The 72,089-nt window shown below is 43.8% G+C and overlaps 1 protein-coding gene across 5 annotated transcripts; it reads right to left on the bottom strand.

Annotated features, from left to right (window-relative positions):
* Window positions 1–43,490: 43,490 nt before the first annotated feature.
* cd9r (CD9 molecule related) lies at window positions 43,491–68,354 on the bottom strand. 5 transcript variants are annotated; one of them, XM_083780805.1, is made up of 9 exons: window positions 68,217–68,354; window positions 67,699–67,808; window positions 64,104–64,209; window positions 63,114–63,211; window positions 54,058–54,132; window positions 53,317–53,418; window positions 52,869–52,961; window positions 49,466–49,549; window positions 43,491–44,054 (listed from the first exon to the last, which is right to left on the bottom strand). In XM_083780805.1, the coding sequence occupies exons 2-9, from the start codon at window positions 67,762–67,764 to the stop codon at window positions 43,965–43,967; spliced, it is 714 nt and encodes a 237-aa protein (XP_083636931.1). In that variant the 5' UTR covers window positions 67,765–67,808; window positions 68,217–68,354; the 3' UTR covers window positions 43,491–43,964. The 5 variants fall into 5 exon arrangements, with proteins under 5 accessions (XP_083636931.1, XP_083636928.1, XP_083636930.1 ...); XM_083780802.1 differs by lacking the exon at window positions 43,491–44,054 and adding an exon at window positions 45,682–45,951 and having other exon boundaries at window positions 67,699–67,802; window positions 68,210–68,354; XM_083780804.1 differs by lacking the exon at window positions 43,491–44,054 and adding an exon at window positions 45,682–45,951 and having other exon boundaries at window positions 67,699–67,797; window positions 68,210–68,354.
* Window positions 68,355–72,089: the final 3,735 nt, after the last annotated feature.

The following is a 72,089-nucleotide window of genomic DNA, read 5'->3' as shown; positions in this document are numbered from 1 at the left end:
TAGACAGAAGATGTCTTGTATAATTTTCCGCCAGAGTAGAGACCTACGATATACAGTTATGTTGAATGTTTGAATTCACTGAAGTCTCTTGTTGTTCCGACGTCAACAACATTGGAACAGGCCCCGCGGCCAATCAGCTCGGGCCCTGCTGCTGCTGCTGCCTCAGTCAGTCGGGACAACACTTTAATCAAAATATGATCAAAGCCTGATCTCTTTCAGAATTCCATGTCTTTTCCCCAAAAAACAAAGGCGTTGTCTACAGACGTTTCCCTGAGTCCGCACGACTATAGTTCTGGTTCGGATGGATGTGGCACGACTCCATCACGCAGAACAGAACACATAATGGTTTCTGGTGCAGCTTTGTGGAGAGTATAATATATATATATATATATATATATATATATATATATATATATATATATATAACATTCATAATAATACTAGTCGGCTGGTGCCTTTTCAGGATTCCCATTGTAAAAAGTTGCAGACACTCTGAAAAGGACTTACATCTACTAAAATGTTAGGAAGGGACTAGTGGACAAGAGATGCAGACCCAGTATAAGTCATTTTACACTGCTGAAAAAATAGCAGATCTACAAGCTCACAACGCGTCGCGCTGCGAGCTTGTAGATCGGCTAGTTTCAGCAAGAGTAAAATCAGCCATTACGGCGGTATCAAGGCCCGCCAAAATAAATTTTAGTCGACTAGATCAACTGTAGATTGTTAGTCGACTGAAATCTTACTATAGTCGACCAAAACTATATAGACTAACACTAAAACATTCCAGGTGACTAAAATGAGACTAAAACTAAATTAAAACTATTCAAGAGACTATATGACTGAGACTGGCAGCAAATCTTCATTTTCTGCCTTAATCAACACTGGCACCAAATTAATTTTACATCCATGAAACCATCTCAAGCGACCACACCTGTAAGTGTAATAATATAATAATAATAATTATTATTATTATTATCTCCAGCGACCACACCAGTGGCAAGTATACTCCTGTAGTGTAGTGGGGAGGTAGATTTTAATTCATAGCCTATAAACTCCCATCACACAACGGTGTCTCTTATTGCCGAAAATAACCGCTTTATCGAGGCTAAAAAAGCTGTGTTCAAAGTGTTCATTTGAGTCAAGGGTGTAAAAATGGAAACCGTCAAATCAAATTAACACGAGGGTTTTGGGAGATGCCACACACAGACACAGACACCCTAGTGAGCAGTCTGAGGACCAACTTAAAAGTTATTCCTATAAATCATAACTCCTCTTTACTCTTCATTTTGTTCATTTATCTTTTTCATCGTGAAGGAATGTTTTTCCTGCACCGAAAAGTCTTGAGAGCTTTACTGTGCATTTGAGAATGTCAATTCAGTTACAGTAATTATACACTCTCAGTTACATTATGGATACAAAGGAACACAGAAGGATCTTACCGTACTGTACGCGTGCCTTGTGAGAATAAACACAACAATAAGAAGAACTATTTAGAAGTCCAACTGAATAAGGACCAAAAACAAATAATCATAACTTACTTTTCTGGTGTCTGAGCTGACTTGAATGTCCCCGGAACAACAAACAAGTACCTCCTGCTCTCTCTCTCTTCAATACAAACTTCAGACTAAACGCACAAACACTCACGTCTAAACCCTTCTGCCCTCTTTTTGCCCTGCCCTTTTTTTTCCTTTTTTTTAAGTCCACACCCCAGACAATCCTCACTCACAGGAACACGCCTCTCCCCCTCTCTCTCTCTCTCTCTCTCTCTCTCTCTCCCCGGCCCCCCCCCCCTCTCTCTCTCTCTCTCTCTCTCTCTCTCTCTCTCTCTCTCTCTGTCCCTCCCTCCCTCGTCCCTGCATCTACACACCCACCACTGTTTATTTACAGTTTCACAACTTCTTGTGGGCATGGCGACAGATGTTCATCATCGCTCCGGTCTTTGTCACTGAGCTCGATGTGACTCTTCTGGCAAGAAGCAGACGACGCGGTCGGCCTCTGACTCACTGATGTTCTGGAACGGGGGGGGGGGGGGGGGGGGGGGGGACTCCCATAACCCATTCTGACCGGGCACCCATTTTGGTGTCAGCATCATGTTATGCTTTAGCTATTGAAAAATAGCAGATCTACAAGCTCATAGCGCGCCACCGAGTGGCGCGCTACGAGCTTGTAGGTCTGCTATTTTTGAAAAATCGAAGAGCGACTGACATTTTTAGAATCTGATCTCAGGTCAGAATGGGTTAATCAGACCAGTGTGTGTCCGGCGGAAACCTCGTATAAATCTGATCTCAGGTCAGAATGGGATAACAACACTATAGTGACTGACTGGACACTGACAATAATTCTACACCCCATGCTGCAACCATGGAGACCGACAAAACGCCATGCGCACCCTGGCAACGATTTGAATCACAATGTTACTGTTGCACGCACGCACGCACGGACACACACATGCGCGCACACACACACACACACACACACACACACGTCACACACACACACACACACACACACACACACACACATGCTCAGGCACGCACACACCAGTGTTAATTTTCCAGTGTCTTATTTAGTCTTCTGAAAACTCTTAGTCAACTTATAGGGCAGATTCAGACTCCTATTTTACCGCTGTAGTGCCGAAATGATTTCGGCTCGTCAGAAATGTTCAGTAGCACCTAAGAGCCGACTTTTAGGACGGTACCCCCCCCCCCCCCCCCCCCCCCCGAACCTCAAATGACGTCACATTGTATAGGCTCTACAGAGCCGAACCGACTTTTATTCGGCTCTAAAATAGGAGTATGGATCTTTGTCTGTCTGCCAAAGGGTCACCATGCAACTCCTTGGGTCCAAACGGTTGCAAGTGTTGGTGTGGTTGGGCCCGAACCAGTGGAATCACATGGGACGACGTGGGTCAACGTGGCTCAACGTGGGTCAACGTCCAACAGGACACATCACACCACTGGGACAACGCTAACACCGTCTCGACCCTTTGGTGTGGTTAGGGCTTAACCCATTCTGACCTGAGATCAGATTCATACGAGGTTTCCACTGGACACACGCTGGTCTGACGAACCCATTCTGACCTGAGATCAGATTCTAAAAATGTCAGTCGTTCTTCGATTTTTTTCAAAAATAGCAGACCTACAAGCTCGTATCGCGCCACTCGGTGGCGCGATATGAGCTTGTAGATCTGCTATTTTTCAATAGCTAAAGCATAACATGATGCCGACACCAAAATGGGTGCCCGGTCAGAAGGGCTTAAGTCAACAAAATGAGGGGGGGGGGGGGGGGGGAGTGCAAGTCATAGCTCGAGAAGGAACCGAAAGTGAGAGAAAGATAAGGATGGAGAACGAGAGAGAGAGAGAGAGGGAGAGGATGAGAGGGAGGAATGTTGGAGAGAGAGAGAGAGAGAGGTATTTCACATGAGTTATGACCATTAATCATTTCTCACCATCGTCGCTGCATCATGGCTGCGTGATGGTGATGGTGACTGCTATGGTTCATATAATAACAGCATGACTGTACAGCAGGTCAGCATGAGCCATGGTCATGTGCTCAGCACACAACGTCCACTATATCACACACAAACACACACACACTCTGTGTGCCCCTGCCCTTTTACCCGTCTGTAAAACAACTGCCCTCTCCTGACCACGAATGCAGCATTTACTATCGGTGGAAGAAATGCAAACGCCACTCCTCTCCTTTCCATGCCATACCAGAAGGCAGCGTTCATATCAGGAGAATTGCTTTCTTCTCCTGAACTTGAACGCAGCATTTTGCGTTGAACTACATTTGTTTAGAAATCCATGTCGTCGCGGTTACGCCGCATCTCCACTAGCTAAAGAGTGCAGGGGTTGCGTCCCGAAAATAGCTGATCTACAAGCTCTCAGAGAGAGAGAGAGAGCTTGTAGATCTGCTATTTTTGTCCAAAAGTGCCCTCTTACGGAATTTCAGCCACAACACTCTCTGCGGGTCCCTGGAGAGTCATGTCAGTCCATCCCATCCCTGGAGAGTCATGTCAGTCCATCCCATCCCTGGAGAGTCATGTCAGTCCATTTTTTTGGGCCGAACAAATAATTCGAAAGAAGGTATACAGCCCAAAATGTACAAAATATAAACCTGAAATAATAAATATATCGGCCTGAACAAAGGCTAGTACATATCCAAACATGTGCAGGTGTTGGACTGTACATCTAAGATGATCCTTTTGAAACTTCTCAAGGGAACTTTCACGGCCAGTTTTAGTCTGCGGACTGCAGGTCGTTCTATGACCAAAGGGCCAAAGAAGGCCAGACATATTCTTTTTTACCCCCCCTCGGATTTGAACGCTGGTACTACCCACCGTATAGCCAAGCATTTGATTTCTCAAAATGTTAAGGGCAGATTGTCATGAAACTAAACCTCTGAGTGCATTTCTAGCCTGGACACCAGACTGAATCTTGCTGTGACGTTGGAATCTGTTTGCAACAACTGCCCCTTGAAATAAATCGTCCACACCGAAGTTGCAGACTAATGTCTATATTTCTGTTAACCCCGTGAAGCTTCCCACCAGCGCCATCCCCAGGTGCCCCAAGATGGTATTGTGTGTACGTTTTTGGGGGGTTTTCGCCTTTATTTCAATAGGACAGTGGAGAGAGACAGGAATCAGTCTGGGAGCAGGCACGTGCACACAGGGGGGCTTCAGAAACCTGCCCTTTAACCCGCATGTAAAACACCTGCCCTCTCCAGACCACAAATGCAGCATTTACCACGCACGGTGAAATAAATGCAAATACCCTCCTCTCCTTTCCATGCCATACATACCGGAAGGTATGTATGTTCAGGAGAATTGCTTAATTTCCGAAGTCTCCTGAACTTCAACGCAGCATTTTGTTCATTGAACACATTTGTTTCAACATCCATGTCGTAAAGTCGTATACACACCGCATCTCCAGTAGATAAAGAAGAGTGGTGGGTTGCGCCACCGAAGATAGCAGATCTACAAGTTCACCACGTTGAGAACGTTGTGAACTTGTAGATCTGCTATTTTTGCTATTTCTGTCCAAAAGTACGGGATTTCAGCCCCTCTGACACTTTCCGCACGTCCCTGTCTGGGAGCGATGGGGCAAACCCGCCGGACTTGTCAGGCATCAAAGCCTCTATGTGCACAAACTGGTGCGAGAGGAGACGAGGATGAGGGTTTTATCCCATTCTGACCTGAGATCAGATTCATACGAGGTTTCCACTGGACACACACTGGTCTGATTAACCCATTCTGACCTGAGATCAGATTCTAAAAAATGTCAGTCGTTCTTCGATTTTTCAAAAAATAGCAGACCTACAAGCTCGTATCGCGCCACTCGGTGGCGCGATATGAGCTTGTAGATCTGCTATTTTTCAATAGCTAAAGCATAACATGATGCCAACACCAAAATGGGTGCCCGGTCAGAATGGGTTATTATTATTATTATTCATCTTTTTATGTTAAGTCATCAAAGAAATGACAGCAACAGCGGACAATATTTAATGAAAAATGTCCATAAGAGCGAAACTGGATTTTAATGACTTGTTTGAACAAAGTTGGGAAACAGTCAGTCAGTGTAAATGTTATTTTATTATGCAATAGATGCGTCGCAGTCCCGCGCAGTCCCCTTTCATGACGACGCCAGGCCCAGGAAATAATTCGGAAATAATTCGGAAATATATGAAGACAGTGTTCTACGATAGTTGGCCTCCTGCGAGGCACCTGCAGGCGATCCGCAGGTGTGCAAACGTTTCTGCTCTTTTAACTTCTTAATAATAGGAAACTCTTTTCATTGTGCCGTTGGTTAAAGCGTGGGCATGTCCCCCTGAGGCCTGTGTAGGGAAATCCTTCCAAGCCAAATATGGGCAGTGGCCACGCCCCACCCTGACTACACTATAGAGCACCGAAGTCTGACGTCACTTTCAGTAGAGGGCGTCAGTCCCCAGGTTCATGTATTTGTTTAGTTGCATTGAAATCGCCATAGGAGGATTTTTAGATTGCTTCATATAAGAACTGTGTTTGAAAAATGAACATGTCATCCCGGCCGCTTCACTCATATGGATATGAAGAATCAACTGACTGAGAGAAAACCCTAATGTTACTGCTACTGAATTAGTTCGATTTTCGCTAGAAGCAGACTGTATCATATATGAGTGACTGACTGTTGCAAACGATACAGAGACACCTCCCTGACAATGACGCCGAGACAGCTTGTTTATTTTTGGACCACAACGCTTATAGTAGACGATATTAAGATCACCCCATGTTATTCTCCATAGAGAAATTACTTCCGTGAACCAGGGGAATCGAAGGGATGAGCGAGTTACGTCAGGACTTCGGTGCTCTATAGGAGTCCACAAAAACTCGATTTCACGATTTTGGAGAATCGGTCTCGGTCGAAATGGGTTAAGTAAAAGCATCAATACTGCAATGTAGAAGTATACTCTGAATAAAAGTACAAAAGTTAAAAGTACTCATTTTCAGTACCAGTTTCAAGTGTTCAAATAGTATTAAAAAAATATTTATACATTTTTCAAATGGCCGAAACGTATAAAGGGTTGAAGTGGTTACTGCATGTTCTGTAATAATGATCAAAATCAACAAGTAACAAGTAACTAAACTTTTCAGTAAAAGTACAATATTTGCCTCGATCTGAGATGTGGCGGAGTAGAAGTAAAAGTACTAGAAATCGGAAATACTCAAGTAAAGTACCTCAAGATTGTACTTAAGAAAATGTACATGATGCTGCCACACCGCCAGAAAGCTGAGTCAAAGACAGAGTACCTGTTTGAGTATCATACTGGTCTGCCTTCATTGGCTTGATTCACCAACAGCATAATAACGACAGTCCACACTGACAATATACGTGTCAATACTATGACCTCACATGGTACAGGAAATCCTCGGAATGCTTATAGCGTTTAAAAGCAACCTGGCTTCTTGTACGTTCACATTTCAGAGTGGCCATTCATGCTGCACGCCATTCATATCATTCATATCATTCGAGCACATAATACATCAGGTTCAGGTTCAGGTTTATTTGTCATTTGTATAGATAGAGTATACATACAATGACATTTATTTTGCTCAGAGCACTCTCCGTCTTACATACACAGGACATAAACAAACATCTATAGTGCAAGAAAAGACAAAAACAGGAAAAGAAAAGTGCAAGTGAAGTGAAGTGCAATACAGTTCAAGGTCAGCTGTTCAGCAGCCTGACTGCCTGGGGGTAAAAACTGTTACTGAGACGGGTGGTACGAGATTTGATGCTCTGGTAGCGTTTTTTGGAGGGGAGTAGTTTGAACAGGGTATTTGCGGGGTGGCTGGTGTCTTCCATGATGTTATGGGCTTTTTTCATACAGCGAGTGGTGTAGATTTTATGGAGACTGGGTAATTCTGTAGTGCCGATGATTTTAGCTGCTGTTTTAATGGTCCTCTGCAACCTCTTGCAATCCTGAGCGGTCGTGTTACCGTACCACACTGTGATACAGCCAGTTAAGACACTTTCAATTATACAGCGATAAAAGTTCACTAGTCCTTTTGTACTTAAGCCAAATTTTTTAAGGCGCCTCAGAAAGTACAGTCGCTGCTGCGCCTTCTTGAGGATGTACTCGTTGTTGAGTGACCATGTGAATGTGTCTGTGATATGTATGCCCAGGAATTTAAAGTTATCAACTATGTCGACAGATGACCCTTTGATGGAAATGGGGGTGTGGATGCCTTTGGACTTCCTAAAGTCTACAATGATTTCTTTGGTCTTATTGGTGTTAAGTGAGAGGTTGTTGTTATCGCACCATAGAGTTAGATCCTCTATCTCCCTCCTATAGGCCCTCTCATCACCGTCGGTTATTAGTCCGATCACTGTGGTATCATCCGCAAATGTAATTATGATGTTATTCTCGTATCTGGCGACACAATCAGACGTAAACAAGCTGTACAGCAGAGGACTGAGGCAGCAGCCTTGGGGCGCACCGGTTCTGGTGAGAATTGTGGATGAGCTTCTCTCTCCTATGCGAACACACTGGGGCCTACCCGTCAGAAAATCAAATAGCCAGTTACAGATGGAGCTGCCCACACCAAGGCCACTGAGTTTCAACACTAATTTAGATGGTACAATAGTGTTAAATGCGGAACTATAGTCTATGAACAGTAGTCTGACATAAGAGCTTTTCTTTTCTAGATGTACCAGGGCAGTGTGTAAAGCAAGAGAGATTGCATCATCCACAGATCTATTTGCACAGTAAGCAAACTGTAAAGGATCAATACTAGCAGGAATTATGCTCTTGATATAAGAGATAACCATTTTCTCCAGGCATTTCTTGAGAACAGATGTCAAAGCAACAGGTCGATAATCGTTGAGACAGGTAACAGGTTTTTTCTTGGCAATGGGTACAATTATTGTTTTTTTTAAAACACAATGGCACCACGCACAATGACAGGAATGCATGAATGCTCTTTTAGGCCTTGTTCTTGATTTCAAACAAAAGAAACGTCTGGATATCTGATGGACGTCTGGAACTTTGGTATCGCGTCGCTTGCTTTCCTTTGGCAAAAGGCTATTTGAATTAAACTTGGTATTTCAGTAATGCTATGGTTTGTGTGTGTGCGTGTGCGTGTGCGCACGTGTGTGTGTGTGTGTGTGTATAAACTAGACAGAGCAAGACACTTGAAAGTTGGAATGTTTAGCGTAGCGCCACCGCAGGAATGTTCAATAACACGGTCGCCATGGCGACAGAGAAAGCTTTCCAAGCTGGTGGGCAGGACACAAAGTGACCGTTGCCACGACAACACTGTCTGTCGCGCATCTCGTCTTCCATTCTAGTACCTATCTAGTCCCGTGGTGTCATTAAAAGAAAAAAAAGTCAGACTTGAATTTGAATGTCTCTTTGGTCCATTCAAATTCTGTCATTTGAATGGCTTGGGGTGGGAGGTGTGGGGTTCTTTTATCCTATTGTAATAGGGCACCATATGCGTTATCACTTTCCATAGCATACCGTACCACGATCAGGCTCCATATCGGCCCGTAGCACTTGCACTAGCCTCGACGACCTTGTATGCAACAGCTAAACTCATGTAATTAAGCATTTTATTAGATTTAAAACTTTTTATTACTATTATTATTCATTATTTAATTTCATGTAGCACGTAGCAATCTATAATGCATACCTATAGCTTCACTGCCCATATAATCTACTGTTAGACAGATATTAGGTTCTATTACCTTGCTTATGATTCGCGTTGACTATTTGCTGTATTGCCTTGCATTGTTGTTGCTTACTGTAAATCGCTCTGGATTAAGAGCGTCTGCTAAATGCCTAAATTGTAAATTGTGTATCACTGATGAATGTTGAATGTTGAACAAGAGTGTCCAGTCTTATCTGTTTCCATGTGCTGTGGTTTGAAAAGTCATGCAGTAAATCCTTCTAAATCTATCGTGGGGCACCACACCTATCTGTACAACTCCCAGACTGAGTCTCATCATCGCTAGATTCACTACATTAGAGGCTACACCCTCGCTTACATCAGACCCCAAGGTGACGAACACACAACGCCCCGTCAGCCATGAGCGTCTGCTGGGGTGCGTCGCCTATGTCAGTGACTGGGCCTGATATTTGATATTTGGGGGGGAGAGAAATAATGAAAAAAGACACATATTTGAGTATGAGTTGTAGAATGTATAGAATGTGGTTAGACCTGATTCTGTCCTCAGTCGTCGGCCCCACCTCAGCCTCACACAGGTGAGGTAATACTGTGTGTTTGTAGCTTGGGGTGCAGCCAGTGGTGGAAAAAAAAAACAGTACTCGCATGTTTTACTTGTGGTAAAAGTATCAATACTGCTATGTACTCTGTTACAAGTAAAAGTCCGGAACACCTCGATCCCCCCCCCCCTTTCTAATATTTCAACGTGAAACTTTGCGGGCATTAATTTGCTTGATGCACCGTGTCCCCCTGGGTGTGTGTGTGTGTGTGTGTGTGTGTGCGCGCGCGCGTGTGTGTGTCTGGGGGGGTCTTAACTAAAATACAGGTTCTGTCTATCATCAAACACAACCCGACGAATCACATGCCTGTGTTAACTTTTGAAGAGGACCAATGGCGTTGCCTCGTTCAACAAAACACTAGCTCTTTTGTTGTACTCATCATTTCTAATCGGTACTGGAAAAACTAGAGTCGTAAAAAAAACACGCAAAAACAGAAAGCACTTGGAAGTGGAAGTCACAACCCTTGTGATATTGTCTCGTGTATATACTGTATATATATATATATATATAGTCGCCCAGTGTTGTGATATTGTCTCGTATATATATATACATATAGTCGCCCAGTGTTGTGATATTGTCTCGTGTATGTCACCCAGTGTTGTGTGCACAAGTATTAGGGACAATGTTTTGTGAAGATATTTTCTCAGGCTGGTTCAAAGGGTGCATCTGTCCCTTTACAATCCGTGGTTTAGAGTTCATTGTGGACTCACCAAAGAGTTGACTGCATGGGTTAAGCATGCTATTGAGCACCCTTTAGTTTACACAATAGTGTGGTATGCTGCACAAAGTGCACATACTGTACCAACGATCACTTTCACATTACTGTACATTGTTATGATATGCTCTAGATACTGTACATTTTTAGCTAGATTTTATTCTTATTCTTATTTATTCATTTTTTATCCCACGATCTTGCAACCCATTTTTGGGTACTGAGGGTCCTTGAAATTAAACTGGTTGAAAATCACTGCTAGGCCCAGGCCGTAGCGTAACGGTCTGGGCACCGGACTGGTGATCCAGTCGCGGTGTGCCGCGGGTTCGACTCCCGGACCCGACACGGCCTTTACCGCATGTCATCCCCCCATCTCTATCCCGTTTCCTGTCAGCCTACTTTCTATCCCTTAAATAATCAATAAAGGCGTAAGCCGCAAAAAAATATCTTAAAAAAAAAAAAAAAATCACTGCTAGAGCCGTAAAAACTTCTCTTATGGGGGTCCGTGGCATGTCTTTTCAAATGGGGGGTCCGTGGGATAATTATAGTGTTCATTTGGGAACCACTGTGCTATACTATACCTCTAGTATAGCGACCGTAGTGGACACTTCTTCAGGATTGGCTGCCTCGTATAGGCCGCCTTTATAAGCCAACGGGAGACTTAGGCCTACACATAAAACCCATAGTCTGAACGGCATAAAACCCATCCTCTGAACGCCGCAACTAAACATGAAGCCGTGAGCTTCGCGCTCCACAGCCGCGTAGCTGTCTCACAAAATGTAAGAAACATCATAATTCATAGTGTTATGCAATGATGTTTTTCAAATAAACTTGAACTTGACTTTGCTTTTCGGGAAACTGGTCTGAATGATCAGTAGGCTGCCCGTATCATGTAACATGATACGGGATACGGGATACAAACAGCTTTTCCTTCTAAGTTTACATATTATGTAAACTTAGAAGGAAAAACTGTTTGCACGCGAGTGTGTGTGTGTGTGTGTGTGTGTGTGTGTGTGTATGTCTGAGCACGGACGGCTGTAACACCTGCAACACCTCGCCAGTCGCCAATACCGCTGGATGGCACTGTTGAGCAGCGTCTCACGCGCACACACACACACACACACACACACACACACACACACACACACACACACACACACACACACACACACACACACACACACACACACACACACACAGTGACACACACCAGGCCAGGGAGGAGGGCTAGAACCTATATAGTTGCCCCGCTCAGTTCACACAGGTGTTATTTTTCATGCTGAGAGGAAGTCCCTGTACAAAGTTTATTATAATAATCATGTTGCTCAGCATGAATATTGACGGGACAACGACCAACAGTATACAGTATATGACCAACAGTACAGTACGACCAACAGTACAGTACGACCTACAGTACAGTAGGCCTTATACGACCAACGGTACAGTGGGACAAAAGCTCACCTGAATTGACCAAAGAAGTGACATCAGTGGTTAAACATGGGGTGGCGTATAGTTCGTTAGCCCACTTGAGCAGGGTTGAAATCCCTTAATGAAGGTGTTTTGTGAGGAGCGCCACCACCGCAGTGACGCTGTTGTTTCCACACCGCCGTGTGAAAACAATGGCCGCCTCACATGGCATGCCATGTGGACTGAACGTGACCACAGGAAAGGCACTGCATGCCGCCTTTTACACAATATGTATGTATGTCTGTGGTCGACTGCCTTGTTAGTCTGTCTCTCTCTCTCTCTCTCTCTCTCTCTCTCAGCCTCTGTTGTTTCTCTGCCTTTTATTTAGCCCAATTCAGTGTATATATATGGCCGCGCTAGCCGCCTTTTACGAAGAAAGAATGCTGTCTAGCCCATTCTGACCTGAGATCAGATTCATACGAGGTTTCCACTGGACACACACTGGTCTGATTAACCCATTCTGACCTGAGATCAGATTCTAAAAATGTCAGTCGTTCTTCGATTTTTCAAAAATAGCAGACCTACAAGCTCGTAAAGTGGCGCGCTATGAGCTTGTAGATCTGCTATTTTTCAATAGCTAAAGCATAACATGATGCCAACACCAAAATGGGTTCCCCTTCAGAATGGGCTAGAAGAGCACCGTTTCCAAAACAGTGGGTCGGGGACCCATTTGTGGGTCGCGGAAAAATTTTTATGGGCCGCTTGTTTTTTGTTTTTTTCCTACGTTTTGTTTTTAATTATTATAATTTTCAAAGAAAATATTCAAAAGAAAAAGCTACATTTTTCATGAATGAATACCAAATTCAACTATTTTTATAAGTAATTACTTGAATAAATGTAATACTTTTGAAAGAAATTCCATGAAGTAGAAAAGCTGATGTTTAAGAAGTAGTGAAAATAGGCCAAGCTATAGGGCGTGCCTGACTCAAAATGACTTCAATATAAATCTATGGAATGTACAGATTATTTGAGAACAAAGTTTTAAACTAGTAGGTGTGGAAGCATAGTGTGTGAACGCTGCCATACTTTGTTGCATGATGTCGCACAACAACCTACAATTAGACCTTTATCCTGGTTAGGATTCCTCTTGAGTGTCTCCCTATAGGGAGGTCCTCGAGGCAGTCTGGAACTCTCCAGTGGATCTGTTGCCCCCGCGACCCGACTACGGATAAGCGGTTGAAGATGGAGGGATGGAAAACATAACCAGCTTTTGCGGGGGACGGTTGTGGGTGTATACTTTTGCGCAAGTTTAGGGAAAACTGCAGGTGGGCTCAAGTCTGATGTTGAAACTCTCTCACCTCACCCACGCCCTGTTGTTGACTAACCGGAAACGTCTACAATCCCCCAGATCCCGCTATATGCGCGCGCAGACACACACAGTCACACACACACACACACACACACACACACACACACACACACACACACACACACACACACACACACACACACACACACACACACACACACACACACTTATATCCCTGAGGGAATGATACACACACAGCCATAGGCTCTGGTGTACAACAAATTTAAACACTCTCTCTTCTCTCTCCCTCTCTCTCCTCCCTCCCTCCCTCCCTCCAGACAGACAGACTGTCGTGTGCTCCAGGGATCCAGGACCTGCTCCCCAGCATTTTGAACAAGTGAGCAGACAAGCTCCGATTGCCGTTATTGCCCTGAAAGGTACACCTTATCATGGTTTTCCATGTCGTTGCATGCAGCTGTGACATGTATACAGTAACTCATGTCATATATATGCCCTGAAAGATCCAGTACTAGTAATCTAGTATAGTAACACTTGGAGGTATATTTGTACTTAGTCTACTATATAGGCTATGCAAATATGTCAGTACTTTTACTTTTATGCTCTTTTATAATCAGAATTTTCATTATTATTACAAAACATACATTAACCAAGCAGTATTGATACTTTTACTCAAGTAAAACATGTGAGTACTTTTCCTACCACTGCCTGCCCTATTCATTTACCCAGCATAGCTTCATTTGATTGGCTCTGTGTGTCGGTTGGGCTACCCTGATTGGCTCTGTGTGTCGGTTGGGCTACCCTGATTGGCTACTGTATATGTCGGTTGGGTTTCCCTGTTCAAATCTGCTGCCGAATCACTCAAACAAAGCCATATGATTGGACAGTGAACCGGAACAGCAAACGGTTATTCCACCTTCTGGAAAACCATGGGACTATAAAGCTGATGCACAGAATACCATGGATGAGTCTCCATGGTGAGTGAGGAGAAGGGAACTGATGGTGATAGAGGGGCCGACGTGATATGTTGGCAAACATCCATGATAAATGTGTTGGCTTGTTTATTCATTAACATGCTAAGCCTAACGCAGGATAATCATTTTAAATGACTGTTCATTTAACTCTTACACTCTCTGAGTTATAAATAGATACATTAACAATGAGGAAGTTGGACACGTGGGCTCATGGGTCAACTCAACGGAGCAAGATCTTAAAGTGAGGAAGGCACTTGCATGGAGGGCTCTGAACGGCATGCCCAGTGTAACGGAACTCCAACCTCCCAAACTCAGCTTCTTCTATGCAACGGTTATAGAGTCTGTTCTCCTAGACGGCAGTGAACGCTGGACCCTGAAGACAACACTGCAGAAGTCTCTCGACGGGTGCTACACACCAGAATGCTGCGTGCACTGCAGTACTTGACATCAGCAAGAGACGAGTACACATGTTACCAACACAAATCTGTATGACGGGATGCCAAGGTTGAGCCAGAAGAAAATAGCAGCCAGGAGAAAGAGACTATTATAGCAGGACACTGCCAAAGACACCAAGAGCTGCCAGCCAGCAAAATAGTGCTGTGGGAACCAACACACGGCCGTCCCACATTAACATAATATGTGGATGTATTCACGCAGGACCATGGCTCCCGGACATGCGTTGCTGGTTAAGAAAATATCACCCGTGGCTTTCCTTGTGCGGTTATTGTTTGGGGTAGGGTGTCGGTCGGACTAATACGGAAACACATGCCGCGGCTATACTATTAATTTTGCCGTAAAATGCACTCTCTCGGGCGCCTGCTGGCCTAGCGGTCCAGGCGCATGATGCCACATAATAGGCTCTGGCCTGACAGCGTGTCGCGAATTCGAGTCCCGTTCATGACGACCTTTGCTGCGTGTCTCTTCCCTTCTCTCTCTCTCCCACGTTCCTGTCTGTCTTCACTAAAAAGCCTAAAACAAATCTGAAACAAAAACTAAAAAATGCACTCTCTCTCTCTCCCTCAATCGATGCCCAAATGACTGAAGGCATGCAACATTTACACATTAAGACGTATATGCAGGATAAGTATTATTCCAGATCCACGCCTGACCTGAATGGTAAAGGAAGCAAAGTTACCATGTTTACCCAGGGTAACTGGACTAAGCTCAATAACTTGTTTACAGCCAGGCCCTGCTCATAGAACATTTCATGGTAGGGGTTCAATGCCTTGTCCAAGGGCACTTCAACGGTGGTAATTTTAACGTGCCGGTCCGGGGATACGAACTAGCGACCTTCCGATATCAAGACCGTTCTGCAAACCGTTCGGCCACCGCTGCCCCACACCACACTTTTCATAAAGCGTGTCAAATAACGGACATTGTGTTGTTAGGCACCAGCTGTTTTCAGTAGGCACAATGTTCTTAATATTTAAATGATACTGTCTGTCACTGTGTGGTTTCACTGTGGGCGTGCTTGGCTGATATTCGCGTGTAGCAGAAACCCTGCAATCCCCTGCCAAATTATTCACAGCATTACGTTTAAAAATAAAGGGATTCTAATTTGATCCTGTTCACTCATGTATTTTGGCAATGGTGACATTAAATGGAGTGAAAACAGAACGACAGAATGACTGCACTGCATTACTGCACACAGCCATATGTTCTCAAAGCAGAAATATAGTATGACTGAGGCCATGGTTACTTGGGTTTCTTAAGTTCCCCAATACTCTGTCTTAAAGCGAGGGGAATTTCCACCAGACCAGAAAAAGAACATGTCCTGGTCTGTGAATCAGGAGTAAACTGTGAGTGAGTGGGCAATCAAAATCTAATTAAGGCATAAGAAATAAAAAAAACAGACTAAACATGTAGCGAATAAAATGGCGTGTCTCTCCTAAGTATTAGCATGTGCTCCGTTGGCCGGCTGCCTACGGTTTGAACGTTGACTCATTACTCATGGAATGAGCCGCGTTCACACAGACAGCTCCGTATCGTGTTGCAACATGACATTGTGTATACATTGCGGTCGGTCGGCCTGGCGGGTTATTTTAACCGTGCTGCACTTTGGAGAAAATCTGAATGGAGTGCCGATAGTATGCGTGTCAGTCAGTCAGTCAGTTGTGTTGGCTGCGGTGGTCTATCTATAGTAGTCACTGTTTACCTTTCAGCGAAAATAAAAGAAAGAATTCCTTATATTTAGCTGGACGGCCCCGGGCCGTTACCATGGTTACTGGTCAGAGGTTTTTTCTTTTTTTTTATTCTCAATCCGTTACCCCAAGCCACCTTTTTTTCCCTCCTCTTTTTTTTATCTCCCCCTCCCCTCCTCTCCCCCCCACACTCTCTGTCTCTGTTGTTGCTACATATTAACTTTGGTTTCCCCCACACGTGATTTCTTCTCTACTCTGCAGGGAGTGCAGCTTCTACACTTCCTTCTGTTTCCAGACTATAAAGTGCCACCGCTTGCATGTCTGCTGTGTGACACCCCCACCCCACACCCCCCCCCCCAAACCTAGTCTCATGTTTTCTCAATGAAAGACACTGACTCACTGTACATAACACATGCAGTGAGTAGCCTACACACCACCGCAATGTGGTGCTAGACTCCATCTGAGAGTCGCTCTTCTCGTCATCATGAAAAGAAAATAGCTGCTGGTCGATCGTAGCTATGGAAACGCCAAAATATATGAGTCATGCCGAACCCAGCACACTGCCGCGCCCGTCAGTTTAACCCCACCCCCCGCACAGTCGCGCGCACGCACACACACACGCGCACGCACACAGAGACACTCACTGAGCTTCCTCGTGGAGTTCAGGGAGCTCAGATCATTGTGTGTGTGTGTGTGTGTGTGTGTGTGACACACACACACACACACACACACACACACACACACACACACACACACACACACACACACACACACACACACACACACACACACACACACACACACACACACACACACACACACACACACACACACACACACACACACACACACACACACACACACACACACACACACACACACACTGTGTGTGTGTGTGTGTGTGTGTATGTGTGTGTGTGTGGAGTCAGTGGTCGGAATGTTTCAGTTGAACAAATGCCAATGGGAGTATATTATTACTAACCGTGTGAATATGATCAATTGGTTTATAGGCCTATGGCATGGCAGTGGTTTTCAACCCTTTTCATATCAAATCCCATTCATTTTCCAGCATTTGAGCCACGGACCACCATGAGATTTAGCCTTTCAGACCCAAAACAAATGTTGTTATCGTTGGATTAAGATTTTGTCTACAATTCCATGCTGCTGTATTGATGTGGTATACCATTAGGAGAGACAACAGGCAAACGTTGATCAAAATAATACTTGTTTTTGTGTAGCCTATAATGCAGTTTAACAATAGGCTAATTTAACTCTTGAGCGTGTAAAATGAAACCAAATGGACGGGTCCATTTTATGCGCAGCTCAAGGGTTAAATATCTAATATTTAAGATCTAAGAGTTAAAGATAAAGGTCCATTTGGTTACCAACTCTCCATCATTTAGCTGGGGACCACCTGGAACCCCCTCAAGGACCACTGGTATGTGGTCACAGCAGGAAATACAGTAGAATGACCAGGTGCTCACGGAGGGAAAGAAAACAATGTTTCCTTCATATATTTCACAGTAAAAAGCTAAAGCCCATCTCTTTGTGTTCAGCGGATGAAACATGAGTTAAATAAATGATTCAGCCGTTCTCAACCATATCTTCTTATAATTGGCACTCACGAATGCTGCTGATTATGAGACGTATAGCCTACCATTTCTCTCTACTCGTTCTAACTTCTGTAAGTGAGAATAAGTGAGAAATAAACGGTTGCCACATTCTGTCGAATATACTTTAGAGAAACGTCAAAGAAACATATTTCTAAGGTTGTTCATTGTTATGTGTATCCTATGGACAATCAAAATAAGTTGGGAATATTTAACTGACTATCACACAACATGAAAACATGGCACTTCATGTGAAAAGGGTTGCAGACCCCTGCTTTAAATTTAATTTAAAAAGGCAGGATTCTGAACTATATCCACAGCCCATCTCAGGGATGCTCTTGATTTCACTTGTCTGTGTACATTTTGCAAGCTCAGCTGCTGTGTCTAACGTTACATGTTCATTAAAATTAAATTAAATAATGCATACACTTCAAAATTTCATGTATAATTTCTTGTTGAGAAAATGTTAAATTGCCCTATTAGGCCTACAATAATCTGCTGCGTGCGTTAGGCAATGTTGCCCTCTTGTGGAACGACGCGGTAAAGAAAACGGGGCGAATCAGCGAATGTCCTGTCCAGCATCTTCAGATAGAATCTGAATCAGATAGACCCCCAGTTTGACATGCATTAGTCTACGGACCCCCATTTAATGGCATTTCTATCTCTGGGACCCCCCATTTATATTGTAAAAATCACTGTTAATTTAACTCTGTGTACAAATGGAACCATTGTTGGGTTCCATTTTAAGTACACTCTCTGAGTTAGCCTACAGACGGCCATAATGGTCCATTTGGTTCCAAACTATCATTTAGCTGCGGACCCCCTGGAACTCCCCTCATGGACCCCTATAGTCCCGGACCACACTTTGGCCCCTTTTCCACCGGTTGGTTCCCAGTGGGAACCGGTTCAGTTCTTTTTGGTTTTTAGTCCATGAGCCAGAGCTCCAAAATTGAAACGTTAATTATGAATTGAGTGTGCAAAACCATACCTATATTAGATTATTATCACCATGAAATTTCCACAATTGAGTACTTACACGAAGACAATGATTTATTGTATTACAAATATTACATTTTTGAATATGCAAATGACGCATTATGTAGGAAAATATACAAAATAGTCGAAAATATGATAAAGCTACTATACTGTGGAAGGGTTATCATGTATTAATTTACTTGTATTGATCCTATAAACAATTTAATATAGGGTATAGTTTCCCACCAATTTTAGAGCTCTGGCTCATGGACTAAAAACCAAAAAGAACTGAACCGGTTCCCATTGGGAACCAACCGGTGGAAAAGGGGTCTTTGAGAACCACTGCTCTACTACTAGGCTAGCTCTGGTCCATAGCCTTCTACAGCATACGAAGCAGTAGAAGGCTATGGACCAGAGCTACTGCTAGGCCGACTTCAAAATTTTCTTACAAAAATAAATACAATCTCAGCCTAAGAATAGTATTAATAAATATGTTATTGATAGCTGTCATTATGGTTTTTACTACTTACTTTTTGTTGCAACCTATACCCCCAAATGATACTTTTGAGAGTAATTGGCCAATTAAAGTGTGATTTGTGGGCGTGAACCAGCTGTGCTCCTGTTCTCTCTGATAAGTTGACGTCTCGTCAACAGTCTTTCGGTGCACAGAGAGAATAACTCTTATAGAGAGACAATGCATTTGAAAGCAAAGGCACACGGTTTTTACAGTGCCACATTTCTCATAACAATTTACACCATCATCACAACAGTCACTTTAATCTCACTGCAGGGCCTTTATTGTGAACCCATACCAACAACACACCGTGGTCCTGGACTAGGTGAATCTACAACACAACAGAACAGTCAGAACTCCTTCCAAAATGAAAGAAAGGCTCGGGATGCTTTGAGGGGAAACCCCCTCGATCATCATCAAGCCCCCGGGACAGTTCACCCGAGGCTCCGCGGTGGTGGTGGTGGTGGTGGGCACAGCTTTGGACCCAGAACGCACTATTATTACCAATCCAGGACCAGACCTTCCTTACAACATTTAGATCCGAAAATGTCGCAACCCTCTAAACATGTTGTTGGGACTGCAGGGAGGACGAGGCCGAGGCCTGTTGTTGTTGGATCATCAAACGCACCGAGATTCGAACAACGCATATACTTCACCGACACCGTTTCTGGCGGACAGAGGAGGTGTACCCGAGGACACGTTAAGGCTTACATGAACGGAAGGTTCTACATGGATGATTGGCACCTTGATACAACCGTCCCTACTGGTGGATATCAAGCAGACTCTTTAGATTCAGGTAAACATTTCTCTCTCTCTCTCTCTCTCTCTCAAAATTCAATTCAACTGGCTTTATTGGCATTACATTTTACAAGTGTTGCCAATGCCAAAGCACAATCACAGATATGACAAACAACAACATAATATCAATGACATGAAAAAATAAATACAAATAAAATAAAATAAAGCAGGTGGTGCAGAAAATAAAACATGGCATAGGCCTAGCCGCAATTTGCAACTCCAGATTTTTTTTACAATGGGTTGAATCTAGAGTTGCAACAAGCTCCATCCACTTCCTATTCATCATTTTTGGTTTATGATCTGCTTGTCTTAAACGACGTTAAACTCACCAACATTGCAGCTGTAGTCCAAGCTTGAATTATCCTCTTTCAATCTGCCGAGCTTGTTTTTCATAAAAATCCACCGTAGACATGTTATAAGCTACTTTCTGTCAAGACATCCTCTGCAAGTGATTATTTTTCTAAGTGCTGGAGTTTGGAAGCACTCGTCGTATGTCACTGAACGGCCCTGCATTCCACCTGTTTCGAATTTGCACATAATGCAAGAGGCAGCAGCGCGACCCGTTAACAAAAACGAGTGCTTCCAAACTGCAACATCACAGTGACAGCACAGCCTCTCCTCTCTGGGCAGCCAGGTCTGTCTGTGTCTGCCCTTCTCTATTGCCAGACTATGATCACTCAAAGTCTTTATCAGGTTTTTATCAGTTACTGTGGTTAGGTAGTCTGCCACAGTATACTGTCTGTTTAGAGCCAAATATGTTTCTAGTTTGTTTTGATTGTGTGAGTTCATTCCAATATGTGATGTATTTATCTTTTTCTTTAGTTATAATTAGTTAGGACTAATCTTCTGAGTGATAGTGTAGCTGCACTGAGGCTGGCTGGGGTTTGTGATGTCAGGAGGTGAGAGGTCAGCTAGTTTCAGAACCAGCTGACTGAGGGGGCTCCTTTGGATGTTCAACTCTTGGCAGGCAAGGGCTTTATAATGGTAACAGGCAGGGTCACTCTTTTTAATATGGCTCCAGAATTTAATAGATCTTTTCTGTATATTTTGAAGTAAAGGATATTGGCCTAATTCAGCCCTGCATGCAGACAGAGTTTGGGCATTTTCTTTGTGCCCGGATAATAGTTTTGCAGAACTCTGCATGCAGGATCTCAACTGGATTTTTGTCCCATTTTGCCCAATCACTTTGTAATAAGGGACCCCATACCTCACTGCCATACAATGCAATGGATTCTATAACTGATTTAAATATTTTGAGCCATGTCCTAATTGGAATTTGGATTTGAATTGAACGCTTGATGGCATAAAACGCCTTTTTTGCCTTGTCTTTCAGTTCCTTCACAGCTGAACACAAGGAGGAGCAGTGCACCAAAGTATTATGGGAATTGTAGTCCAGGAAGGAAGTGAGCCCAGTGTCGATGACATCAGAGACACTGGGCTCACTGATAAAATCTAAAATATCTAAAACCACATATTACACACATAAAGAACCCCAGGAAAGTGTTCTAAAGCTTCTAAACGTCATTAACATATTTTTTGCAAAATGGGTGTCCCTTTAAGCTTAAGCAGATACAGGCTATGAGAAAAACACACTCAACGAGCCTGTCAATGATCACTCAGTCAGGCTGACTGAATGACAGTCCTTGAGCTTTGTGGGATTACAGTCACATGCTGAGGAGGTGTTTGTTCAGAAGGCGTGAACACTGCTAGATGTAATGGAATGTAAAAAGAATATCACACCCGTGTGAACTGAGTGGTGCAACTCCTCTCTCTCTCTCTCTCTCTCTCTGTGTAATTGGTAGGCAACAGTGCAACACCTTCTCTCTCTCTCTCTGGCACAACAGCGCCACTTTTGCCCCTACTGGTACTCTAAACGGACATAGTCACATAGTTTATTCTTCGTTAAATTCTTTATTGTCTTTTTACTTTATTGTGCTATGTTTTCCTGTTTGGTTTTAACTTGTTGATTGCTTGTTCTGTGTTCTGTTCAGCACCTTGTGACTTGTCTTGAAAGGTGCTTTACAAATAAAATGTACTTACTACTTACTTACTTACTTACTTACATTAGGACATAGGTTGGGACATGGGGACATTGCTGTTCCTTGGAGTGGTTGCACCACTCAAAAAAACTGTTTTTATGACATCCAAGACAAAAGACATGGGCTATACTCATTTGAATGTTACTCCTGAGTCCTGAAAATATATCTCCAATGAACAGCTACGTTCTGATGTTCATCACATCATGCATTATTGTTGTTGGCAGCACAGCCCCTGGGAGGCCCCGTGAAGATCAGCGGCCAGTTGGTTGGCAGTCCAGCGGTGAGTTGGAAGAGGCTGGAGCCTGTGGTGGAGTGTGGAGACGACGCCATGTTCCTCACCGTCCGGAAGAGACGCGCTGCTCAGCTACGTTTGGACAGAGGTGAAGACAGTTATGTCCCATTCTGACCTGAGATCAGATTCTAAAAGTGTCTTCGATTTTTCAAAAAATAGCAGACCTACAAGCTCGTAGCGCACTATGAGTTTGTAGATCTGCTATTTTTCAATAGCTAAAGCATGACATAATGCTAACACCAAAAGGGGTTCCCGCCCCAAAATGGGATAAATATGTTTCTCTCTCTAGCAAGGAATGATACGATTGATGAAGATGGCTTTAGCAGGGCCACTTTAGATAAAACTATAGAAAAAGTGCCCCTCGGGGCACAGGTCTCCACCAGGCCTGCCAGGTCAAGATTCATCCCATTATTCAAAAAAAATGTGTTGCAAATTGCGGCTAGTGTTTACTGTCTCTTTATCCTGACCGGTCTAAATCGTACAAAAATGGGTGCATTGTTCTCCCCTTTTCTGTCTCAGGGAATTCCTCGGCTCTGCCCCTGTCTCAGCTGTCCTCCGACTGCGGGTACTCTGTCAACACCACATGGAAGGACCTGCTGCTCGTGGCCCCTTATAATGCCTGCCACATCGCACTAAAGGTACAGTGAGAGGTACAGTACGAGAGGAGCCATGTACAGGGAGTCGAACCAGCCAGACTGGACTACCAGCCAAGGTGCCTGGACCGCTGAGCCACGGCCCAGGCCTCTACTGTATAGACTATAGAGTATAGAGTTGGGGTGGGGGCAAATAACCCATGCAATAACCTGGCCTATGCTGAGTACTAGAACCTGAAAATATAGATACATATACATATTTAACATATAGGGACAGAAGTACACTCATTGTGTGCAGCAAGTAAATCTTACCTCCTTCAGTTATTATTATTTTTGCTGCAACAGAAATGCATCATCGACAGAAGTGCTTCATCCTTCTTTCAAGTGCACACACAGACATCAAAGGGGGCTTCAGCCGCTGCCCTTTTACCCGTCTGTAAAACACCAGCCCTTAATTTCCAGACCACAAATGCAGCATTTACTACGGTGAAAGAAATGCACATGCCCCTCCTTTCCATGCCATACCGGAAGGCCACATTCAGTCTCCTGAACTCGGAACGCCGCATTTTGCATCTTGTATACACTGCATCTCCACTTTGCTAAAGAGTGCTGGGTTGCGCCCCCGAAAATGGCAACGAGCTGCGTTGCGAGCTTGCAGATCTGCTATTTTCGCTATGTCTGTCCAAAAGTGCCCTCTTACGGGATTTCAGCCCCTGTGCGTCTATAACAATTTACAATTTAGGCATTTAGCAGACGCTCTTGATCCAGAGCGACTTACATTTAAGCAAGAACAAAAAGCATGGCATACATCACGTATATCAAAAGTAGTTATCACGAATCCTGTATAAACTAAGAACGTAACAGTGGAGTATCTATGTCAACTATACATACTATACTATATTATATATTATACAATATACATGTGTACTATAAAGTGCTATGACTACATAAAATGCAATTCTAGTGCCGTCTACGTAACGAGCGAGCTATAAGTCTGTCTATCTGAGTCTACATAAAGGGCTATCTAAGGGGCTAGGCTAGGGCAAGTGCTACGGGCCATGGTGGAGTCTGAAGAGGTGGGTTTTCAGACTACGGCTGAAGATTGGGAGTGAGGCTGCAGTTCTGACTGTGATGGGAAGTGCATTCCATAGTTTTGGAGCCAGAAGGGAGAAGAGTTTGGGACGTGTGGAGCATTGTATAGCATTGTATAGCGTTGTATAATACACTCTGCACGTCCCTGCTTTCCCAGGACGCTGCCTATGTGTTGCCCTTGCTGTGGAGAGGGACTCATGCCGTGAAGATGGCCTGCCCTGTTCCTCAGTCCCATGTTCCTCCAGCGTTGGAGGCTTCCTCCCTCTGCTGCTCTCCCCGAGACATGACCGTCACACTGCAGGGCCAGGCGGCCGACGACCAGCTCAGGGTGAAAGGTAAACGGAGTTTAAAAAGCAGGTGGCTCACTTGCGCACATCCAGTTCCTGGCTGGTGCTGGACTTAAGGTAAATACAGTGAAGAGAGGGAAGTCCGCACACAGGTTTGCTCCAATGGTGTTTTCCCTCTATCACCTGATGGCCGAAACGTCGTGTCTTATAACTTATGGTGTTTTAAATAAACCATTGGAGCAAACCTGTGTGCGGACTTCCTTCTCTTCACTGAAAGGTAAACGGAACAAGTGTTGTTTTTGTCAACTAAACCTATGACAAAAAGAATGTTTCGACTACCTTTTTTTTCACTGACGAAAACTAAATGAAAACTAAGCCATGATGACTGAAAAATATACTAGATATATTAACAATTTCGTCAACACATAAAAACTAGACCAAAATGTTAGGAAGGGATCCAGTATAAGTAATTTTACACTTGTTTGCATGCTGAAAATAGCAGATCTTTGGCCGTGTTTATTCAAATAGATTTGTGTGTGTATATTTCCGCTGTTTCCATATCATGTTTTAGAATACTGTATCTCGTTGATTTAACCCATTCTGACCGGGCACCCATTTTGGTGTCGGCATCATGTTATGCTTTAGCTATTTAAAAATAGCAGATCTACAAGCTCGTATCGCGCCACCGAGTGGCGCGATACGAGCTTGTAGGTCTGCTATTTTTTGAAAAATCGAAGAGCGACTGACATTTTTTAGAATCTGATCTCAGGTCAGAATGGGTTAATCAGACCAGTGTGTGTCCGGCGGAAACCTCCGTATGAATCTGATCTCAGGTCAGAATGGGTTAATGTAAAATGTTTCTCCTCGTTCCGTACAGTGAGAGGAGAGTGGACCCCGCTGGTGTCCTTGGCCCAGCAGTGTGGCTACACTCTGATCAAGCACGCTGGAGTGCTTCAGATGAACGCTCCGTTCATCGCATGTGGCGTCACAGTAAAGGTCAGAGGACAACTTGATTTTAACCCATTCTGACCTGAGATCAGATTCATACGAGGTTTCCACTGGACACACATTGGTCTGATTGACCCATTCTGACCTGAGATCAGATTAAAAAAATGTCAGTCGTTCTTTGATTTTTTTCAAAAATAGCAGACCTACAAGCTCGTATCGCGCCACTCGGTGGCGCGATATGAGCTTGTAGATCTGCTATTTTTCAATGGCTAAAGCACGACATGATGCCAACACCAAAATGGGTGCCCGGTCAGAATGGGTTAATTAGATCGCATTGGATTAAAGGTATCTTCAGGGATTTCACTTAATTCAAATATCACTTTTCCTTTTTTTTGTGTGCTAATCCTCCCTACTATAGAGCGTGCTGACCATGATAAGGAGTTCCTCCCTGTCCCCAGTTCAACCCTGGGGGGGGGTAAAAAAATAAAAGCTTAGGTTTCGTTCGCCCCGAGATTGGCTTGTCAAGCTTCCGTGTACACTACATAAGTCCCAGAAAAGACGTGCTGTGATTGGCCAGTAGTCACTTGAGTGACAGTGAGATATATATATATATATCAAAAAAGAGAAAAACCTTCCAAGGACAACTTACTGCATCAAACGTATTTATAAATAAGTCTGCTGCAGTAAGTTGTCCGTCTCTGTTCCCTGGAGTGTGCAGTCCCTTCCTTGGAAGGTTTTTCTCTTTCTCGATGTCTATGCCTGCTAACTAGACTTGCACCTCCTACGGGTCTTTGTGGATGTGCAGGAGTCCCTTTTTTGTCTCATATATACATATATATCTCACTGAAGTGAGGGGCGCTCTTGTCATCGTACATAATTAAAAAATATGAATATTAATGAATGAAATGTATTTATTTTACAAATTACTGTAGTTGTATTTAATGTTTGTGTAAGATGAAAATCCTACACTTAATAGCGGAATATATATATATAGGAGGGGGCTAGCGCCCCTCAAAAATAAATAAATGAATGTTTGTTTTCTAGGATGGAAACTATACACTTTACCTTCAGATTGGAGAGAAGGCCGTCACACTGGCCTGTCCCATCTCTCCGCCTCGACAACTCTTCCAGACTGACCATTATCCAACCAAAGGACCCACGGAGCCGGCCTTTGAAACCCAGCGTCCGGTGTCGTGGGGTCCACCTTTCTACCTAGCACCACTCTTCTACCCCTACCCTACTGACCCGCAGAAGTATTATCCTACTGACCCACAGACTTATTATCCTACTGACCCGCAGCAGTATTATTATCCTACTTCTCCGCAGAAGTATAGCAGTGCTGACCATTACGATGGGATCCGTTCGTCCACTCCGACTCCCACAGTTCACTCGCAGTCTCTTCTACCTGCCGGCTCTGGGCCGGAGGAGTCCCAGCCGTTCCACCAGTATTATTACCCGTACCCCGTGGTTCCTGGCGAGGGGTACGAGGAGGAGGAGGAGTTTGCTGTCTCCAGTTCCCCCGTGTCGTCGACGGGCGGGTCGGAAGATCCAAATGGACCGCCACACGCACACGGCGCGAGAGACGACGAAGCAACGCCTGATTTAAGTCACCTCGAAGGTCACCACCACCACCACCACGGCGGCTCACATTCCCCCTCGCCTGCTGCGGAGTTCCCGAGTCACGATGCTCGGCCTCCTCCACTCCAGCCTTCAGGCTACACCTTTGACCAATACTACCACTACTACCATCACCCCAAAACCCCTGTCCCTCCTCCCCCAGACCCTCGTCAAGGCCCCGACCCTCCCCCTCCTCCCCCCCCAGACCCTCGTCATGGCCCCGACCCCGGCAACGAGGCTGTCTATTATGAAAGGCATCCCGAAGGTGAGCAACCTGCCCATCCATTTCCACCCGAAGCTCCATCTGGATCAACTCCCCTCATGGGCACTGATCCTTTTCCTGCGACTTCTCCTCCTCCTCCTCCTCACCAGTACGTCTACCACCATGATCCACATCTCTACCAGGCCGAGCTCGAGTGGCCAGGCCACGTTGATCACGTGACTGTCGCCGCCACGAGCTCACCCGTTGACCCTCCACCTGTTGAACCCGCTGTGAACACACGTCCCATCTTGCCTCAGAGTTACGATGAATTCCCGGGTTTGGTCGTTGTACCTCAACCGAACCCAGATAGACCCTCTGATGACCCTGAAATGCGCAAATGGTCGACGACGGAACGTGTGGATCAATCCTCTCACGGAGCGTTCTCGGAGAAAATGGGAGACGATGAAGAGGGGAACCCTTATCCTTTCCCGTACTACTTTCACCCCAGCTATTATCATTATTATTATAATATGTACCATCATGGACCTGAGAGTTTACCCAACCCTCCCACCGAGGCGTCTCCAGGGCCTGAGACTTTACCCAACCCTCCCACCGAGGCGTCTCCGGGACCTGAGACTTCACCCAACCCTCCCACCGAGGCGTCTCCAGCTCAGTTCTCTCAGGCCTCATCAGCTGTAGAACCAACACCGACGCCGGGCAAGCCTCAACTGAAGCGCACTGAAGCGCAACTGAAGCAAACAACGCCTGCTCTCGCTTTGTTCGTGGAGGAAAGCATGGAGAAAGGGGGAGACGATAAAGGGAGAAACCCAACGCCGGTGCTTCCTGCGAGCCGTCCTCCTCTCCCTCCCAGTGACCGCCGTCACGACCCTCTTCCCAAACCACCTCAGGGCGACCGCCGGCCGTCACCCAACCCTGACCCTGACCATTATCCTTTCCCGTACTACTTTCACCCCAGCTATCACTATTATTATTATCCTGTGTACCATCATGGACCTGAGAGTTTACACACGCCTCCACCTTCAGAGCCTCCAGCTCAGGGTTCCGTAGAACCAACACGGTTGCCTTTCTACCACCCCGACAAAGACACGGCGGTTCCCGCTGCTGGGGATCACGGTGACGGCGATGAACCTCAAATCCAAACTCTGAATGCGGAATCGACTTCCGACGATCCAAACATTCCCCTACAACAACAACAACACCCTTACTACTATTACTACCCCTACCCCTACTACCCCTACCAGCCAGCCGTGTCTCCAAGCGTCCAAAAAGCGCACCCCGCTGCAGATGGCGGTCATTCTGCGAAGGATGCGATAGCCGAGGAGGTGTCCCCTGAGGTGTCCCCTGAGGTGTCCCCTGAGGCGTCCCCTGAGGTGTCCCCTGAGGTGTCCCCTGAGGTGTCCCCTGAGGTGTCCTCTGATCCCACGCTCTACGCCACGACGGCTTCCCCTGTCCAAAGCGTCGAGGGGGAGGAGGAAGGATCTCCCAGCATGCACCAGCCGCAGTCCGAACCCCTCCATATTAACCCCTCTGTGCATCGTATCCTTCCACCGCCAACAGATCGCCGTCCTCCGCATCGCGACGGCGAAGGAACCGGGGAGAGGTCCGTCGACGCTCACTTGAGCTCGAGAGGCATGTTGCTTACTTTTTGTTTTAGCACATCTTTGTTCACCGAGCAATGCGAGCATTCTTATTTCCTCCGCCTTGTGTGGTGTGTGTGTGTGTGTGTGTGTGTGCGCGTGTGTGTGTGTGCGCACTTGTTATAGCATAAAATTTATTGAACTGTTGTAGTATAATATGCAATTATAATCTTTAAATGATTAAGTGTTAAATCTGCTTAAGTTTGGAGAGAGGCCTATCTGTACATTTGTTTTCAAATCCCTTCAAGCTGAATGTTTTGTTGTTACCTCTATGACAAATCAACCACAAGGGGGCAGACTGGCTTCATATATTTTCTTGATGGGAGACTTGATATTTTTTTGTGGGGATTTTATATATCAAATCATGCCCGTGTGAAGTGAGGGGCGCTAATATATTAAAGTCTAACTCATGTTGCTATGATTAGGTGACGTGATGGTGATGTAAAACAAACTGTGTCAAAACAAACATTTAATGTTAATGACATTTAATGTTTGTGTTAGGGACAAGATGACGTAAATGTTCCCTTCGTTGTCAATGGCGTTTTTAAAACAGACATTGAACTAAAAACAAACGTTAAACCTGTATATAGGAAACGCAATGTGTTAAAGGAGAATGCCATGCTAGAAGGCTTTCTTACCTTTATTTGTAGTTGTTACGTCCAGGTGTTATTTTGTGTAAAAGCGCATTATTGGCTATTTCCCCTAATATAAGCCCTCAATGAATTGAATTGCATTGAATTGAATGGGGTGTTGTGCTAATTCGCTTATTTCCATTGCTCAAAAATCAAGCGATGGATCCCTTAAGCGGCAAACTTTACTACTTATTTTGATGGAAATAAGCGAATTAGCACAAAAACCCAACCCCCATTGAGGGCACATATTAGGGGAAATGGTCAATAATTTAACTTTTGCACAAAATAACACCTGCACCTCTTTGGTGGCGACGTAACGACTACAAATAAAGGTAAGAAAGCCTTCTAGCATGGAATTCTCTTAAAGGTACTTTTAAAGGTATATTCAGTGATTTCACTTAATTCAAATATCACTTATTTTTTTGTTTTGTTGTGATAATCCTCCCTACTATAGAGTGTGCTGACCATATAAGGAGATTTTCTTTTCTCTCTGTCAGATGTGTTCAAGGCCAGTGTGTTGGTTCCCACTGCGCCCCCGTGTGGCCGTGGGCCAGACTGCAGCAACTCTACATACGCTGTGGAGGGTGAGTCACTCCCAATTAAACCTGTGTTGGTTTTGACAGCACATTATTTGATTATTTTAGTTTCATAGTCATAGTCCCTTGAATAGTTTTCATTTGGTTTTAGTCACCCGTCACATTTTAGTCACGTCTTTAGTGTCTAGTTTTAGTCGACAAAATCTACAGTTGATTTCAGGTGACTAAAATGTATTTTGGTGGGCCTTGATGCCGTACTAATGACTGGTTTTACACTTGCGTGGCGCGTTGTGAGCTTGTAGATCTGATATTTCCATCATGCAACCTAGTGTAAAATGACTTATACTGGATCTCTTGTCCACTAGTCCCTTCCTAACATTTAGTGTAGTTCGTATTTGTGGGCAAAATTGTTAATTGTCGTGTGCGTGCGTGCGTGCGTGCGGGCATGCTTGCGTGCGTGCATGTCTGTGTGTGTGTGTGTGTGTGTTTGTGCATGCTCGTTCTTCCGACCACACAGACTGTACGGTGGGGCAGAACTTGGTCTTCGTGGTCCCTGACTCTGTGACGGACCTCACAGTAGCCCGGGGCCCTGACCATGCGTCCGGCCAGGTGCTCCATGATAGCCCTACGTCCGGCCAGGTGCTCCCTGACGATGATGACGGCGCCTGCACGCCTCACAGGCTGACCTCCGACCCCGAGCTCTACACGGTGCCCCTGGAAGGATGTGGAATCCACACGCACGTAAGGCCCTCTTATACCCAGTGGTGGAAATGGAACTACGGACATTTCCTTAACCCCATTCTGACCTGAGATCAGATTCATACGAGGTTTCACACTGGTCTGATTAACCCATTCTGACCTGAGATCAGATTCTAAAAAATGTCAGTCGCTCTTCGATTTTTCAAAAAATAGCAGACCTACAAGCTCGTATCGCGCCACTCGGTGGCGCGATATGAGCTTGTAGATCTGCTATTTTTCAATAGCTAAAGCATAACATGATGCCGACACCAAAATGGGTGCCCGGTCAGAATGGGTTAACCCCATTCTGGGGCGGGAACCCCTTCTGGTGTTTTAAGCATTATGTTATACTTTAGCTATTGACAAAATAGCAGCTCTACAAGCTCATAGCGCGGCACCGATTTCTTTCAGACCTCCAGTTCTAGGAAACACAGAATGGAGGGACTTTCTTAAATTTATTTCCACACAACAGCTCTAAGGTATATTAATGATATAGTAAAGTGTTGAAAATGAATGGAATGCCCCTTTTTAAAGGAGATGTACTTAGTTACTCTCCTCCACTGATGGGTTGTCGGCTAAACGCCTCAAATGAATAGTATCTAATGCAATTAGTTTAACATGTTTAACACGTACCACACATTCTATGGAGCACATAGAAATTACACTCATCTACTGGGATGACTTCATGTGTCTGGGTCACCTTGCCTCGTGCAGGGCTGTGATTGGCTCACCTTGCCCCGCGCAGGGCTGTGATTGGCTCACCTTGCCTCGTGCAGGGCTGTGATTGGCTCACCTTGCCTCGTGCAGGGCTGTATTACATGAGGTTTGATACGTCTCAATGGATGAATGGCTAATCGATAACTATTACTGCAGCTTTTGCTGCTGAATTATTATAGCGTACACTCCATAGTGGTGTGACTCTCAATTGCAGTGTTAATGTTATTGAACGAAATCAATCATCCTGTCTCGTTCACTTGGCACATTTCTCTGTCTGTCTGTCTGTCTGTCTCTGTCTCTGTCTCTGTCTCTCTCTCTCTCACTCTCTCTCTGTGTGTGTCTCTGTGTGTGTCTCTCTCTCTGTCTCTCTCTCTCTGTCTCTCTCTCTCTCTGTGCCTGCTATAGGTGGCCGGACAGACAGTGGTATATTTGTTGGAAGTCCGAGGTATCCTGTATCTCCAACAAGAAGACCACAGCGCCGTGCACCAAGGGTCCCCTGTGAGGTACTGTGTGACATCATGTACAGTACGAGGGAATACATTTAAATACATTTCAAATGGGATGACCATAGCTTGGGGTCATACAGCAAGTAGGTCATTTGTGTAAGTGTAAAACTACATTTTCGTACGTTATTTTTTTAGCTCAATTCTTTTCATTCAGTAGTCCACAAATCCCATAAATGACATAACGATAACAATTTGCCAGCAGTGGCCGGATGGCAACCGTGAGGTTCCCAGTTCGAGTCTCGGTTAGTGTCGAAGAGTCCTTGAGCAAGACTCTGAAGTGTACCCTCTAACTGCTCCTGACAGGTTGGTGGTGCCTGGCATGGTTTCCGCCGGCATCTTTGTGCGAATGGTTGGGCGTGCACAATCCATGCAAAGTGCTTTCGATAAAAGCGCTATGAATGCACCATTTCTGTGTCCTTGCCTAGGTTGATGGTAGAGTGTAGATCCTCCCCGGGGTCTCCAGGTAATGTCAGGTTCCAGGTGGTGTGCCCTTCACCACCACCACCACCACCACCACCCATCCAAACTACAGCACCAGCACCCATCCAGACTACACCACCAGCACCCATCCAAACTACAGCACCAGCACCCATCCAGACTACATCACCACCACCACCCATCCAAACTACAGCACCAGCACCCATCCAGACTACACCACCAGCACCCATCCAGACGACGTCTGCTGCTATGTCTGTCCAGCTACGACTCGCTACAGGTGAGAAAGTGGCCCTATCACCATAGATCCGATCACGTGATCGGAAATCGGGGGCCGAGCATGTAAAGAACCACTTCACCACTTTTCAACCCATCTTCATATAATAGGTCCTCACTAATAATCATTTGTGGGCAGTTTAGAAACCGTCTTCCAGTGACATCATCATTAGGCAGATCTTTTTTTTAAACAAGATTATTTTACAAAAATGTTTAGATTTTCATTATCGTGAGAACGATGGCTTTCATTTTCGCATTGCAACTTTTCAGGACTAGAAAGCCTGCAGTTTCTATTGGCTTGGAAGACGGTTTCTGAACTGCCCACAGCCCTCCTATGAGACACAGACCGCATAGAAAAAGATTGTGCCATTTTTATCATGATTATTAGTGAGGACCTATTATATGAAGATGGGTTGAAAAGTGGTGAAGTGGTCTCCAAACCAATCGGTCGTTGTAGCAATGTTTTTCTTCTTCTTGCTGAACATATTCGACATGATATAATCTTCTTTCTGAACAGATTTGACAATATTATTATGATATAATCTTTTTAACCCATTCTGAACGGGCACCCATTTTGGTGTCAGCATCATGTTATGCTTTAGCTATTGAAAAATAGCAGATCTACAAGCTCATATCGCGCCACCGAGTGGCGCGATACGAGCTTGTAGGTCTGCTATTTTTGAAAAATCAAAGAGCGACTGACATTTTTAGAATCTGATCTCAGGTCAGAATGGGTTCATCAGACCAGTGTGTGTCCGGCGGAAACCTCGTATGAATCTGATCTCAGGTCAGAATGGGTTAACGCACGAAATCCGTTTTGTATCTAATCCTGTTAGACGAGTCTTACAGCGGTTACCATCCGGACGTCCATCTGCCACTGAGCCGCGTGCGAGGCAGACCCGTCCACATCGAGGTGGTGCTTCTGAACCCCCCACAGCGCCACCTGCTGCTCCTGGTGCATTACTGCCTGGCTTACACCTACACTCCATATCCCAACTGGATGCTCCTGTATGATGGGTAGGTCATGGTGTATAGCTAATAATAATAATAATAATAATACATTTTATTTATAAGGCGCCTTTCAGGGAACTCAAGGTCGCCGTACAGGTTAAAAACAGTACAAAACACAGTTAAAAGCAGAACAAAACACAGCTTGCAGCAGAAGACACAGGTCACACAGAGTCATAAGCCTGCCTAAACAGGTGGGTTTAGGCAGGCTAGGTGCTAGTAGATAATAGCACTTTATTTTTATTTTTATTATTATTAACCCATTCAGGACGGAAACCCCTTTTGGTGTTTTTAAGCATTTTAAATCCATTTAGGCCTGACGTCGAAAATGTAACCCATTCTGGTCGGGAAACCCCTTTTGGTGTTTTAACCATTATTTTAAACTATCTATTGAAAAAAATAGCAGATCTACAAGCTCATAGCGCGGCACAGAGTGCCACGCTATGAGCTTTGTAGATCTGCTATTTTTTTATTTTTGAAAAATCATTGAAAATGTGTCTGGAATCTTAATCTTAACCCTTTTTACGCTGGATTGTGTCAGCTGCCCACGCCATGACGTCTCCTCCCAGCCTGCTCTCCCTGCAGCAAAACACCTCAACAACCACACCTTCAGACTGGACGTCGGCCATTTCCCATCGCTAAGTCCCTCTTACCTGGATACTGCAAAGCACTCTCACCTGGGGGAGGATCCAGAGGTATGTATATATGTCCCATTATGGGCGGGAACCCCTTTTTTGCAACCATAACTAGCCTGGGCAGCATTCCATTTCGGGTTCATGAACCGGTCGGGAGCGGATGATATCGCTACGTCATGATGTAGTATTGTTTTGTAGTCATCAGGATGATATCGCTACGTCATGATGTATTGTTTTGTAGTCATCAGGATGATATCGCTACGTCATGATGTAGTATTGTTTTGTAGTCATCAGGATGATATCGCTACGTCATGATGTAGTATTGTTTTGTAGTCGTCAGGATGATATCGCTACGTCATGATGTAGTATTGTTTTGTAGTCATCAGGATGATATCGCTACGTCATGATGTAGTATTGTTTTGTAGTCATCAGGATGATATCGCTACGTCATGATGTTGTATTGTTTTGTAGTCATCAGGATGATATCGCTACGTCATGATGTAGTCATTGTTTTGTAGTCATCAGGATGATATCGCTACGTCATGATGTTGTATTGTTTTGTAGTCATCAGGATGATATCGCTACGTCATGTCGTAGTCATTGTTTTGTAGTCATCAGGATGATATCGCTACATCATGATGTAGTATTGTTTTGTAGTCATCAGGATGATATCGCTACGTCATGATGTAGTATTGTTTTGTAGTCATCAGGATGATATAGCTACGTCATGATGTAGTATTGTTTTGTAGTCATCAGGATGATATCGCTACGTCATGATGTAGTATTGTTTTGTAGTCATCAGGATGATATCGCTACGTCATGATGTAGTATTGTTTTGTAGTCATCGGGATGATATCGCTACGTCATGATGTAGTATTGTTTTGTAGTCATCAGGATGATATCGCTACGTCATGATGTAGTATTGTTTTGTAGTCTGCAATCTTCCGGAAATTCCTTTTCCCCTCAAACCGATTTTTCTCAATAAAAGCTACAGGCTACGAGAGCTTTTATTGTTATTCTTCCGGTTTGAGGGAAAAGTTCTTTTTGATTGTTCCTGCCTGATGATTACAAACAGACCCCCAATTTATATTGTTATGTTAAGTTGGGTTAGGGTTAGAGTGTACGAATGGAACCAAATGGACCCATGGTTCCATTTGTACACTCAAGAGTTACAGACCCATAAGGGTCCATTTGGTTCCAAACTATCATTTAGCTGGGGACCCCCTGGAACTCCCTCACGGACCCCTGGGAGTCCCCGGACCCAACTTTGGGAGTCACTGATGGCAACATACATTTTTGTAAAAAAAAAAAGATAAACTAATCTGCAATAGTCCTGGCTATTTTCAGCATGCAACCAAGTGTAAAATGACTTGTCTTTTATTTATACTGGATCTCTTGTCCACGTTTCATTTGTTGACAAAACTGTCACTATATTTAGTCATATAGTTTTAGTCATCGTAGCTTTAGTTTTTGTCAGTGAAAAAAGGTAGTCGATGAACATTTTTCGTCTTCGTATTAAGGCCTATTCATAGTCTTTTTCGGTGGTGAGGTGACCACCGTTCCGGTGGTGAGGTGACCACCGGAACTGAAATAACGTTGAGCGGTAGTGAGTAAAAACAGAGAGAAGGGCTGGGGCGGTGGCGGTGGTTTGCTCTTCACGGCGGCTCGTGACGCCATGTTGTAGTCGCGGTGGTCACCTCACCACCGATAAATCCAGACTATGAATGAGCCTTTTAGTCAACGAAATCCTCAACCCTGCAGATAAGTGTTCACCTGTGGTATTGTTGCTCTTAAGTTTTCACCTGTGGTATTGTTGCTCTTTCTCAGATCTACGTCTGGTGCTCTACGGAGGTGTGCTCCCGTGACGACCCTCGCTGTTTTGTTGGCTGCATTCAGTGGTGAGTGAGGTGGGGTGACCATCCTGGCTGTTCTGTTGGCTGCATTCAGTGGTGAGTGAGGTGGGGTGACCATCCTGGCTGTTTTGTTGGCTGCATTCAGTGGTGAGTGAGGTGGGGTGACCATCCTGGCTGTTCTGTTGGCTGCATTCAGTGGTGAGTGAGGTGGGGTGACCATCCTGGCTGTTCTGTTGGCTGCATTCAGTGGTGAGTGAGGTGGGGTGACCATCCTGGCTGTTCTGTTGGCTGCATTCAGTGGTGAGTGAGGTGGGGTGACCATCCTGGCTGTTCTGTTGGCTGCATTCAGTGGTGAGTGAGGTGGTGACTGGTGACGATCCTGGCTGTTCTGTTGGCTGCGTTCAGTGGTGGTGGTTATTTTAAACTTTGTGTCTTATCAGTAAAAAAGGAACATCACAGGTGCAGCATGGTGACTGGGCGTATCATGTTTGTTTTTAGTTTTTTCCAAAAATGATGTTTTAGCAAATTCAACATAAACTAGGCGGAACAAGGCAGAAGAGCCTGCTGTTTAGTCAGTCAGGGACCAATCAGAAGGCTGACAAAGGGTCAATTAGTGGGGTCGTATCTAGCCTCGGTCCCAGGCTTACTTATCTGCGAAAAGAAAAGCCTGGTCACAACGTAAGGCAGAGAAGCATAAAGAAAAGCCTCGTCACAACGTAAGGCAGAGAAGCATAAAGAAAAGCCTGGTCACAACGTAAGGCAGAGAAGCATAAAGAAAAGCCTGGTCACAACGTAAGGCAGAGAAGCATAAAGAAAAGCCTGGTCACAACGTAAGGCAGAGAAGCATAAAGTAAAGCCTGGTCACAACGTAAGGCAGAGAAGCATAAAGAAAAGCCTGGTCACAACGTAAGGCAGAGAAGCATAAAGAAAAGCCTGGTCACAACGTAAGGCAGAGAAGCATAAAGTAAAGCCTGGTCACAACGTAAGGCAGAGAAGCATAAAGAAAAGCCTGGTCACAACGTAAGGCAGAGAAGCATAAAGAAAAGCCTGGTCACAACGTAAGGCAGAGAAGCATAAAGAAAAGCCTGGTCACAACGTAAGGCTGAGAAGCATAAAGAAAAGCCTGGTCACAACGTAAGGCAGAGAAGCATAAAGAAAAGCCTGGTCACAACGTAAGGCTGAGAAGCATAAAGAAAAGCCTGGTCACAACGTAAGGCAGAGAAGCATAAAGTAAAGCCTGGTCACAACGTAAGGCAGAAGCATAAAGTAAAGCCTGGTCACAACGTAAGGCAGAGAAGCTATCGGTGGATGTATCCCCCGGAACATCCGTCAGATGTATTTCCCCCGGATACGATATTTTCCCGACCAATCACAACACTTTATTCGCGGAGAATGTAAACTGATTTGTAAAGCATCAACGTAATTTCCTTGGGCGATACTTCCGCTAAAATCCTGCAACTTCCGCCCATAAAAATGATAGTCTTTTCAGCCTAGGTCTTGCCCAGGGTGGGTCGTATCTGATACTTCTGTGATGGCGGAGAGCAAAGGTCCATTTCTCAGTGGATTTATCATCTACGAAGGTTAAAAACACAGCTGCCCCCATGTAGGGGGCAGCTGTGTTTTTAGGGGCTCAGGAGGAAGAGCAGGGTCGGTGGTTCGAATCCCGTCTCCTCCCTGTTTACATGTCAAAGTGTCCTTGGGCAAGACACTGAACCCTACATTGCCTCCAATGAGTCGGTCGGTTTGAGCTCGCCACCGTTGGTGTGTGAATGTGGGAAGTGAGGATGCTGGTGTCCTCACTTCACCTCCCAATGTATGAATGAATGAACCATTGTAAAGCACTTTGAGCTCTTGGAAAAGCGCTATAAAAATGCAATTCATTATGTACCTCGCAGAAATGCGGGGAAAATTTATGAGAGCCCCAAATCCAATCCATATGGCCACCATCAACAACCTGTTAAGGCAAAATGATGTGTCAAACTAGGGGGTTTTCATGATTCTGAATCCATTCCAAGCATTAGTTTTGCACAAAAAACACTCCTTGGGCTAAAAACGTCCATAGCTGTCAACACAAATGTGCACATTTGGGCAAGTGGCTATAGGTGTTTTTTTGTGCAAAGCAAGCTAATGCTTGGAATGGATTCAGAATGATGAGAATCCCCTATTTTGACACGTCGCATGCTACTGAAGGCAGAATGAATGTGCATACATTTTACATACAATCTTATTTGGAAAAATTTACCGTACTGATTATACAGAATAAAGTGCAGTCAAATCCTAGACAGCACAGACCTAATCTAGCCTGGTAGAACCACTCCCCCTGCTGGACAACATTTGCATTCTGCCAGAGGGTGAGTCTGGGATCTCTCAGGCAGAGACGATGTACTCCGGAGTCCGGTCCAATTCTGGCCGGAGAGATATGCGGCTGTATGCGGCCGCTAGAGGCGGGATCAACGCGAGACTGATGACATATTGAAGCTGTGCCACAGCGCAAATCTAAACGCAACCCAACAACTCAAAATTATTATGGAGATATCAGATCTTTGTCCCGCTGGTTCCGGCGTTCATCGTTTCTGCCTGAGAGATCCCAGATGCAGGCAGGAGAAGGAGGGAACTGGTGAACTCAATACTGCCACCACCTGGTGGAGTCAGGTATAGACCTAATCACTATCACAATGCAATAGTCTTCATGATTTCACTGTAAATGAATCATTATTGTAACAATTATTTTTCTTTTCTCCCCCCCCCCCCCTTTTCTATCTAGGGCCCAATAATGACGGCTGAGCAATGAAATAAAGGCACTCTAAACTCATAAAATAAGTGTCCTTGCTTTGCTTTTCTCAGACATTTTCTGGAAAGAAGTGAACATGTAGATCTTGGTGAGGGTGAAAAAAGCTCTTGTATATTTATTTCTTTGACAATAAACTCCATAGATGCAACGCTATAATTAGTCATCCAGTATGGTAGTAGCATAACATTTGCAAGAAGACAAGCAATGTGTAACATTTCAAAAGAAGAAGGTTCTCCAAGACATATATGACGTATCTCACAACATTCGTGATTTTAGTGACAGTTGACTCTCTCACACAAGACTAACGAATTCTCTTTTGTTAGATGCTGGCTTTTTCTAGGGAGTCGATCGGAAAGGCAACATTTTGGCTTCACAGCTGTAAAGCACTTCTTGTGAAGTGTTTATACAATCAATGTTCAACAGTCTCACTTGTAACTCCGTGATGGTGGAAAGAATATGGGGGGGCGGAAATGACCAAAGAACCAATGAAAGGAGGCCCTTATTGGTCCATCGTGGCTTGTGCATATGGCCTGGGGTCTTGCCGATATATAAGACTCAAATCTGAAACGTGGCATTTTAAAACTCTTGCGCAATGCAAGTTGCAAAGATATGGCAAAAATTATAGCTGAAACAGCGAAAATATAAAGGTGCCCTTTCTGTAGAAAACGACTAGAGCATAGAACAAAATAAAAATATTAAAATAAATAAGATAACGTAATCTACCAGTCAGATATAACACCAGCCGTGTAATGCGAAAGCCAACTGCCTGCCACTGTGAACACTTGAACACTACTAATGAGAGAGATAGCATTTCAGCCAACACAAAGGCATGCCGTCAAGACAGTAATGTGACCTAAGGTCAGATATCAAGCCTATAATACACAAATACTAAACAGTATAGCTTAATTATAAATGTAAAAATGGTCCCTTTTTGCATGTGCAAATAGCATTCCGCCGTTGGATGCAAAGCAGCAACAAACAAAAAACATGTTCACTTAAGCTATATATACATGGGGTTTAACCACTTAAACCCATTGGGACCTGAGGACTCACCTGTGTCACCTTATAGCTTTTAACCACTTTAACCATTATTTGAAACTTTAGCTGTTGGAAAAAAATCTACATGTTCATAGCGTGGCACCGAGAGCTGCACTATGAGCTTGTAGATCTGCTATTTTAGAATTTTTTTGAAAAGTCTGAATATATATATATATATATATTATGCTTTCACAGCAAACATTTTTAACTCATAACTTTGCTTCTACTAGGTCTGCTTGTATTTCCCTCTATACACCAAATCTCTTCCTCAAAGATCTATATCTAGGATACAATCGATCTATACAATTGATCAATCTATATCGACCCATCCTATACAAGCTCAGCTCGTGATGCGCTGCACCGCAACACACCGTGAAGCTTGGAGATGGTGGATGCCTGGGTTCATGTGGTTAATCCCCATGTGAGCGAATTGAGTTCCAAGAATGTGATGCAGATTAAGTTCACTTAAAACAAATCAAATCAAAGTAAAACAAGCCAATTCCATGCTTAAAACCCATTCTGGACGGGAACCCCTTTTGGCGTTTTGAGCATTATGTTATGCTTTAGCTGTTGGAAAAATAGCAGATCTCTACAAGCTCGTACGAGCTTGTAGATTTTTCTTTTTTTTTTTACGTGAAATTGTGGCACAAATCTTTTGAATATATATATTCTTTCAGAGCAAACGTTTTTAACTCATCTTCTGGGAGGTCCCTGGAACTACATATTTTCAGATATGGGTTGTTAGCCAATTACAGATAATTCTGGGGCTCCTTGACATGAAAATGTTTGAGAACGACTGTTTTTCAGAAAACTGTCAGGATTTAGAAGGCATTTGTAGAATCACGTCCTCGGGTCTATAAACGGGTTAAAGACGTCATGAAATGGCATTTTTTTTTCTTCTCCTGTGACCTCTTATATTGTGAAAGTCCTTGTCAAACAGTGGCTATAGCTGGTGTCTCTCAGCCAGTCTACACAGTGTCCCCTGGGCGTATTATGGGGTGTAAAACGACACCGCCTCGTGTTCACAGTTAGTGCACCGCCAGGCAGAGGGAGAGGAAGTGTCGAGCATGTTTATGTTACACCGTCTGTCTGCAACCTTAAAACGTTTTCCAGATGCACATTCTATCGCACTGTTTTAAGTTTAAAAACCGTAACGTTTGTGATGTAACGGAGGTACTATACACTACACGACAAACACCAGGTCACTTAAATTATTCTTAATTTGTTTCACTTGTCTTTACTCTTTATACTATGCAGTCATGTTATCTGTATATTATAATATGTAGGCCTATATTGTTTTCAAATCATGTTTTTGTTGGGCTTCTTGCCTCCTCCTAGCACTTTCTTTTTTTAATATATTCTACATATTTTCCCTTTTTTGTGTATTGTTTTTATACTGTGCTAAATCAAATCAAATCAAATCATGCACTGTCTGGCCGTCATCTTGAATAACCCATTCTGAACGGGCACCCATTTTGGTGTCGGCATCATGTTATGCTTTATCTATTGAAAAATAGCAGATCTACAAGCTCATATCGCGCCACCGAGTGGCGCGATACGAGCTTGTAGGTCTGCCATTTTTTTTAAATCGAAGAACGACTGACATTTTTAGAATCTGATCTCAGGTCAGAATGGGTTCATCAGACCCAGTGTGTGTCCAGTGGATACCTCGTATGAATCTGATCTCAGGTCAGAATGGGATAAGATTCACCACAGGATGGCGGCCCAACATGGTCTATGGGGGGCAGGGCAGGAACACGGTCTATTCTGGGCCGGGCAGGGATTTGACGGCAGCCCATATATGGCCCTCGTTGCCTCCTCCATTTGCTCCGTGAGCCCCTCCGAAAATCAGCAGCCTTGTTGTGATTCATTTGTTTGTTTGTTTGTTTCTGTTGTTGAACATTGGAACGTTATATGACTGGAAATGACATTTCCGTTTTTGGCTTTTTAATAGGCTTTGTAAACTAAAATTGCACAGGGCAGATATGACGGATAACTTGCATATTTAATAACTTTATACTATAAAAGAAAACATGAAGGGTGGAAATGACAGATCTATTTCCACTATTTTCTAAATTTTGACTATGACGATTACCGTATGCCATTATCTCAAATAATTTCTATTAGGCGATTATGTTATAACAGACAGGCCCACTAAGAGAGAAATGGATTATGAAAAATGAATAAAAACCTGTTGGATTGGAAACATTAATGTTTATTAGGCTAACCAAATTAGTGATCAATAAAGTTAATAAACTTAATCTTATAAATAATTAGGAAATAACCTAGGAAATAATCCTATCACAATTCATCGATGTGATTAATGTGACCCCTACCTGAGTCCAGGACTAAATGTGAATGTTCACTGATAGTTATTGAATCATTCTTAACCTTTAAGTTAAATTAATTATTTCTGTGTACTAAAACAAATCATTGTTTTTTGTATTTGATGGCCTTTGATCCTGCCCTGGTATTTGGACTCAAGTGCCCTTGACAACAACAAAGGCAGAATTCAAGGGAATCACACACAGGTGAATGAAATCAAGGGAATCACACACAGGTGAATGAAATCAAGGGAATCACACACAGGTGAATGAAATCAAGGGAATCACACACAGGTGAATGAAATCAAGGGAATCACACACAGGTGAATGAAATCAAGGGAATCACACAGGTGAATGAAATCAAGGGAATCGCAGGTGAATGAAATCAAGGGAATCACACAGGTGAATGAAATCAAGGGAATCACACACGGGTGAATGAAATCAAGGGAATCGCACACGGGTGAATGAAATCGTGAAGGGCGCGAGCCCTTCACGATGTTATCACTACATTTTAGTTTGTCAGTAAATAATTAAGATTCGACTTTAAAAAAATACTCATAGATTATTTTTTTTCCCTTCTTTTTCTTTTTTTCTTCAAAAAGATAAAAAATAATATGTCATCTAATTATATCTCCATTATGGCCACAGATAGAAGTGTGTGAATAACATATTTATCATTTCATGACGTCTTTTAAGAGACGGGGGGGGGGGGGGGAACTCGACAGCGGCCCATCAATCAAAGGTCCATCGTCTCAGTATTCTGCCCCGCCGAGACTCATCACAAGATGGACGAACCGCTGTCATCACCCGAGAGCTCTCGCTAATGACACCCCCCCCCCCCCCCCCCCCCCCCCCCCCCAATGACATAACAGGCCTGTCAGGATATAGTATGCAAATCCTGCCTGACAGTGACATTTCCCTAAGCAAGAAGAAATGATGGCTAATTTAAAAAATAAAAAAAAGACATCCATCCTACCAGCCGCACACAGCAGGATTCATAAAATAAAAAAGAACCATTAAAAGATTGATGGAGGTGATCGTGATGTCTGGATATGTGACGCGTCTCTGGACCTCGGTTCGGTCAAACCTGCACTGCAGAGAAATGACCCGATATACTTTTATTTTATAATTAATGGCAGAACCACAGAGCGATTTGAAATAAATAAAAATGTCCCAACGATACTAACAACAAATAACACCAATTATAGGTAATAAAAAACATAAAAAACATCTCACACAGATTTGTGGCGGAAACCACACAAAATGGTTTGAAAGCAAAATCATGTTATAAGAAAATTAAAGTAACGACTTAGGTTTAAAATCAACCTATATCAGTATCAGTATAGTTTTGCATATGGAAAAGAAGTTAATCTGTAAACATATCTATGCCGGCTCAGCTCAAGGTCCAGCGGTCGTGACGATATGGGGGGGGGGGGGGGATGGGGGAGGGGTACGTTAGGGTCTCGGTGGGGGGGGGGGGGGGGGAGTCATCGCTCATCCTCTTCCATGTCCCCTTGGCGTGTTTCAGTACACTGCAGTGTAGTACGCAGTGACTGGCTGCTGCACCCTCCTGATCCGTCTGATGAGGATAGCCGTGCAAACCAGGGCTGTGATCTATCATTCATGGGGGTGAGGGGAGGGGCGACAGGCAGCGTGGGTGGGGGGGGAGAGAGAGAGAGAGAGAGAGAGAGAGAGAGAGAGAGAAGGACGGCAAAGCAAAGGGTTAAGTGGAAAATGAGATGCAGTAAAAGTGGTGTGTGGTGGTGGTGGTGGTGGTAGTTTGTTTTTATCGCCTCCCCGGGTTTTAATCCAGCTGCAGTCAGTGTGAGAAAGTGTGTGATATATATATATATATATAGAGGAAGCGAGAGAGGTTTTATTATACGTGCAGCCACTATCGAAGCAATCATTTTCTGCCATGAGAAGCATGCATGAAACTGGGAGGAGAGAGAGAGAGAGAGATGCAGTTAACCAGATTAAAATCCCCTAATGTTAAAGGTATATTCAGTGATTTCACTTAAATCACTTTATTTTTTTGTTGTTGTGATAATCCTCCTTACTATAGAGTGTGCTGACCCTATAAGGAGTTCCTCCCTGTCCCCAGTTAACCCCTGGGGGTAAAAAAAAAAAACGTAGGTTTCATTTTTGGCTAGGTGGCAAAGCCTTCATCCAATCAGAATAGAGGGGCATTCCACCAATCATGATCGAGCGGGGGTGGGCCTTGGTGTGTGTGTTGTTGGCCTGTTGCGTGCCCACTGTAGTGCATGTGCAGTGCACATCTTGTTACCAGGGCGGACCGGGGGTTTTCCAAATCACTGCTCCTTCAACATTAATCGCCTGGGGGTATTAAGAAGGAGTAAGGACCAATTAAATCAGAGCGCCCATCGATTTATAGCGACGGAGCACATTTAGCGACGCACCAGGCGCTATCCCAGATGTAGCTAGATGTAGCCAAAACACTCCCGAGGCGATTGACAACAACTGGAGGTATGATTAATTCTAACGCGACTAGCGCCGGAACCACGATGGGCCGTCTAACACATAATCTTTGCTTAGAATTGGATGGAATGATTTAGATCAAGAGTTATTCCTGTTTTAAGATTTTCGGTCTCGTCGGCTAAAATGTCGGCGGGGGGGGGGGGGGAGACATTTTGGATGACTTCCCAACCGGAAATGACATTGAATGTTGCGCAACAGACGCTCCCAGCCTGTGGAGCGATGCGATTGGTTTTGATATCAATAAATCTCCGTCCTTTTATTAATCTCCGTCCTGAGCGCTGGACGTTAGTAATTGATAGAACGGAGAACTCCGTCCTTGCCGCTCGGGGTGTTAAGATAAGATGCTATAGTCTCCTCTGAATGTGTTCAACAATGTGTGTGCATATAATAGAGCCCGTTATTCCTGTGACTCAACCACTGGGACATTAAACCCCCTTTGGTGTTTTAAGCATCATGTTATACTTTAGCTATTGAAAAATAGCAGATCTACAAGTCACAGAATGCTGCACTATGAGCTTGTAGGTCTGCTATTTTTGAGAAATCGTGAAAATGTGGCACAAATCTTTGAATATAATGCTTTCACATATCTTTGCCTGTTGGGGGGGGGGGGGGGGGGGTCCCTAGTACACATATTTTCAGATGGGGAGGGGGGGTCCGCAGCCAAATACAGAAAATTCTGGGGGTCCTTGACATGGAAAAAGGTTGAGCACCGCTGATATAGAAACATAGGGTTTTTCAGAAAACTGTCAGGATTTTAGACGACATTTATAGAATCGTCCTCAGGTCTAAATGGGTTAACCAGAGTGGGCAGAGGGGCAAAGACCACAGGCTGGTCATAGGTGGTGGAGGAGGGGTAAGAGGTACTGGAAACCGTGGTGGACTGGAAGAGGGGTTGTGGGTTATTGTCGTTGGCCACTGTGGGAGAGGAATGCGACAGAATGATGTACTGAGGAGCCGAGAGGGAATCACGGAGTTTGCTGTTGAGGATTAAAGCACATATCAGAGCGACCGTCTAAAATTTAAAAAGCAGGTATAGACGGATGGGGGATAGATTTGAAAAGAATAGGAGAGGAGGGGGAGAAAAGTGGGAAGGTGTAGAAAAAAAAGAAAACATGGACGGCGGTATGAGTTATGACATTAATGAGTTAAGACATTAATGACATTAATGTCCGGTGGTGGAAAATAAACCAAGTGCATTTACTTGCTGTACATAAGTTCATTGTTTAGTTATTTGTACTGAATTCCACTTAATATTGTATACTCCACTACATTTATTTGAAAACTTTAGTGACTTTTTTTATTTTGATTATTATTACAAAACGGACAGTAACAAGTAACAACTTTCAGCCCTACAGTATATACATTTCGGCTATTTTCAAAAGATACATTTGAAAACTGGAAATGGGACATTCTGTACTTTTGTACTTTTACGAATTTACGCAAGTACATTTTGAACGGCATACTTTTTTTTTTAACTTGTTTAAACGAAGTCCTTCTACATAACGAGTATTGATACTTTAGTATCAATTAAGTAAGAAATGTGAGTACTTTTTTCCCAACCACTGCCTATTTCAGCTCTATAGTGGCGGCTGCGGTGTCCTATTTCAGCTCTCTATCCTGTCCCAGCCTCTTCCTTCTTCCTTCTAAACAACGGTTACAACAGTATTGCAGCAGCAGACACACACACACACACACACACACACACACACTGTCTTGCTGTCAACACCATTGGTGCTTCTTTATTCTCCCATCCTCAGAGCAGCCCTGCGTCATATCAATCATTCTATATTAGTGTGTTTTTGTTTTCTCCTACAGTCCACACGGACCCACCGTTCAACTGATTTATGATCCAGTAGTTGGCATTGTTTATAATAAGTGCTGTATACTAGGGCGTTCACTGCTAGCCATTTTGACTAGTTGAATAGTTGCCTACTTTACTAGTCGACTAGTTGTAACTACTACTAAAAAGAACAACACACTGTGTACATTGGTGACTATAATGTACCTGATCTTGAGGCCTACAACATCTGAGAAAAAAAATTAACTTTTTATCAACTAGTACCAACAAGGTCGACTAGTGGATTTACTAGTGGACTAGTTGCTTAATGCCCTACTGTATACATACTGAATCCTGTATAAAATAGCACTTTTTGTAGACTTGGATAGCATTTGATACAGACTTATAGCGTTTTATAGACAGCACTAGAATTGCATTGTATGTAGCCATAGCACTTCATAGTACATAATGTTTAGCATAGTACTATATGTACCGAGTCTTTTCAGTCACTGCTCCTAAACTGTGGAAACAGCTACCTAGCCGTGTCAGGCTGGCTCCAACACTAGGGTTGGGATTCGGAACCGGGTCCATTTCAGACCCGGTTCCGACATTGCGGATCCGGAGCCGGTTCCATCGTTTTTTTATTAACGGTTCCCCAAACGGATCTCATCAGTTGTCATTTAGCTCCGCTGTGTCTGTGCCTGCATGCAAGCAGAGCCTGGGGTGACGTCACCCCACCTACATGAGTGAGTGGGGTCGGGGAGGATACGCCCACTGTTCTGTGCATTCAGCGACCGCTGTGGAGCGAGTGGGACAGTATGTCGCCAAAGTGTGGTTAACAGAGAGGGAAATGACTGAGGCTGAGCAGTGAGCATGCAAAGTGCAATAAATGCGAGAGTTGCTAGCAAAGGTTGTTGCAACTTGTACCACGTGAACATAGAGGAAACATCTCAAAATCAATATGCCTACACATCGCGTTTGAGAGCCATGCGGAAAGCCGTGCCTGCTCTCCCCGCAGCTCCACCACAGCCAGCGGTGGACGATCTGATGCAAGGCTGGTTTACTTTCCCCAGGCTAGTAACGTAATGGAAAATAAAAACTACTAACGTGCTTTTAATTTGGCTCTAAATTAATTGCGTGGCTGTTGAGAGCCCAGCGTTTAGGTGCATATACCGCCATAGATTGATTACTTTATAAACAATTTGCAGAACAAAAGCACAGGAACGTAGCCTACAGTTCAATACAAGGTCTGCTATAATCCAAGAAAGCACTATGGCTTGTTTCCAAGGGGTCCTTCATATTAAATTAATTTGAACATTAAAAACAACATTTGTCACTACAACAATATCATTATTGTGTATTGTATATTTAATATACAGTACAAATTGCAATATACAGTACAAATTGCAACAATGATATTGTTGTGGTGCCTATAGCTGGTGGTGGTGGTGAAGTTTAAATAATAGTGCCACCTCATAATTGTAAAGTGCATTTTCAATAATTTAATTAATTAATTTGTGTTTATTATGTACTTGGTTAGGTTAGTTATAATATAAGCATAATCTATGTCAGAAAAACGGGGAAAAAAATAATATTAGGATCCGTTAAGGGAACCGTTAGGAACCGGAACCGTTAAGAGGGATCCGGGAAGGATCCGGAACCGTTAAAATCCTAACGAATCCCAACCCTATCCAACACTACCTGTTTTTAAAACGCATCTTAAAACCAGCCGATTCACCCGTTATCACTGTATTAAATATACGAAATCAACCGTTATCAGGACGTTGGAATACGGCCAATATGGCCATACTGGCATACTAGACATTGTGGTGTTTGGCTGTGTTCCCCCGGAGTGCACCATGCAGGGTGGTGGAGCAGACATAGCCTCCCCCTGCTGAACGTGGCATTTCCAACTCTATTGTCGGCGCATGGAAACCAGGGGCTACTAATATATACTATTCTCTGCCTATCGGGACGTAACTCGGACGACGCCGAGTCGGGTGTGGTGGCCGTCGCAACGCTCGACGCGGCGTCTCGCTCGGCTAGCGCCTCGCTCGGCGGTGGCTCAAGGCCACCAGACACGGCGCGCCTCCGTCATTGACATCAGTGACACAAAAAGCGAAACGCTCCCATAGTTTCTCTTCAGGATTTCCCAGTATGTTGATTATCACATACTGGGGGTATTTCTATGGTGCTGCATTACGAACATTTTCTTGATTATCGGGTGATAACGGTTGAATGCGGTGCAGCGCAAGAGCGAGGTGTATAATCCGGACCAGAGTGGTCATTTCGGGGATGGTCTGTTTTATACCCCAACTGGACTGGCCTGAAATATACCCAGGCTACATCCCAGATGAGCAGTGATATATATATATATAATTATATATATATATATATATATATATATATATATATATATATATATGTGTGGCAGGGGGTATATTTTGGGCTGTTACTTCCGTACTTTAGGGTGGAATGGGACAAGATTATGAATTATGCAACCATGAAAATGCCAATGGAATGGGCCTATTCTACTGCAGCATAATTATAGTATATTATAATTGTGCGATAGTGTATGCAGATAAAACATTGTAATTCCATGTGTTGTATGTTGCCCTTGTGTTAATATGTTGTTATGTGTCTAGTTATGTTTCATTCTGTCTATTTTATACAATATATATATATACAATAACTGCTATGTGTGTAGAATAGTGTGTTGTAGTGCTCTGTACGTTGCCATACTGCCTACCAGAAGAGCTCCAGTTACGAGGAAGATGGCCAGGATCACTGGCGCTTTACTCCTGAAGGCACTTGCGATGACTGCGGGGCAGGCCTACAGGGAGACAGAGACAGAAGGGTTTGTCAGGGGGCGGTGGATGGATGTGGGGAAATGTAGGACGATTCCATTACGTAGCAAGCCAAATTAATGTCTCCAAGACAGAGACAGAAGGGTTCGTCAGGGCCCGTGGATGGATATGGGGTGATTTACAGAGACAGAAGGGTTTGTCAGGGATGGATACGGGGAAATGTAGGACGATTCCATTACGTAGGAGGCCAAATTAATGTCTCCCAAGCTGCACCAACTCCACTTTGCATCTCGGCCTTCTTTCACACAATGGCCCAAAGGAGGAATGCTGATGTAGCATTATTCCTCTAACTAACCTGTTAATTTATTTATTCTTTGCAGCAAAAGCGCATCTCTTTCTGCTTTGGTTTGAGGTTTGAACTGAGATTGGCTGTGAATGCAAGTAACAACTACAACTGCACTCTGTCGAGAGCGCAAGTTGAAATTTGAAATTGAAATTAAATACTAAAACATGACAAAGAAAGAAAGAAAGTTACTATGTTTACCCAGGGTAACTGGACTAAGCTCAAGAACTTGTTTACAGCCAGGCCCTGCTCATAGAACATTTCATGGTAGGGGTTCAATGAATTGTCCAAGGGCACTTCAGCGGTGGTAATTTTAACGTTCCGGTCCGGGGATACGAACTAGCGACCTTCCGATATCAAGACGTAATTAAGATATGTTTCAATGTCGGGTGGATAAATGGTAATGTATGTATACACATGTATCTTAATTACGTCACCATCAAAAGCCAGTTATAATCTTAATTTCGTCACCATCAACAGTATATATACCTACCACGCATACCATACGTCCAGCCGACCACAATACTTGCGCGCTCTGCTTGTGCAAGTAATGATTTGTGACTAGTTAACACTCTCAAATTATTGCAGCCTGCATTTTTTGGAAACTTTGATCAGCATCATGGATCCATCCATCTTCAACCGCTTATCTGTAGTCGGGTCGCGGGGGCAACAGCTCCACCAGAGAGCTCCAGACTTCCCTCTCCAGAGCAGTGTTGTGACTAACGCCCTTACATCGCGTTACGTTACATAACGTAACTACTATTTGCAGTAACTTGTAACCTAACGCTTTACATTTCCCCATTCCATAACGGCCTTATAGTTATTGTGCGACTAACTGACTGCGGGAAAAACACAGATGTACAAGCCCAAAGCGCTGTGCATTGCGACCGGTAGATAACTTGTAGATCTGCTACTCCCAGCGCAGGACGGGCGCATGCTTATGACGCTCATAAATATGCATCAGCAGCCAGCGACGACAACGCACTAGCAGCATAAACCACTCGTCGTCAGACGGAATACACACAAATACGAGTCACGACACAACTGTGTCTGTGCTTTCATCCTTGCTTCTATAGCCTTTTAAATCTCATTTCCCATCCACGGGCACAAGCAAAGTGATAGCAGCTTCCACCCGATCTGGATGGTGGTGTTGTTTCTGACGAGGGTAGCAACTAGTTAGCATGGGAGCTAACATTAGTTTAACTCTGGTCCATATCGTTAGAAGCCAAGGAGTCCTCCTTAATAACACGGGTACTTTCCATCCGTTCCCCAACCCTCACACTCGATGCTGCGTTTACACGGGCAGACGCAGACGAATGGGAATATCATTTGGAGCAGGCCGAGCAGCTACTGTACACGTCTGTTTGCATCAACATGTTGCTGGCTTCACAATTAATGATAGTTAGACTGTATCATTGCGTCTGCCCGTGTTTAATGGTCAGGGTTTCACTGTCCACAGCAGGCAGACCTGTCAAAGCTATGCACTTCCCAAAACTCACAAGACATGCCAGCCACCACCTATAAGTTCAAACACACCTCTAGAATATTTATTTCCCCAGCTATCTCATTCCACTTTCATTTATTTTATTCCATAGTCTTAATCGTTTTTCTCTAAAGTAGTTTTTATTTGTTTTCTCATGTTCCCCTTGAAAAGCGTCTTTAAGTACTCAGAGAAGCATTATATAAATAATAATATCACTATTATTATTATTATTATTATTATTATTATTACCACTTTTTTAATTGCCTATGCTTATGTAGTCACTATTCACTGATTCAGCTCACTGATGATCAGGTCAAATAGGCCTATTGATATGCGATTAATTGAGATTAATTAATCACAAAAAACCTTCTTTTAAATCGTTTTTTATATTATTATTTTTTAAAGGTATATTCAGTGATTTCACTTAATTCAAATATCACATTTTTTTGTTTTGTTGTGATAATCCTCTCTACTATAGAGTGTGCTGACCATATAAGGAGTTCCTCCCTGTCCCCAGTTAACCCCTGGGGGTCAAAAAACCTTAGGTTTCGTTTTTGACTCTCTATCCTGATTGGACGAAAGGCTGGGTCCCAGGCCAAAAACGAAACCTAAGGTTTTTTGAGTGAAATCACTGAATATACCTTTAAAGTAAAGTAAAGTAGTTACTTTCATAATTTAATGTAAAGTAAAGTAACAAATTACTTTTTTAGATAAGTAACGATAACTATAATTCCTTACTTTTTAAAAGTAACTTCCCCAACACTGCTCCAGAGCAACATTAGTAACTTCCTCCTGGGGGATCCCGACACGTTCCAAGGCCAGTGAGTGCGACTGCTCCTTGGTCTGCCCCAGGGGTCTCCTCCCAGTGGGACGTGATCCTTGGTCTGCCCCAGGGGTCTCCTCCCAGTGGGACGTCATCCTTGGTCTGCCCCGGGGTCTCCTCCCAGTGGGACGTGATCCTTGGTCTGCCCCGGGGTCTCCTCCCAGTGGGATGTGCCTCGAGGACCTCCCTAGGGAGACGCTCGAGAGGCATCCTGACCAGATGCCCGAACCACCTAAGCTGGCTCCTTTCCAGGTGAAGAAGCAGTGACTCTACTCTGAGTCTCTCTCGTGTGACTGAACTTCTCACCCTGTCTCTAAGGGAGGTGCCAGCCACTCGTGACGGAGAAAACTCATGTCGGCCGCTTGTATTCGCGACCTTATTCTTTCGGTCATGGCCCCACACTTCATGACCATATAGCCACTAGCCCAAAATCTCAAGGAATAGAGATTAGCCGACTTAAAGTATGATGACATTTTGTCTATGTAGTGTGGTATACAAAAATGGCCATAACTTTTCCCCCCCCAATGTTTCCGGCAGAGCAGACCACTCATTCTGTGGACCTTAAAGGGCCACTTCACCCCTTTTGCAACCAGATCTTATTTTAATGATGTTTGGCATTGCTTGCATGGCTCCCCCCCGGCTAATAGGTGAGGGTAGGAATGGATCATGGATCCAGTCATCAGATCCTCTACTTACAGGCATAGTGAAAGTCTCCCAGATCCCACTTGGTTTGGGGCACGTCTGTTTTACCACATCCAACATGACCCCCACCACACCGCAGCAATGGAACTGGAGAGGAGAAATGGGAGGGAGATTAGACATTAGACCCAAAGAAGCTCAATATTGACTATATATGCAGACTGCGGCCATCTTGCCATTAAGTTAAGGAAAGGCCCTTATTAGAGACGATCAGAAATCAGCAGAGAGTGATCGACGTTTGCGCTATAGTACTGTATGCCGAATTGAAGTGGACTCGGGGGGCCCCCCCAGACTTTTTCTTATTTATTTTTCTCCCTGGAAATATAAAAAAAACGTCTGGGTTTCCGAGGCTATAGGTTTCACCTGACAAACAGACATGCCGTCAAGGCGTGCACACACCGCGTTGTGGAAGAGTGTGAGGTGTGCAAGGCGTGCACATACATACCGCGTTGTGGAAGAGTGTGAGCGTGACAGCGCTGGCTGGGTCTTTGTTGGCCACGTACAGAGTATACATGCTGCTGTAGAACTCTGACAGCTGTGCCCCAACCTGGAGATTAGGAGAAATACAATGACATAGCACAAATAACATCAGTGACATTGTTGCTTTATTGTTTATACAGTAAGTAGTAAGTAAGTAGCCTTGCCGAGCCATGGGGCCCATAGGGGCAGGAGCCTATCTCCTGTTTCTGTAGCGTGAGGCAGCTTGATGTACAAGTACACCCCCCTGGACATGACGCTAGTATGTCGCAGGGACTTACCCCCAATCCAACCCTTGATGCTGAGTGTCAAGCAGGGAGGCACTAGAGTCTTTGGAAAGTCAGTACATTTTAGTTACGTACAATTTTGAGGTGTATTTCCAGTACTTTTACTTGTGATTGTTATTACAAAACAACCACTTCAACCCTATATAGAGCGTCGCAGTCCAATCTACAAGCTCACAATGCGTCGCGGTGCGACGCATTGTGAGCTTGTAGATCGGCTATTTTCAAAATATTCGTTTACATTTGAAAACTTGAAATGGTACACTTTGAAGCCAATACTTTTGTACTTTTACCCACGTACATTGTGAATTCTGAACTTTTTACCTGTAACAGAGTAGAGTTCTACATTGCAGTATTGACGCTTCTACTTAAGTAAAACAATTGAGTACTTCTTCCACCACAGATTATTTTTAGTGTTTTCTCACCTCGTCACTTCGGGAGTAGGCGAGCACGCCCAGCGCTACCTCGATGCCCGCCATGACGCCCAGCAGTACGGCGAACTGAAAGGAAAGGGGTAAACGAGCGTTGAGTAACGAGCAGCTGTTCATCCTCAGGTGACCATCAGCCTCAAGGTGACCAGTTCCTTTGATATTTTTAAATCCACTTTAAAAAGATGGTTGGCCGAAAACATTACACAACAGTGTAAATATAGTGTAGAATAGATAAATGGCACAAATGAAAAAAACATTAATAAAAGTAAGGGGGAAAAAAGAAAATAAATCCAATTTTATTGGTCAGTTTATATGAATTGTGTCCTGTTTTTTGTTTTATTGTTTTATGTTTGTTTTTTGCCTCCTGTTTTTGTCTGTATTGTACCGTTCTTGTCTGTTGCTCCCCTTCCCCAAGAGGACCACAATGGAAACAAGCCTAACAGCTTTCTTGTGAATTTATCCTTTTGAAATGTATTTTCAATAAAGTATTCAATCAATCAATCAAAAATCCTCCTCACACACCAAACGTGTGCAACACAGTGTTGTTTTCGTCGACTAAAACTAAGATGAAAAATGTTCGTCGACTACCTTTTTCCACTGAAGAAAACTAAATGGAAACTAAATAAACTATTCTATGGTGACTAAAACTAAGACTAAACATACTGACAATTTCGTCAACAAATAAAAACTAGACTAAAATGTTAGGAAGGGACTAGTGAAAATGCATGCTGAAAATAGCAGATCTACAATCTGCAGTCGACTAAATCACCTGTAGATTTAGTCGACTAAAATCTTATGACATTTAGTCGACTAAAACTAGACTAACACTAATACATTCCAGGTGACTAAAATGTGACTAAAACTAAGTGAAAACTATTCAAGAGACTATGACTAAAACTAAAATAGAAATTTGCTGCCAAAAACAACACTGGTGTGCAACAACAACCCAGTAGTCTCGCATCGCTACTACAAGGCTGCTACACTTTCAATTTCAGCACATGGCATTCGTAATTTTCGTCAAACAAAGTATTGCATTGTGGGTTTGAGGCAGCCCCTTTTGATGTAAATCAATCATTCGCCTTAATTCAAGTGGCATATAGGCCAAAAATAGTTTAAAAAAAAAAGAAAATTTAACCCATTCTGACGTGAGATCAGATTAAAAACCTTCTTCTACATCCTGACAGTTTTCTGAAAAAGCTATGTTTCTATGTGAGGCGTTCTTCGATTTTTCTAAAATGGCAGACCTACAAGCTTGTAGCGCACCACTCGGTGGCGCGCTACGAGCTTGTAGATCTGCTATTTTTCAATAGCTAAAACATAACATAATGCTAACACCAAAAGGGGTTAAATTATGTATATTTTAGGCCAGGGGAATGCCATGTGGTCTATACCTGCACAGCCTTTGTGATCTATTGCTATAGATCACAATCTACCTTTTGGGCACCGCCCCTGGGTTAAAGTATCCGCCTATAGGATATATACGTTGCCTTATACGACCATGAGACCCGTTTCTGAATGGGTCTATAAAACACCCATGTGTCCAATATACTGCTCCAAATGTCCTGGACTCATCATGGCCCTCCTGGCTTCCAGGCAGTGACCTTTTCCCTCTCCGGCAGGACTGCAGACTCACTCCCTGTTTCCAGACAAGACTCTACCAGACTCCCCCCCCCCCCCCCGTTGCACTCTGTCCTTGTATCTCTTCTTCCAGCCTATTACACCATTACACTATAAGCAGTGGCGTGCACAGATAAGACACTAGGGGGTGCTAGAGCATCCCCTGCCCCTTTCCCTCTGGACAAAATGTGCCATGTTTTTTTTCCTCACTTTTTTTTTTTTTTTACAGTGTAGGCTACAGTATGTGGACCATGGTGACGTTGATCAATTCTTGATAAAAAGCTTCTTTCTAATATATTATTTCGGCCCCAAAATCTATAAATCTCACACTATTATTAAGGCAACCGGCCGGTTCCACGCGCTGCACAAGGTGCCCTTTTTTCACTTGAGCACCGGCCCCCTCTAAATGTCTGTGCACGGCTGCGCACGCCACTGACTATAAGTCGTATCTCCAAAAATGGTGGGCCAAACTGAACAAACTGAAGCTATGATTCCCTGCTTTCACATGACATGAAAAAAATGAAAATGTAAAAAATGTTTCAATGACTTATAGCCTCGGTCAGAAGCGGTCATATTTTTATCCGGCTAGTTTTTATTTGTTGACGAAATTGTCGACAATTTAGTTTTCGTCAGTGAAAAAAGGTAGTCGACGAACTTTCTTTTTTTGTCATAGTATTAGTCAACGAAATCAACACTGTGGGAGCGAGTGATTAAGCAGCACCTCATATATCCCATTTCCGGGCGGGAACCCCTTTTGGTGTTAGCATTATGTTATGCTTTAGCTATTGAAAAATAGCAGATCTACAAGCTCATAGCGCGCCACCCTGTCAGGATGTACAAGACATTTTTTTAGAATCCGATCTCAGTTCAAAATGGGATATAGCAGGGGGGAGAGAGATGGTTGTTATGTGGCGGGGCTGATAGGTACTTCCCCCAGTAGCAGGAGGAGAGAGATGGTTGTTGTGGCGGGGCTGATGGGTACTTCCCCCAGCCAGTCCATTTCTGTGAGTCATACCAGCTCGGCCCCCGAAGGCAGTTTCAGATCCTCAATAAGGAAGAAGTAATAATGGGACCGGCTAATGGATTATTATTATACCAGGGATGGATTCAAGACATTTATTGAGGTCCCTATGCGTGGCTTCCATCACCATCAGCACATCAGTGGATTGTGTTGCACACAGAAGTGCAAATGGACTTTGACTGCATTATTATTTCTATGGTCTTGTTTCTATTGTATTAACTATTTGGAATACAAAAAACATTGGGCTGCTTTATTAGGTTATTTGTAGGTTGGTACAATATAGCCAGGGACATGAAATGACTGCCGCCGAAGCGAAAACATCGTGTAACTGACTTACATGGAAACTGACTTGCCTTTTTGGTCTTTTAAGCATCATGTTATACTTTAGCTATTTTTGAAAAATCGTGAAAATTTTGTGCAAAGCTTTGAATATATATTCTTTCAGAGCGAACGTTTTTAACTCAAATCTTTGCTTCTTCTTTTAATTTGAGTTAAAAAACGTTCGCTCTGAAAGATTATATATTCAAAGATTTGCGCCACATTTTGACGATTTGTCAAAAAATAGCAGATCTGCTAATGTCTTTATTTAAAAAAAAAAAACAATCAGGGAAAAGCAGGAACACTGGCTCAATCTCCAGGTCTGATGATTCATTAACAAACTACTATACCCCTGAACAAATAATGTCCAACCAAAGTCTTTGGGGATGTCTACGCCGGGAGTCGCCACAAAGACTGAGCGGGCGCGCTGCCTGAAACCCCTCTAGGCCATGAGACGCATGACAATGTAACACCAGGAAACGTGAGACAAATGAAGCGCAGCCTTTGACAAGCAAGCTCTGTGAGCAGCGGCGGCAACCATTTGACCCTTTCATTCACACTGAATCTTGGGTTTTGTCGTCGCAAGACTTGCCTTTTCCCTTTCCAGGAAAGAAATACTATAATAAAATACAAGCGCGAGACAGTGTTGATTTCGTCGACCAAAACTAAGACGAAAAATGTTCGTCGACTACCTTTTTTTCACTGACAAAAACTAAATAAAGCTATGATGACTAAAACTAAAGACTAAATATACTGAGAATTTCGTCAACAAATAAAAACTAGACTAAAACGTTAGGAAGGGACTATAGTGGACAAGAGATCCAGTATAAGTCATTTTACAGCGTAAAGTGTAAAAATAGTCAATTTACGACGGCATCAAGGCCCGCCAAAATACATTTTAGTCGACTAAATCAACTGTAGATTTAGTCGACAAAAATCTAATGATATTTAGTCGACTAAAACTAGACTACAACACTAAAACATATCGGGTGACTAAAATGTGACTGAAAGTAAATGGAAAGCTATTGAAGAGACTATACGACTACAACTAAAATGTAAATTTGCTGCCCAAAAAACAACCCTGGCACGAGAAAGGGCCTGCAGGGTGCATGGATGTCAGGCATATGCAGGGGCACCTGAGCAGAGGTATACAGAAACCAAGGACTGTCTAAAGAGGACGGGAAGCGAAGACCGTACGGGCGCCGCCATGTTGCTCCATGGTGCTCCATGGAAGGAAAGAAACATGCGCAGTGGGCTTTATGCAGCCAACACTTCCTCCTTCAGCTTCCTTGGTCTGCAACTGCGCATGTTTCTTTCCTTCCATGGTGCACCATGTGAGCAACATGGCGTCGCCCGTACGGTCTTCGCTTCTTGTCCTCTTTAGACAGTCCTTGACAGAAACGCGACCATGGTTTTGTCCTCGGGTTGAGTACAGAGTGACGTAGAGGGTGCGCTCACTGCGCTGTGACTGGCCAGTCGCTGTGATTGACAACCTACACCTAAACCTAACCCTAATCTTAACCTCAGCTAAACTATACCTAAACCTAACCCTAACCCTAACCTCAACCTCAGTAAAACTATACCTAAACCTAACCTCAGTCAAACTAACGCAGTGGCTGGGGGGCGTTTCCAAGAACCCGAATCCGAGGACGAAACCATGCTAGCTATAGAAACACATGGATGTCAGGCATATGCAGGGGCACCTGAGCAGAGCCACAAAGCAGCATCACCCTGCATTCCACACCGGAGAGCTGCCAATTGCCATAGATCAGGTTTCCACTGAGCTGCGTTGCAGAGCCACGAGAGGATCAAATCACAGGGAGGGTGACTGACTGCATGTTTCTAGACGTTAACACTCACTGTAACTTCACTGCAAAACGAGTAAAACCCCTCCTGACATTTTGAAGACCATGAATGTGTGTGTAAATTAAGCAAATTTGTGATTAAAAGAGAATTCCATGCTAGAAGGCGTTCTTACCTTTATTTGTAGTTGTTACGTCCCCACCAAAGAGGTCCAGGTGTTATTTTGTGCAAAAGTGCATTATTGGCTATTTCCCCTAAGCCCTAAGCCCTCAATGGGGGTTGGGCTTTTTGCTAATTTGCTTATTTCCATCTAAATGAGTAGTAAAGTGTGCCGCTTGGGATACTATTTACATCATTAAGAGAGGATACATACAAAAAGAAATTGGCACAATGCCCCATTCAATTCAATATAATTCATTTAAATTAATTGCGGGCTTATATTAAGGGAAATTATGTCCGTAACAACTACAAATAAAGGTAAGAAGCCTTCTAGCATGGAATTCTCTTTCAAGAGATTATATGAAAACATGAATGGCTTAATTAAACATTCGTCCGTTTAGATTTGTCATTCACCATGCAGTAAACTATGACAAAGAAATGTCCGTCGACTACCTTTTCTCACGGACAAACTAAGTAGAAACTATAGGCTATGACTATAAAACTAAGACCGGACTAATATGATGACTAAAACTGAGACCGGACTAATCACTCAATAGATTATTTTAGACAGCGCATCACGCTGAGACACGCTAGCTGTGAGCTTATAGATCTGCTATTGTCGGCACACAGCCGAGTATAAATCGGACATTTCAACCGCCATCACAACCAGCCAAAATACATTTTAGTCGACTAAAAGCAACTGTAGATTTTGTCGACATGGTATTTTGTTGAACTAAAACCTAAAACCTTTCAGGTGACTAAATTATGACTATGACTAAATGGAATTTTATTCAAAAGACCAAACCAAATCATCATTTCAACATGTCAATATCAACACTGCATTGACCTAACCTTTTTAAGCTCTTTGAAACTATTCTTCAGGCTTAACATTTAGGACTATACTTACTGTTCTGGAAGACCAACAGGTCAATGTGACTTATTTTGGTACATGGGCTTGTGTTTCAACTGGCTGGCTTCATGGCAGTGTCGTGTTTTAGACGTTGGAGGGGCCCTATAGTGCCCTAGTGGCCCCTGACCCCTTCCAGACCCCCCAAATGTACCCAGCTCAACCGCTCAGGTCTTTAAATCATTGCTTACTCACAGTGTTGACTTCGTTGACTAAAACTAAGACGAAGAATGTCCGTCGACTATACCTTTTTTCACTGACAAACTAAATGGAAACTAAATGAAAACTAAGCTATGATGACAAATAAAAGCTAGACTAAAATGTTAGGAAGGGACTCGTGGACAAGAGATCCACTATAAGTCATTTTACACTTGGTTGCATGCTGAAAATAGCAGATCTACAAGCTCACAACTTCTGCTTGTAGATCGGCTTTTTTTTTAAGTGTAAAAAACAGTCATTACGGCGGCATCAACGCCCCACAAGGTCACTAATTTAACTATAAACCTATTTATATGTAGCAATTGTGCAAACCATCACAATAACATGAACACTGTGTAATATAGTGGAGGTTTGAGCTGGAGCCCAGTTAGTATCTGTAGTGAGATAATTTAATTCTAGTAGCTGCATGTACTTTGTACTGCATAAGATATTGCCATCGTCAATCTACTTCATCAAAGACACTGCACGGCCCAGGCCGTAGCGTAACGGTCTGGGCACCGGACTGGTAATCCAGTCGCAGTGTGCCGCGGGTTCGACTCCCGGACCCGACACGGCCTTTACTGCATGTCATCCCCCCATCTCTCTCCCGTTTCCTGTCAGCCTACTGTCTGTCCCTTCAAAAAATCAATAAAAGGCGTAAGCCGCAAAAAAATATCTAAAAAAAAAAAAAAAAAAAAAAGACACTGCACATCCAAACATATACAGGATCTCACTGTTGAAGTAAAACCCATCCGCTTATTAGAACATCAAAAATGCAGTATACGGTAAGCTTTCCGTTATTCACATGACTGCAGGGATCAAAGTGGGCTTCAGTCCCTGCCCTTTTACCCGTCTGTAAAACACCTGCCCTTTTACCCGTCTGTAAAACACCTGCCCTTTTACCCGTCTGTAAAACAACTGCCCTTTTACCCGTCTGTAAAACAACTGCCCTTTCCACAACACGAATGTAGCATTTATGAAAGAAATGCAAATGTCCTCCTCTCCATGCCAGCATTCAGGAGAATTGCTTTTTCTCCTGAACTTGAACACAGTATTTTGCGTTGAACAAATTTGTTTAGAAATCCATGTCGTATACACCGCATCTCCACTATAGCTAAAGACTGCTGGGTTGCGCCCCGCAAATAGCTGATCTACAAGAAAATTGCAGATCTACTCGCACTGCGACACGTTGAGAGCTTGTAGATCTGCTATTTTCTGTCCAAAAGTGCTTACGGGATTTCAGCCCCTGCCTCCCTAACACTCCCAGTACACAGTCAAATGTCCAATCCTTGTCTAAATGTATCACTAGTCAGCACTGCATGGCTCCCCGTTTCGACTACAAGGTCCTGCTCCCTTACCGTGTCTCATTTTTAAGATCTTAAATAGACTTGCACCTCCACCACTGAAACAGTTCATAGATCGAAGGGACAGTGGTGACACAGCAACAAGGGCAACTACCAGAGGAGACTGTGAAGTGCCAACCAGACGTAGTGTGTTTGGTAAAACAGTCTTCTCTGTTAGAGCCTCCCATCGCTGGAACAGTCTCTGTTAGAGCCTCCCATCGCTGGAACAGTCTCTGTTAGAGCCTCCCATCACTGGACAGTCTGCCTACAGAAGTAAGAGTGACCTCCAACTATTTGACCTTTAAATTCCAAGAGGTGGCTAACAAAACAAATCAAATCTGTAATCATGAGTAATCATCAGCTCCATGTATCACTGGTATCATTTCTCATTTCACTCTGCAGTTGTTTTGTCCCCTGTGTTTTATTGTTCTTGTATTGCATTGTATTGTACTGTATTTGTTTTTGAATAGTTTTACTACGAGGATGTAAAGAGGACTACAGATGTAAAGAATTATAGCTTAAATGGCTAACTCTGGCACATTTGCATGGATGTGAAAACTGACATGTTGATTAATGAGCATTGTCCCAAATAAAAAAATACAGAAAATACCTACAGAAATTAAAGGTATATTCAGTGATTTCACTCAAAAAACCGTAGGTTTCGTTTTTGGCTGTGGGACCCAGCCTTTCGTCCAATCAGGATAGAGAGTCAAAAACGAAACCTAAGGTTTTTTGACCCCCAGGGGTTAACTGGGGACAGGGAGGAACTCCTTATATGGCCAGCACACTCTATAGTAGGGAGGATTATCACAACAAAACAAAAAAATAAGTGATATTTGAATTAAGTGAAATCACTGAATATACCTTTAAGCAATAACCCTCCAAAAACAACCTGCAACCTCAGATGTCTACCGCAGGTTCCAGATACCAATCCTTGCACCGTGGGGGACCGGGCCTTCTGCTCGGCAGCACCGCCCGCGCCTGAGAAACAGTCTCCCCGCGGTCTTGAGACTTATAGTGCCGCAGTCTGTGGAATCTTGTAAAACCTTTGTCACCGAATGTCCTTCCTTTTGCGCTTGACTTTTTATGTTTTGTTTTGTTTAACCTTCTATGATTGATTATGTGTTTTTAACCAAGTAGCGCTCTGGGATTTCTTGTGAATGAAAAGTGCAATACAAATAAAATTCATTCAAGTTCATAGCGTGGCACAGAGTGCCGCGCTATGAACTTGTAGGTCTGCTATTTTTGAAAAATCGTGAAAATGTGCCTCAAATCTTTGGATATACAGTATATATATTATTACAGAGTGAACATTTTAACTCAAATCTTTGCTTCTGGGGAGGTCCCTGGAACAACATATTGGGGAGGAGGCATATTATATTACATATAATATTTGGGGTCCTTGAAATATTGAGCACCACAGATACAGAAACATACGTTTTTCAGAAAACTGTCAGGATTTTGAAGACATTTCTTTTAAATTTCGACAGGCCTAAATGGGTTAATAAATTAACTTTAGAACTCATCGTGTGATGCTGCTGTCATCTGTTCTCCGAGCTCGCTGCGGACAATTAAGTAACTCAAACTGAACGTGTCCATGCACTTCCCACCCTTTAATGGAGGATTACTTTTAATTCACAACAGAGTCAGTGCTACTGTAGGAAGAGGATGGTTTCTCTCTCACCACTTGGAGGGCGCATCGATTCTCATTACAGGCACCGAAGTCTCCGAAGGCGACCACGACCAGCATCACCGAACCCAGAGAAATCAGCACGGTCACACCTGTTTACATTATGAACACAGCGACAGGAGGAAGAGGACATTGGTCAATCGATGCCTTGAGCTGAGATGTGTCAGTTTAGTTTCATTTCTCTGGAAACGGGAGAGGAAATAGAGCACCAAAGTCTGTCACTAGAGGTTGCTATTCCACAGGTTTGTGTATTCATGTATTTGTATTATTATTATCGCCATAGGGGGATCTTAGATCTCCTCATATAAGAGCTGTGTTCTTATATCATCCCGGCCGTTTCACTCATATGGATATGAAGAATCAACTGACTGAGATTACTTACATTTTCGCTAGAAACAGACTGTATCAAATATGACTGACTGACTGACTGTTGTAAACGATACAGAGCCACCTCCACGACAATATCGCAGAGACAGCTTGTTTATCTTTGAACCATCATTCTTATATGAGACGACTTTAAGATGACCCAATGTTATTCTCCATAGAGCAATTACTTCCACAAACCAGGGGATGACCGAGTTGACGTCAGGACTTCGGCACTAGTCTATATCCCGTGAAATTATAACTTTAAAATTATAACTGTTTTAAGCGTTATGTTATACTTGAGCTGTTGAAAAATAGCAGATCTACAAGCTTGTACATCTGCTATTTTCTTTTAATCGTGAACATGTGGTGCAAATCTTTGAATATATATTCTTTCAGAGCAAATATTTTTTTAACTCAAATCTTTGCTTCTGGGGTGGTCCCTGGAACAACATATTTTCAGATCAGCGGCCAATTTCATATAATGTCTGGGGTCCTTGACATGAAATGGTTTGAGGACCACTGACATAGAAACATAGGGTTTTCAGACAGACAGAACAGACATGTTATAGAATCTGTTCTCAGGTCTGCGGCTTCATGATATAGCGAAGTTGAACTCACCAATGACAAATGCACTTGTGTTGAGCATATCTATTTCAAAGAAGCCCCTGGTGTCATTGCTGAATCTCAGCCACAAGCCAAGGGCCAACATAGCGAACCCCACCACCTGCCAAAACAGCATGTTACATTCTTTACGATAATGACAACGATAATGAATGTATTTATATACTGTAGCATACAGTGGCAGAAAATAACAATAAGGGTTAAACAGTAGTACACCTAGATCAACATAAAATCAATAGGTAACACAAATGTAACATAGAATAAACACTTTTGAAACAAAACAACAGCAGAAACCAAGTAAAGGCCTTAACCCATTCTGGGCGGGAACCCCTTTTGGTGTTTTAAAGCATTATGTAATGTTATACTTTAGCTATTAGCAGATCTACAAGCTCATAGCGCGGCGCTCGTCTGCTATTTTTGAACAATCGTGAAAATGTGGTGCAAATCTTTGAATATATTCTTTCGGAGTGAACATTTTAACTCAAATCTTTGCTTCTGGGAGGTCCCTGAAACAACTTATTTTCAGATGGGGGTCGGCGGCCAATTATACATATATTTTTGGGGGTCCTTGACATGAAAATGTTTGAGAACCACTGACACAGAAACATGGGGTTTTTCAGAATTTTTGTAGAATCGGTCTCGTCGAAATGGGTTAATGGCATTTCTATCTCTGGGACCCCCAATATATTGTATACTGTATGTATACTGTAAATGTAAATGTGTGATGTCAGAACAGGCCAGCTCCATAGATCGATTTGCATAAAAAGTTTTTGCATCGATTTGCATAAAAAGTCTGCCAAAGCAAAAATAACCCTCCCAAAACAAAACTCCAGCTTCTCATAGTCCTCCAACCAGAAAAAGCCAGCACAGATGGTTGTCATCTTACAAAACAATACATGTCTTAACTCTTCATATAAAGGGCAGTAAAACAAAAAATGAATTTCATTTTCAATTTCTTTCAAATCACACACTAGACGCACTCTGTCCTCCTCAGGAGTACCAATGAATCTACCCGTTTCTAAAGCTAATGGTAAGGTCCCAGAATGCAGCTGTGCACAAAAAGATCTCTGACCTTTGGATATATTTTGTGTAACATAAGGATCGGGGCCATAATTATTTTTAATACGACGATATGTTCTTAGTTTAGGTTTGTACCATAAATCAACAGCCCAACTCTCCTTATACCCAAGGAACATATAGTTCTGTATTTCATGAATATTACAGCGTAGTGTATTTAAATAAATAAATGATGAATTATTCTTAAAGAATAAAGACTTTACTTCATTAAGCCCAGGGGTAACCATTAGAAATGTCCCAGTTAAAAATATTTTTGGTCAGTCTGTCCATATATGGAGATATTGGCGTGATCAGGTCCAGGCCCCGGTTCTTTGCCATGCATGCCAAATGAGGCTTTTCTGCTGTTTCTGGACAACCGGAAATGCAGAGTACCCGTTCCACCCATCTGGCTGTGTCCCTTTTATGCCCAAATATGGAGATTTCTGCATGTGTCTCTCTGTGTCCCTTTATTCCTATATATGGAGTTATGTGTCAGGCATGTGGAGTGTGGTGATCCATATGGTGAACAGGCCAGCTTATATAGTTCTGTGTCAGGCATGCCCAAATATGGAGTGTTGTGGTGATGGTCAGAACAGGCCAGCTCCATATATGGACCCATATGGCATGCAGGGGCCTGTCTGCCTGTCCAGAGGCCCCGGGCAGAGGCCTTTTTGTGGACAACTGTGGGTCCAAACGACTCGACACCGGGCACTGCACTCCCTGGAACGTGTGTGTCGAATTTGAAGTCATAGTGGGACGAACGGTTCTCGAGTTACATGGATTACACCCGTACAGAGACATGATGCATAGATAGATAGATAGATAGATAGATAGATAGATAGATAGATAGATAGATAGGTGCACAAATGGAACCATTCGTACACTCTCAGAGTTACAGACCCATACGGGTCCATTTGGTCTATCATTTAGCTGGGGACCCCCCTGGGGACCCCCCCTCAAGGGACCTATATGGTATACTCATAAGCCTCACTGTACAGATAATCTACTATGTTAGACAGGTTCTTAGCTTGCTTACGATTCGTGATGACTATTTCTATGTGCTTGATATGTTGTTTATTTGCTTACAGTACTGTAAAGCGCTCTGGATTAAGAGCATCTGCTAAATGTCTGAATTGTAAATTGTAATATAGGCTGTCGTGCACTGCAACAAATGTTCATTTTAGTCGTCGGGCAAGTTTAACAAACTTAAGAAAGGATAGTATTGCGCCTATAGCTATTACGCCAGTGGCTCCCACAGTGGGGTCCATGAGGGAGTTCCAGGGGGTCCCTGTGGCTAAATGATAGTTTGGAACCAAATGGACCCTTGTGTCTGTAACTCTGGGAGTGTACAAATGGAACCAAATGGACCCTTGTGGGTCTGGAACCAAACGGACCCTAACGGATACGTTTGGGTCCATTTGTACACTCTCACAGTTAAATTAGCATTGTTTTCACAATATAAATTGGGGTCCCAGAGATATAAATGCCATTCAACGGGGGACCGTAGACTAATGCATGTCAAACTGGGGGTCCTTGAAAAGTAAAATGGTTGAGAATCACTGCTAGAGCCGTAACAATCTTCTCTTATGGGGGTCCCTGGCATACATTTTTCAAATGGGGGGGCTGATTAGTGTCAATTCGGGGGTCCTTGACATGAAAAAGTTTGGGAACCACTATTACAATGTCTACTAAATCAGTGGTTCTCAAAGTGGGGTCCGGGGACCCCCAGGGGTCCTTGAGGGAGTTCCAGGGGGTCCCCAGCTAAATGATAGTTTGGAACCAAATGGGCCCTTATGAGTCTGTAACTCTGAGTGTGCAAATGGGCATTTGTACACTCTCAGAGTTAAATTAACATTGGATTTTACGATATAAATTGGGGTCCCAGAGATAGAAATGCCATTACATGGGGGGGTCCGTAGCCTAAATGCATGTAAAACTGAGGGTCCTTGAAATTAAACTGGTTGAAAAGCTTCTCTTATGGGGGTCCGTGACATGTCTTTTCAAATGGGGGTCCGTGGGATAATTAGTGGGGGTCCTTGACATGGAAAAGTTCTGGAACCACTATTACAATGTCTACTAAATGGCAATGTTTTGCAGATGGAAAGCATGCAGGTCTCCTGGCCTAGTGCCTGTACTGTACACTGTACTGTACTGGCCCAAGGACTGTATGCGTGGGTGAGCCACTACTGAGAGGATGACCCCTGGTCGCTGTCCAAGGTGCTGATTCTGCTGAAAACACGATTCCCCCCCCGTCCCCTCCTCCCGTCCCCTCCCCTCCCCCCTCAATGATAGCCTTCCGGTACTTAAAACGACGACAACTCAACTATATCTTCAACAACATTTTAGTGTTTAAACAACAAACAACGCCTTTTTTGCAGGGCGCTTTTATAATGTCCCTGGTTGGACTCAGCATTGAACTTATAAAGCGAGAAAAAAAAAAGACGAAAAACAAATCCTCCCCGTATACGTTCCAAATCAAACACGGCCTGACTTTAATTCAATTCAGATCGACTGTATAGGAGGCTAATGTACTTACAGCGAAAAAGATGTTGAAAATGATGAGGACATATTTGCATAGCTGTCCGCATCCGTCCAGTGCCATGATGGTGAAAACCTTTGCCTTCTTTCTTTTTTTCTTCCCTCCTTCTTCTTCTTCCTGCGGTAAACACACACGTAAGAAGAAGGCACTTGCAAAGTATGCGCGATATTAAATAAAACAGTCGCTCGCGTTACCACTTCAGTATAGGCCTGTGTGTGTGACTGTGTGTGTGTGTGTGTGTGTGTGTGTGTGTGTGTGTGTGCTGCGATGTACAACACGACACGAACGGACAAAATACACATCATCGATGACTGTATTAGCAGTTTATTACTTACTACATGCTACAATTATATGTTTCGTGTGAGAGCTATAGGTTATTATTAACGCCGACGAGATCCCAACGGTTTTGTAATTAGAGGCATCTTCAGTAATGCACACATACAGCCGCTATCGTAGAGATTACATCGTTTATTAGCGTCCATTTCAATGCGGAGGATAGACATTTAACACAAAACAAAAATACCTCTATCGGCGAGCGCTCCCCTAGGTGCCCTGGGTCTGATGATCCGTCACACTATCACAGATTAGACAACATGTAAGTACAATAATAAGCTTTGTTGCGACGGAAGTCCTAAATAGGATCACGAAGTGGCAAGTGTGGCAACCCCCCCCAAATCCCCCCCCTCCCCCTCTAGTCCCATTGGCTCGGCGGCTTGATTGACAGGAGCACACACCAATGAGAGGAGAGGAGGATGAGCGGTGGCCAGTGCATGGATTAAGCGAAAAAGAGAGAGAAATGAAAGTGAGCGAGAGAGTGAGTTATTTAGTAAATGAAACCTAGCCGACTCTGGACTGGTTGTTACCATAATAGGACATTCCGGGTTAATCCGGGATTCCTATGATGGGATTCCGAAACCTACTGAGTTGAACAGATTATAAATTACGCGCGTGCGCGACACACACACACACACACACACACACACACACACACACAGACACGTCGCACAAGCACACGCACACGCACACACAATATAGGGTGTTCCCATGTTGGGGGCCCTAGGCAAAGACATTTGGGGGGGGGGGGGGGGAGTAAGGGGAGAGGGAAAGTAAATTCACACCATACATTGCAGTATAATATGCTAATGAACCCATATGTTGCTGAAGTAACTGATTGTTCAACAAAACAAAACAACAAACAAAACAAGAGCTTTATTATTTAAAAAAGTCTTGCTCCTATAGCTGTGTCAGTGGTTCTCAAACTATTTCATGTTAAGGAGCCTCAAAACTTATATGGAAATATGTTGTTCCAGGGACCCCCCCCCCCCAAGAAGCAAAGATTTTAGTTAAAAACGTGCACTCTGAAAGAATATACCTATTCAAAGATTTGCGCCACATTTTCAAGATTTTTCGAAAATAGCAGACCTACAAGCTCGTAGATCTGCTATTTTTCATATAACATAATGCTTAAAAGACCAAAAGGGGTTCCCGTCCCGAATGGGTTTTAACTGCTCTCTCACTACAGAACTGTCATCAAATCACTTTATCTTATTGTTGTCATCTTCTTTGACCTTCAGACAAGTACGACACAACAGTGTATCTATTTTCATATAGCCAAATAATATACAGGTCTGAAGTGGTTAATGCATGTATAGTGTAAGAGCCATTTGAGCCACCATATTGTTTTCCATGATTCCTGTCAATTTGCCAATCTATGTTGCCATGGTTACAGGGAGGGAGGGTATTTAAAGGGTAAGACCACTTTTTGAGGTTTGGGTTGTGTAGTTACTTTGCCATGATGCAACTCCAAATGTGGACAAGAAATAAAAAATAACTGCTCCAGTGATTAGAAATTGATAATTCAAAATATGCTCCTCATTGACTTACAATTACATTGTAGCTAAAACAGCTCTCAAAGTCACTCTTTTAGTACGTAAACAAACACAAACAATGTTGATTCAGACAATATAGAGCATCACCAAAACTCATGTGGTTTTATTTTTTCATAAAAATGTTATCTTCCTGTTGATTTGTCCATTTTATTGGGAAGAAAACCCGGACTGGATCCGTGGATCCGGATCCAGATCTTCAAATAGTAAAATCAACAGGAATCTAACTACCAAACTACGGCCCGCCATGTCATTTTATGTGGCCCGCCTGCCTCAAGCAAAAAAATAAAAAAATGAATTTTCTTTTTCTTTTTTTTTAATAACCAAAATATAGGATTTTTTTTTCCATTAGCACTGGGTGAGAGCAAATAATTAGAATAATAAATTAAGATGAATTTGTATTATTGCTCTTGTATTGCTATTGGAGACACTGGGGAGACCGGGAGACACTGAGGGGACACTGGGGAGACACTGGGGAGGCACTCAGGGAGGCACTCAGGGAGGCACTGGGAGGCACTGCAGGGGAGGCACTCAGGGAGGCACTGGGGAGACACTGGGAGGCACTGGGGAGGCACTCAGGGAGGCACTGGGGAGACACTGGGAGGCACTGGGGAGGCACTCAGGGAGGCACTGGGGAGACACTGGGAGGCACTGGGAAGGCACTCAGGGGGACACTGGGGAGGCACTGGGGAGGCACTCAGGGGGACACTGGGAGGCACTGGGGAGGCACTGGGGAGACACTCAGGGGGACACTGGGGAGGCACTGGGTAGAGTCTGGGTCTGGGTCAAGTCCCTAAACCCCTCCTCCCTCTCATCCTCTATTCTCTCCTCTCTACCCTCCCTGGAGTCATTCCTCTCCCTCTCACCTGACACTGCAACCTCATCCTTCCTCTTCTCTATCTCATCTGCATTCGACCAACACTGCCCGCTCTCATCCAGGCCAGCTCGCTCATGTCCACCGGCTCCCTGGCTATCTGAAACTCTCAGATCTGAACGAACACCTCTAAGGGCAGCCGAAAGAAAGTGGCACAAGACAAAGCACCAGATGACCTTTCACACTTTCACTCACTCCTCTCTGCCTTTGCCCACTCACTAACAACTGCTAAAACCTCTTTCTAGCACACCAAAATCCAATCCTGTACTTCTAACCCAAGGAAGCTCTTCTCCACTTTCTCCTCCCTCCTTAAACCCCCACTCAACCTTCATCCCTCACTGCTGATGTTTTTGTCAACTACTTCGAGAAGAAGGTTGATGATATCAGCAGCTCCTTTCCTCCCCTCCCACATAAAGTGGCATCTGACTCAACCAACACCAACCCCAACATACCATGCATGTCCTCCTTCTCTCCTCTTTCCCCAGACGAGGTTCTACAACTAGTAACATCCTCTAGACCTACCACTTGTCCTCTTGACCCTGTCCCGTCTCCAATCTTCCAGACCATCGCACCTGATCTGCTCCCCTTCATCACCTCCATCAACACCTCAGTAACCTCAGGCTGCGTCCCATCTGCCCTCAAGTCAGCCAGAGTAACACCACTCCTCAAGAAACCAACCCTTGACCCCTCAGATGTCAAGAACTACAGACCGGTATCACTCCTTTCATTTATTTCTAAAACCATTGAACGTGTTGTCTCCAACCAGCTCTCTCTCCATCTCTCACAGAACAACCTGCTGGATCCCAACCAGTCCGGATTCAAGAAGGCCCACTCCACAGAAACTGCCCTGCTGGCAGTCACAGAAGCACTACATGCTGCCCAAGCTGCTTCCCACTCTGCAGTACTGATTCTCCTAGACCTATCAGCAGCATTTGACACAGTGAACCACCAGCTGCTCCTAGACACCCTATAGCGGAGCTAGGCATCGGTGGAACGGCACTAAAGTGGTTCTCCTCCTACCTCACCGACCGGACCTACCAGGTTTCCTGGAAAGGTCTGTTATCATCCCCCCGAACCCTCCAAACTGGGGTCCCACAGGGATCTGTACTTGGTCCCCTCCTTTTCTCACTGTACACTAAATCCCTTGGCACTATCATCTCTGCTCACAATATATCCTATCACTGCTACGCCGATGACACACAACTGTTCCTATCCTTCCCCCCCTCTGCCACTCAGGTGGAAGAGCGCATCACTGCATGCCTGGCTGACATCTCACAGTGGATGTCCTCCAACCACCTCAAGCTGAACCCAGACAAGACTGAGCTTCTCTTCTTCCCAGCTAAGTCCTGCCCTATGCGGGAGCTAACTATTTCCGTAGACAACGCCCTGGTAACGTCTGTCCCAACAGCCAGGAATCTTGGTGTTGTCCTGGACAGTCAGCTCTCGTTCAAAGCTCACATCACAGCTGTCACTCGATCCTGTAGGTTCACACTCTATAACATACGACGAATTAGACCGTTCCTCACCCAGGAATCAGCCCAGCTCCTAATCCAGACAACAGTCTTGTCAAAACTCGACTATTGTAACTCCCTCCTTACTGGCCTACCAGCATGTGCACTTAAGCCTCT

The sequence above is a fragment of the Protomyctophum parallelum genome (genome assembly GCF_964188405.1).
Source record: "Protomyctophum parallelum genome assembly, chromosome: 13".
Classification (NCBI taxonomy): Eukaryota; Metazoa; Chordata; class Actinopteri; order Myctophiformes; family Myctophidae; genus Protomyctophum; species Protomyctophum parallelum.
This window is presented reverse-complemented; position numbering and strand designations above follow the sequence as displayed.

Excerpts from the sequence above, each read along its gene's own strand:
- cd9r (XM_083780802.1), bottom strand. The coding sequence starts at position 67,764 with ATGGCACTGGACGGATGCGGACAGCTATGCAAATATGTCCTCATCATT. Across the intron at positions 54,133-63,113 it reads ATCGATGCGCCCTCCAAGTG|TTCGCCGTACTGCTGGGCGT; the intron begins GTGAGAGAGAAA and ends CTTTCCTTTCAG. Across the intron at positions 49,550-52,868 it reads GGGAGACTTTCACTATGCCT|GCCTGCCCCGCAGTCATCGC; the intron begins GTAAGTAGAGGA and ends GTCTCCCTGTAG.